Source organism: Augochlora pura, chromosome 4 (assembly GCF_028453695.1).
Source record: "Augochlora pura isolate Apur16 chromosome 4, APUR_v2.2.1, whole genome shotgun sequence".
Lineage (NCBI taxonomy): Eukaryota > Metazoa > Arthropoda > Insecta > Hymenoptera > Halictidae > Augochlora > Augochlora pura.
The window spans coordinates 24,248,097-24,307,048 of record NC_135775.1 but is presented as its reverse complement, the minus strand read 5'-3'; the positions used below and the strand labels follow the sequence as shown (position 1 = coordinate 24,307,048).

The 58,952-nt window shown below is 41.3% G+C and overlaps 1 long non-coding RNA gene across 1 annotated transcript; it reads left to right on the top strand.

The window, feature by feature from the left end:
* Positions 1-10,001: 10,001 nt before the first annotated feature.
* LOC144468538 (uncharacterized) lies at positions 10,002-58,295 on the top strand. The gene is made up of 4 exons (XR_013493827.1): positions 10,002-10,146; positions 49,220-49,371; positions 58,050-58,162; positions 58,254-58,295. It is a non-coding gene; the product is annotated as an uncharacterized LOC144468538 (long non-coding RNA).
* The last annotated feature ends 657 nt before the right edge of the window (positions 58,296-58,952 follow it).

The following is a 58,952-nucleotide window of genomic DNA, read 5'->3' as shown; positions in this document are numbered from 1 at the left end:
ATACTGAATATACATACTGAACGCTACACATAATATACCACCAAAATCATGCTACCCTTATCATAATATCACCCTTACACATCTGACAGATGCATTCCTGTCGAAAATGCAAAAAGTCATCGTCTCAGTCGCATCGCCGTCGAACAAAAAAATGGCAGCACAATTTCCTCGACAGGCCAAGTGAGAAAAAGGTGCGCGACGACTCCGCCCATTCGGTAGCTGTCGGACGCGTTTCTTTCGAAAGTACGAGCAACGGTAACGGGGTAGGAGCTCGGAGTTGTCCGTCGACCGGAGATGTTTAGTTTCTAGAGCAATTTCCAAGTCGACACGTAGCATAAAGCGTGCAAACAGCCCCGACCGTGTACAGCACTGATCCGAAGGATGATGCGCATACATATTGGCACGACCACGAAGACGACGACGACGAGGACGAGGACGGGAACGACGACGCGATAGGTCTCGGAGAACTTCACCACCTATGAATGCGCCGAGGTGTTTAACGAGAGCTGACACGTTTGACGCACTTGCGATCCACCCACGCGTCGTCTACTCCGCTTCTTCGGCAATAAGGCGAACGCCGCTCGTATGCGAGAGACGTCTCGGAAAATGCGGGGTCTGGTTGTGAATCGCTAACGAGACGGGACGGAGTTTTATTCGAACGATGCCCGAGACAGGTTAACGTTCAGCTACAAATCAACGTAAACGGCCCCTGACATTTTTAACACCGTTTCCTCGATGCTGCTGCGTATTCGGCTGGGACGCTCTTTATCGTATCTCCGTCAGCTGACGTTCGATGTTATGGTATTCGCGAGGCTGTTGATTTTAGTTGGCAATTGTTTAATTAATGCGTGAGGAACCTTTAACACGGTTAGACTGAGTTTAAGTTGATTCGAGAGTTCGACGTTTTTATATTTTAATAATAAAATAATTTCATCGGGTCCTGCCTAGATCTCGCGAAGATTAAATGTTCACGACAATGAAATAATGTCGCGATTTATCTCGTTCGAATTATATACACCAGAGTTCGTCAAATTGCGAGCGAAATATTTTTCGCCGCGGCCGACACGTTACCGACGGCGAACCGGTATTGTCATGGAAAATTGTGTGATCGCCGCTTTGTTTCATCAACGCCCAATGTTTCGCGATGCCGTGGCTTTGTTGGCTCCTCTTTCGCTTCTATTTCCTTTTCAATCGGCCGCCTCCCCCCTCCCGCGATCGAGCTAAATTTAATAACAATCGCACGCGAATTTCTTTGTTATCTCTGTCGGCGACATAAAATTACACGGCCGTTTTGCAACGCGCACGATTCTTTGCGTCGCTTTTTCCATTCGTTGCGAGCCGAGTGCGGGTTTCGGACGATTTTCTTTTTAAACGTCCACGCGTTATTTCTAATTAAAAATTATTAAAATATATGTGACGAGTCAGGCGCGTGATACTAATTTTATACGAGGTCTTTTAAATGTGGGTATTATTAATTTCTTTTGAATTGGAACAAAATTTAATTTTTCCGTTGTCGAAGTCTAAAAAGGAAAGTAAATTAAAGTAATAGGAGAAACAGAAACTGTCAGGTTTTATTATATAAATTATTAGCGACGAATAAGTGCTAACCAGCGAAGTAAAAATGTAATTGTAGTGAAAGTGGTTAATAATAAAAAATATTTCTATTCGACTCAAAGTTTGTTACAATTGAAAAAAATAATTCTCATATTACTGTTATTATTAAAATCGTCATATTATTATTAAAATTCGCAATTTGAAATTGCGATAGAAATTCTCGAATTTTATTTCTGAAAACATCCCTTACGGGGTTGTTTTCCCTCTTGCGTCGACGGTAAACTAAATACAGCGTAACAGGACGCCCTCCTCCAGCAAAGGCGTAATGTCTGTCTGGCAATGTTCAGCTGAAAATTAAAAAATAATTGAATAAGAATGGGGGGGGAAGCTGGTTAGCGAGAAGCTAGGAAGAAGAAGAAGAAGAGGGACGGCGAGAGACAGCCGCGGGGGGAAATTCGTTATTTATGAACTCGGAAACGCCTGAAATCCGAAAGGTCCAGGTGAACCTACAGTCACCACCTGCTGCCTTCAGGGCCACCATAAGCCCGGTATGCCGTTGCGGGCCACGTGGGTCGCCCCGGCACAAGATTCGTGAAAAACTGCCCCGAAACCCTCGGTCCCCCCGGCCTAGCGAACACCTGCGCGCCCGAAAATCACTCTCCGCTCAACGTCGCGGACCGAGTTTTGATCGAATCAGGGCGAGCGTCTTCGACTTCGAACTGCACGAAATTCCATTAAATTTAACGTGATAATTAACAGAAAAATTGACCAACGAAATTTCATAGAATAAATGATTTTTCCTTAGAAAAGGAGATTTTACATTTTTCTTTTATTTCTGTTCTGGTTAATTAGGTTTATTTCTTTAATTAGGTTTATTTCTTTAATAAGGTTGATTTCTTTAATAAGGTTGATTTTTTAATAAGGTTGATTTTTTTAATAAGGTTGATATATTCAATAAAGTTGATTTATTTACCCAGGTTGATATATTTAATCCGGTTAATTTATTTAACCAGGTTAATCTAATAATTCGTGCATCATCTTGTTACAAAAATTTTATTCACCATCGTCAGTGTCATTATTATTCCTGCACAGTTAATATACAAATTTAATTTCTTTTCACACTGATTTCGTGCCAAATCGCAGCTTCTCATTTCTGCAACAACAGCGTCAATAAAAAATAAAAGAACCTAAATACCAAACTGCCCTATCCATTATGCTTTAACACGTATATTTTATTAACGATGTTAACAATGCCAGGTACGCGTTGACTAGTTCATTATTATGCTTAACAACGTGTCGCGTTTGCAGTAATTGCTCGAAACGCGCAGCCCGCCGATAAGTATCGTTATAATTAGTAATAAAATTTCCTCGCGTCTATGGCCCGTCCGTAAGTAACACGGCTACACACGAATCCGCGAGATTACACGTTGTCCGCCGATTTACGCGTTCGAAGGAAGACCTGAAAACTTTAAGAGGATTAGTCGTCGCGTTTATCGCGCGGAAGGGCCGCGTCGCGCGAAGCACGACGGAATGGATATATACGCGCGGCCGGACGGCGAATAAATTTCCATGGGAGAAATCGCTACGCGACGCGATGGTTATTCAAATCTGTGAACGTTCACCGGGAAATATATAAACAGCCCCGGTGTCGGGTCTATTCCGCGCGACGATTTATCCCGGACGCTGTGAAATTGAAATCGGAAAATTTAAACAACGCAACGAGTCTGCGAGAAAAGGTAGGAACGCTTATTAAAGTGGAATTTATTTGCTGGATTTGACGAACGAGATTTTCTCTAATTCTTTTAAAATTTTCCTTAGAAGATGTGGAAAATAAAATGTGCGAAATATGAAATAATAGAAAAGATGTAACCTTGTCTAATTTTAATAATGTTCTTTAGAAAGTATGGCAATTGATGGGAAATTAGAATTTAGATATTATAGTCAAAATGTGGGAAGTGTAAAAGACAAGAAAGATAAGTAAAATATATAGTTAAAGAGGTGTAGAAAAAGTTTGAGATATATTTTAAGAAATAGAAAATAGAAAATACAATTTTAGAAACGTGCGAAAGAAAATATAGAATACCTGGAAAAAATATTGCAAATATGTTGCAGAGAATCTAGTGTGCATAGAAAATATTGCAAATATATTGTAATAAATCTAGAATATAGAAAAATGTTATACATATGTCGTAGAATTATAAAAACATTATAAAATGTCGCAGAAATATTCTAAAAGACGAACGGCACATATATAAAATATCGCAAACAAATTGCACAAATTACAGAAAATATATCGAAAATAACGCAAACATATTGCATTTATATTTACAAAAATATCTATAAAACACCTATAAAATATCTATCAAACATCTATAAAAACCCTATCAAATATCTATCAAACACCAATAAAATATCTATAGAAACCCTATAAAAACCCTATAAAATATAGAATGAATAGGAAACCGAGCGCGCGCAGAGAATCCCCGAACACAATTTCATCCCCCTCCTATAAACGTGAAAGGGACCGCGCGGCCGCGGCGAATCGGCGCAGGCTAATCCGGCAAATGAATCTACCAGGAGCGCTAATTGATTATTCAACATAATAACGAGGGAACACCGGCGATGGTAGCGGGCAGATTACCGCCGACAATGGAACCAGAAATTCGCGAACTCCTCCGCGGAAGAACCCGGAGAGGGCAAAGAGAGAGAGAGAGAGAGAGAGAGAGAGGGACGGCGGCGTTCTCGATTTACGAACGGCGGGGTTCGCCGAACGGTTTCGCAGTGTCCCGTGTAATTTGTAGGTACATAAATATCGGGGCACTTAAATTCGCGAGAGCCATCGGTGCGCTCTCTCTCACTCCCTTCCCCCTTCACCCCCGCGGGCCGATATTTATTGTCCTACTAAATGCAGCTCATAAACTTTATTGCCTCTTGTCTCGCGTCCGGAGAATATTATAGTCCGGCGGATCGGCCAATTTCACTCGGCCGTTGTGCGCTAGAAACCGCGCCGGATCCGTTCCTCATCTTTCTTATTCCGACCTCGTTAACCCGTTCGGGGGATGCGTCGGGGCGCAGTTGCACTCGCGACGCTAGGGTGAAGATGGAATTACGCTGTGTATGGATTGGTGTTCGATCTCTGTGGGTCGAGTAGGTCAAGCTGAATTTTGCAGATCATTGTACAGAATTGGATCGATTTGAGGATTGTTTATTTAACTAGGCCGTGTTATTTTTAATTATTTTTTTTAATGATTTATATATGATATTTCTGACTAGCTTTTAAAATTTGTTTTATGGCATAGTCCAGTGCTTTGAATTTTTTTAAGGGGCTTGAAACAGAAGAAAGTTCAAATGTTATCTATTGTAATAATTTGTTAATTTTCCAGTGACAATTTTTGATAATTAAATTAATTTTTGTAACGAAGGGGTTGAAAGTCGATCAGTGTAAGTCCATCTTAAAATTGAGATAAATGAAAACCTAGCAGAGTAGCTATGAACAAATAACTATTAAACCATTAACAACCCAAAGCATATGTTTTTATCATAATTAAGCAACTAACCTCACTAACAAAAATATTAATATTAACACTTACTTCTTTCATTCCATCTAATTTAATTTTTACCTTCCTCCGGATATGTTTTCTATTTTTACTCATTTCACGGTCAATATCAGCGCCGCCATCGATTATTTATTCACGAAGAAAGGTGCCGTATCGATTGAAAACCGATCTCCGATTCTGCTTGGCTTCCGAACAGCCCGATATGTAGGACACTTCCCTTAGGAAAGATTTCTCGTCCAATAAGATATTCATGCGGTGGATTTTCAGCGGACCGCATTGAATATGCAATTACACAATGACACGACGTCCGTGGAAATGTTAAATATAAGATCGATTAAAAGTTAATTCGCTGGGACGACGAAGCACCGTTGAACAATGCAGCAACAACGGCGAAATCGGGATATTTCGGAATCGGGTCTTGATTCCGACAATTCTGTCGACCGAAATTAACGTCTTATTACGTGCTGCAAAAAAAAAACCGGGGAAGAAGAAGCTTTTTCGGAAAAGTGTCAGTCGAAATCGAATAACGGGAACCTCAATTAAAAACGTCCACTTTGAAAAATGTAATTTCCCGCCCCATTTTAAAGCGGCGATGAAAACTGTTCAGCTATTTCCACGTAATTTTCGAAAGCTGTCTAATGGACATTTGAAATCTCAAAAACTTAAAGTATAAAAATATCTAACAGCTAATAAAACTTAACGACTATAAAAACTTAAAGTATAAAAACAACTGATAAAAAAATTAAAAAATTATTATATCAAAATTATAAACAAAATATTCTCATTATTCTCATAAATTACCAAAACTCCACAGCAACAGGATCAATTATTTCCTAATTCACCAAACTCCCCTCTTCCGCAGTTCCGTCGATTTAAACCTCTGCTACGTCACCGCTCTCCAGACGGGAAAACCGAACATCCCGTTGCGCCTCGGCAACAAAAACAAAACTTTGTTAACGCGACCAGCAGCTTTGTTCAAACAGCGCTCCCCCCCTTAAAATCGACGGCGCGACCACCCGGGAGCGGCTCTAATGGTCCAAACTTGCTCTGCTGGAAAGTTGCTAAAAATCCTGTCGGTTCGGGAGAGAGCCGGCTGCCGAAAGTTCCCGGACACGTATCCGGGGTCCCGGGCGACCCGGTCCCGGCGGGGCGGGGAAGGAAAAAAATTTCATTAAGATTCTCTTTCACCGTTCACCGTGACTGTTGACGGTGGCCAGGGGGAGGGTTGGACAGACAACGGGGATCAGAGGAATTCGCGAAAGCTGATTCCGGCCGGTTGTCGAAAGTCCAAAGGACGCGGTCTGGAGTGAGATGGGCGGAGGGAGACATAGAGAGGCGGATAGATGGAGAGACGGAGAGAGCAAGAGAGACAGAGAGAGATAGAGAGACAGAGCAAGAGAGATAGAGAGATAGAAAGAGAAAGAGAAAGGGAAGCAGAGCAAGATAGATAGAGAGATAGAAAGAGAAAGAGAAAGAGAGATAGAGCAAGATAGATAGAGAGATAGAAAGAGAAAGAGAGACAGAGCGAGATAGATAGAGAGATAGAAAGAGAAAGAGAGCTAGAAAGACAGCGCGATAGAAAGGGAAAGAGCGATAGAAATGGAGCTAGAGAGAGATGGAGCGAAAGGCAGGGAGTCCGACTGAGGATCTACGTGTCGTACATTATTCAACGGGAGCAGGGGCCGTCGTCTTCCTCGTTTCGGCCGCGTCGCACCCGTTTCGAGCGCGTCCGTCGCTCCAGCTTCCGACCTTCGAATTTCTCTTGCTTTCGGCAGGGCGACGGAGAATATCGGGAGCTTATTGGAAAAGCATTGGCTCGAGGAGTCGGCTGGCACCGCGCCTCGCCTCGCCTCGCCTCCCTCCCCTCCCCTCCCCGGCTTTCCACTCGAGATAAGGGTTGAAGAGAGGAGTCGGTGGGCGGGGCGCGACCGAGGAGAGGACTCGAGCCGACTCGGAATTAGCGGCGAGAGTTTTGCGCCGGCGATAACGCAAATCGTATTGACGCAGGAATCAGTTGTATAGGGTGGATCGAGGAGACCGCCCGCCGGCGATTCATCCCTGATTTATGTTTGTTCGGAGGAAATCGAGGGTCTGCCGATCCTCCGCGGAATTCTAGTTCGACGGCGTCTCGCTGCGTTAATTTGATTTATTTATTGTTAGCGTAACAGAATTGCAATTTTATAGTAGGTTGTGTAGGACAGAAATGGATAATTAAATTTTTATATTTTATTATAGAGTGATGTACAGTTTATTTTTTAAGTATTTGGACTTAGTATCAACGGGGCAGTGGTTGCATTTAGAATGAAAAATTGATTTGTGCTTAGGAGAGGATCTTGTTAGATTTATTCATTCATTATTAATTTATAATTAATATATGAACTTTTAAATTAATAAATATATTATTATATCAACCTTTTACAGTCGTATTGAGATTATAGATGCCAGGCTGCATGGAATTAATTTTCATTGAGCGAATACTATTATATTACATGCAAGGAAAATTTATCCATTCTTAAAGTCCAGACGTATATAACAATATGCTTCTATTTTATATCAAAATAAGAAAGAAATAAATAGCCTGAAAGTAGACATAAGATCGCAAAAGATTAACCCTTAACTACCCTCGTCTGTCTAGAAGACAGCTACTGATGAAATGAAATAAAAATTAGAAAATAAAGTACAATAAATTAAATTAAATAAAAATTTGGCGCACTAACTGCAACAACCATTAAATAGCCTAGACGATTATTTCTGTGCTGAATATTTTAAATAATCTACAAATAATATAATAAATCAGAGATAAGATCAGTATTCGCATTAGTTTGATTTTCGGTGCAGCAGGTGCGCCTCCTTCCGCAATTATTCGGGCGATTTGGACGCGGACGACGCAGCGATATCTTATCCGGTCGGTCGAGAGGGTCCTTTCGGTCTAACGATAAGGTGGAAACGCAAGACGGTGGACCGCGCGCGACTTCTTATTGTGTCGGCTTGGAGCGTGCTTTCGGTAACGATAAGGCGGAAGTGCCGCCGGTGGTGGACCGTGAATTTTGCAATTCTCTTGTACCTGTTTTATGGATCGTTTTGGAAAATTGTGTACACACCGCGTACCACCGGGGAAAGCTTCTCGCCGTTCCACGGAAACAGTCTCGTAAAGGATTCCATGCAAACGACGGTTCGTTTATAATTTAACGATTTCGAGGATCCATCTGCTCGCAATATGAGACACAGAAAGAGCTGCCACGTTTCATTGCTCGCGGCGACGAACCGGTGAATTTTTCAGGAAAGCGCAATTTTTCATTCGTCCCGTTCTTTATTCCGTACAAACGCCAAAGGCTTCCAAGCGATTCGATTCCAAGGGGAATGCTAATTTCGCGTGAAAATACGCGTCATTTGGTCAGCGGTACCTGTTCGGTGGCGCGTCGCAAATTCGAACGGGCCTGGGAACAATGGCCATTCGAGAACGATACGGTGGGAAATTAGCGGAGGAGCTCGCCGGCGTTTAATCCGCACAAAAGGAAACATTAAATTCGACGGGATAATGAGCAACTAATTAATAGGATGCCTCTATTAAACGGAAACGTGTTCGTTCGGCCCGTAAAATTTCCGCGCTGGTTATAGTGCTCGCGCTGTGTGGACAGTATAGTGTAGTGCTTTGTAACCGATGACGATGCATCGGAGGAAATCCGCGGAAACCGGTGAATTGTTTGTTTTAATCGTGGCTTAACAAAGCCGCTCGTTGCAGATGTAAATTTCCTGTTGTCGCGGTTTCCGGTTTCAAAACGCCAATTACAAGTAATTCGCGGGACTGTTTAGGAATCAGTCGGCGCTACCTGATGATGCTATTTCGACCATGCGCGGCGAATCAGTGGCATTGTTAGCGCTGTTTGCACCTTCTAAATCCTGTGGTATCAGCGTCTATAACTGTATCATTTTCATATTAGATTATGTTTCTAACGTATTATATGTTTCTATTATATTTTATAGGAATTGCGATTTTACTTTAACATGAATTGTCTCATTGTTGGACTATTACATAGCAGAAATAATTTTATTAAATTTATAATTGAAACGCAAGAAAAAGTAGCCCAATAAACGTCTTAATGACGTCCATTTTAGGTCTTAAATACATCCTTACTCTATCTAGGTCTGGAATAAAAATTAAAAATAAATTCGTCCAACAATTCCTCAATCTTTTATCATAAACAAGAGTAGAAACAAGAGTCTATCTAATGAATTAAAACAAAAATTCGACAACGAACAAATGACAAGATAAATTGAAGAAAAATTTTTCCGAATAAATGGCCATAAAAATCGACTCGATAAATTTACAGAAAAATCGTTCAAACGAAGCGATATCAAAATTACCTGTAAAGATAAGAATAGCGTATTCTCGTAAAAAGGAAAAATCGTGGAATTCGGAGAGATGTAACAGCGGGATCACAGGAGCGGGAATAATTGAAGGTGGCCGATCGAATCGAAAACTCGTGGCATTACGCGGGCGGCAAGAGGAGCGGTTCGTTAGCATGAATTGCTACCTAGCGATCCGTCGCGACAATGGGGAAGGGATCCGTAGGAACGATCTCGTCCCGGTGGCCGATTGTTTCCTCCTCGGTGGACGCGAGAGCGGTCCGAAAACGCGGTCGGACGATAATAGCCGGCACGATAATGACTCTGCGGAGCGGAGTCGTTGCTCAGCCGCTGACGTCGGGTCAGTGGTAACCCTGGAACCCGATCCGGCCGTGCGCGTCGAGGGCTCTCGGTGCCGAGGGGACTGCCCCCCACCACCACCACCGCCGCAGCGAACCGGGCCCGGTGCAGGGCCCGAACAGGTCCGCCGGCGAGAGCGTCGCTCCGGCCTCTCCTCCTCCTGTCCTCAGTTCTCCGGCGACCGGTGTTCAGTGTGCTTCTCTCGGCGTGTATCACTCTCTCCCTCTCTCTGTGTGTGTGTGTGTGTCAGTGTCGTTCCTCGGATCAGTTTCTGTCTAAATGATCATCGAAACAAGGCCCACCGTCGCCCGGAATGCCCCAATGACTGGTACCGTATCTTTCCTTTCTAAACGAAAAAAAAAGAAAAAAGAAACACCGGGAACTTCTTCGAAAGGTGAAGATTCGGGGACTCGTCCAGGTTTAAAGGGCCCAAGGCCCCCGGGAACGTTGCTTTCCGTGACCGCTTTCCAACGGCATTCTTCTCGAACACCGGAGATTAATTCAGGGACCGATGTGTTCTCGTGTCACCGAGTCCGTCTCTTAATGGATTTCTTGGTGTCTCGACGGCAACACGTTCTTTATCGAGGAACGGTGATTAAGGAACGGTGGACGAGCGGGAAGGCTTCGCAGGTGCAGTGTCGTTTTCACGCGTGCATCGGCCTTTTTCTGTGCGGTTTCTTGCACGGCCGCTCGCGATCTCGCGCGCGCGCCGCTTTTTGCCGCGGGATCGAACACGATTTTGACAAGGCGTACAGACGAGCCGGCGACGAGAAGCCTCCCGATCGCTCGTACCCCGCCGCGTTTCTTGCGCAGCGGCGTTAGGTTTCTTTTAAATCGACCCTCAAGGATAATCAGTCCGGTTTCAAGCGACTTTTTGGCACGGGGGATACCTTCTGCGGTCGGGGTACCACCTCGTTTGTACGAGCCTCGCCGTGTAAACGAGACCTTTTTCCGACGCGGTTGTCTGTCGCGGCGACGCTCGCGTGCTATTCCGCTGTGGCCATGTTTGCCTCGAGTCGGAAGCTCCGTTTTCAGCTGTTTTCCGAGGGCCGTTCTTTTTCTCTCTTTCGCTCTTTTTCACTCTCTTTCTCTCTCTCTCTTTTCTCCCTTTTTCTCTCTTTCGACCGATACTCGCGCGAACGAGCGATTCGTTTCGATATTTTCGGCCGCGATCGCTCGTTATTATTATTATTCTTTACTAACGGGCTAACAATAATTCCATTTTTTACTAATATCATAATTAAAAGTTCAATTTTTTTTTTAGAAAATTAAAAATTGCAATTTTAAGCGCAATTTGTAATTTAAAGAGCGAATTGCAATTTAAACAGTTTCTGCACTTGTAAATTGGCTCAATGAATATCGCCAAAGAATACGATTTCTGTATAAAGTTTATTTGCTATTTATTTTAAAAATTAAAAGAATGTCTGCCAAAGTTCTCCTTTGTTTTGAGTGTACTTCATGGTATTAAGGATCAGTTCGTAACGGTGTGAATAATAAGGTACCGGGTGTTCGAATTTGAAACGAAGCGAATCTTGAGGATTTCTGCTGAATTGTTTCTAACTTATCGATATAACATTGTTACGCTCGGTCCGCTGTATCGAGGGGGGACTTTTCGAAAAACCGGTCGCGGTCGATTTCGATCAGGAAAGTTTCTTTGTCCGGGCGCAGGCTCTCCTCTCCGTGCCGGTCGAACGTTTGCCCCACGGAACCGTGTTTTTCCGAGCGACGGCCGGCCGCTATTTTTTCGAGCGACGACCCGCGGGAAATAAAATATCCGGCGGCCGCGAATAAAAAGGAAAAAGCGGCGCGGTTTGAACCGGTTCCCGAAGGGTTGATTTTTCTTTGAGCCGTTTCCACGCTCTCTCGCCGCGCACGTGCCTGCCCCTACCCGTGTTAAAAAACACCTCGGCTTTTTTGCGATACCATTCCCGGGTCGAAGCTTGGCGATTTTTATACGGGAACAACAAACAACGAAACGACGCGATAAAATATCTGCGAAACGACGATAAATTGTTGCAAATGTTATTATACCTAATGGAAGTAGGTCGCAAGAAATGTCTTCGTTTTGTGGTCGATACAAAGGGTTAACCTCAAAACTACCGAGACCTAAACGCGGTTATTGCATTTTTTTTTAACTACGTGAAGACTGGATTTATTTAACGCTAAATCTACCAACGCTGGTCAAAACACCGATTTTATATTTTATAATTATGGGTACCATAAAGTAGCTGACATTAAAAAATCTCCAATATATTTCTTTATCAAAGCTTTTATAAAAATCGTGGAAAATTCGTATAAGCTTCATCTTGTAATTCTTTTACAATTTTTGTTGTTTTTAGAGCTCGATAAATTTAGCGTTAAACTCGTCGAACCTTAAAAGCATTCTTACGTTATCGAATTAATTTAACTATATTAATCGAACGTTTCTTAAAATAATTCTCCCGGCTAACAGTATTTCCATTTTCCAATTAACTTTAATTAATTGCCAACGTCTCTACGAATACGTCTGATAAAATATTAAAGTGCTCTGAATTTAATCGACATAAAATAAAGGATTAAATATAAGCATCGGACACGTCGAACGTTGTTATAATAATTCGACAGCAGTTTCTCCTCTCCTTTCGACAACGCTTTCGATCCTCGGCTTTTGCAAATAAACCACACGCCGCCACGGCGTTTCCTTATTTTACCGAGAAACCGGCGCGCGTTGTATCGATGTTCCCGAAGTGCAAACGTGGGCGTTCCTGTATTCGCGTATCTTAAACCCGTTTCGGATTCAATACCCTGAATGAGAATCATCAGCGCGGCCGCGCAATCATTCTAGAACGTCTGGTGCCCGTGAAACGGTCTGCTAAATTCTAAAATGCAGTCCGCTAGTCGAGATTTCAGAAAACAATAATTTTTATTCCAAAACTGAAATAATTTCATTCGAATCCTTTAATCTCAGTCTTTCATATTTCTGTACTAGTTTATCTAATCTAATCGAACAGAGAAGTTTGCCAAAGCTGTTCAATTTTCTTGGTAACAGTTTTCAATAGAATTTCTGTAATTTGTTTAACCACTTGGCTGCGTCGATCTATTTTTCAGGTCAATTTTTTTAGTGCTTTGTCGATCACATTGGGTGCAGTTTCTCTTGATAAATTGTTCTATAATTATTCTAAGATCTGCTAAATTCATTAATATATTATACAATAATTTTAATCTAAAATATTTAATATAAAACGTAGGAGAAGTATTTTTGTTGTAAAATATACAGAGTTGGATGTCAGATGTCTCTGAGAAAGTTTAAAGACGGAGGAGCATCTAGATAATTTATTATAAATTTTTTAACCACTTCTTCGCACCTAGGAAAACGATTAAAAATTAAATAAAACTGAGTCGAACTTTTCTATTTTATTTTTAGAAAATTTTAGTCTTGTGTAATAAATTCATAATTGGTGACGTATGACTAAAGAATTAACTTCGGCGAGATTTTGGAAGAAAAATTGTTAGAATAAACTCTGCTTTATCGAATCTTAGGTTATCTATAGGAAAGATCAAATTACCGTTTTCGACAAAATAGCGCAAGCAATTAGAAGTTAGGTGTGAAAATGTTCAGCCTCGATTTGAATCTCATAAACGAAACCTTACTAAGTGGCCAGTGGGTTTCCAGAATTTATTTTAAAAGCTACTGTGTTAATAAGATCACTAGAACAGAAAAGATTTAGAAACTAGAATTTAAGGTTAAAATATTAAGGTGTATTGGTAAAATTATATAAGATAGTTTTTGAGTCAAATTAAAATTAAAATCTATCAATAGAATTAAGTAAAATAATTTGTGGAAGAAATTCAATGAAATAGTCTCTGAATAAAATTAAAATTAAAATCTGTGAAGGAAATGAAATAAAATAGCTTCCGAATGAAATTAAATAAAATAGCTTGCATGTAATATCAAATAAAATAGCTTACGTATAAAATCAAATTAAATAGCTTCTGAATAAAATCAAATTAAATAACTTCTGAATAAAATCAAATTATATAACTTCTGAATAAAATCAAATTAAATAGCTTCTGAATAAAATCAAATTAAATAGCGTTCAAATCAAATTAAATAAAATAGCTACCAAATCAAATTAAATAAAATAGCTCGTGTACAATATCAAATAAAATAACTTGAAATAAAACTAAATAAAATATCTGGCGAGCAAAATAAAAATTAGAAAATCGGTCTCGACGTGGAAGGAAAACTGTGAAACCCGTGATTGATCGGCAGAAACGGAGTGCAGTGAAAACCGGAACGGTAACAGATTGTCCAGGATGCCCGCAGCAGGGAAGACGTTTCCGATCCTTCCTCATCGCGTCGAGAAACGCCTTGTTTATTCCAGTATTTGCCCGGGGCAAATATTAGCGGAATGTAAACTTGTCCAACGGTGCCCATACATCGGGGACGAACGCGAATTGGATTTATTTCTGGCCGGCTGGCGACGCGTGTGTACCTTACGACAAAACATATTAATACAGGTTGCGTCCGGACGCGCGCGCGCGCGCGCGCGAGCGCAACCCGGACTCCCGCTGACTCGTTGATTCAAACGATTGCTCAATTCCTGTTTTTGCGCTCTCCGCCGCTACAAATTGCAATTGGTCCGCAAACATTCGCCGCGCGCGGTGTGTTTACCGTTTTGGATGCGATAAATTTTGCAATCGGACCCCAGTTACAAATCACCTTGAACGACTTCCGCGCGCGCGCGACGCCGCGCGTAAATTCGTCGACAAAGGGAAAACTAGTCGTGTTGCGAAAGGATTCGCGGACATCGATGCTCCGAATTAGTCAGCGATGTCGCGGCGTGCCCTGTTTGTCCGCGAAACATTGTTTCACGCGAGAGGAACAACATCGAGAATTAATTTGGCATTTTACCATTTATTTTATATTATTTTAAAATCAACGACTTCATATTGTAATTAAAGCCCAATGGCTTCATATTTTATTAAAATCAATAGTTTAATTTTCTATTAAAATCAATAGCTTAATATTCTATTAAAATCAATAGCTTAATATTTTATTAAAATCAATAGCTTAATATTCTATTAAAATCAATGGCCTTATATTATATCAAAGTCATCGACTTTACGTTCCATTAAAATTAATGACTTTCAGTTCCATTAAAGTCGTTGACTAATGCACCATTGCAACCTATTCAAATGTTTTCATAATTCTTTAGTCATGGTTACGAGCAGTATAATTCCTTATCTGAACGATAACGCGAGGCTGTTCTTAACCTGCGCGACACGCATTGTTCAAATACCTGGCTGCAAAATATTTGGTTAGTTACCTACTGTTTTCAGAAGAAGACGAGTCGGAGACAAAGCAAAGTGGCTCGTTATCTATTTCACTTTGAGTGCAATCGATTCGAGTGCGGAAAATGTAAGTGCCTTACAAAATGATCGAATACTTGTCGAGCATCTCTCGAGTTGCGATATTTACTGATTTATTTACTTATTTATCTGCTTATTTATTTATTTATTTACTTACTTATCTGCTTGTTTATTTATTTACTTATCTGCTTATTTATTTACTTATTTATTTACTCACGTATTCATTTATTCATTGGACAGCCTATAGACTCCTACTATAAAATAAAAAAAAATAAAAAATAAATAATCGAACATACAAAATTAGACCGATATAAAATATAAATTTCGTGTATGCACCACGCGAGTGCATCAATGCATCACTTAATACATGTCTGATCTGAAAAATAAATTTTTATCAGAAAATTCTAAAACGTAAAAAAATCGATAGTATTTTTTAGTGGACAAAGTGCTAGCAAATGCCGCGTGCGAAAGTCCCGTCGCCGGGGATTCGTTTTCATCATCGGGCACCGCATAATATCGGGAGCCGCGATCTCATCGGGAGAGTTCGGTTTCGCCTCGATGCATTTTCACGCTGCGCCCGTGAAGCATGCTTCTCGCCGGAACGCTATTATTCACGGTCCACTTCAAGGTAGAAATCTTCTTCTTGGAAAACGGCTGGAGCTCCGCGAGATGACAGAGAGAGAGAGAGAGAGAGAGAGAGAAGAGAGAGAGAGGGGGGAAAAAGGAACGACCGGCCGCCCTGTTAGCTCACCGAGCGAAGCCCGTGCACAATGCAATGGAATCGGTCAGCTTTCCCCGCACAATAACAACTGCACTCTTCCTCGTCCCTATTCTTGTCCCGATTGAAAAATTCCCCGCCGGAAACGACGCTGGCCCCAGCACAGAAAAAAAGATTCGTATATTCCTCGAGAGGAAAACCGGTCGATTTTTCGAGTTTCCTCCTTCCCGCAACCCTTTCATCCTGCACGAACACTGGTGTGCACCGATGCCCACGATCTATTCACTGTCAAAAGATACGCTGTTGCCGGTTGCGGGAATTATTCTACCTGGAAATGCAACTGTACTTTGCAATGTTTATAAATTTTAAAAATTACGTAGCTGCGTTAAATTATTGCTGAAAAGGAATTTTTACTTTTAGTCGATGAAGTGCATTTTTATTAGGGAATTTTATTTATCTGTTTATTGAATATATAAAATATATATTCTGTATATTATTATATAATTATATCATTAATATCATCAATATTATCGTATGATAGTATCAACCATAAAGACACACGACTCCCGTCAATCTCCTCAAACCACACAAATTCCTCTCACATTTTAATAAATAATTTATTAATTCGTCCAGCACTGTAACATAACGTGTAACACTTAGCCAGCTATTTCTGCGGAATATCGCAGGTCGTTCGAGCCTCGTCCCGGATGTTCAAGAAAATTTTCGGCCCCGAGATCTCGGTTTTTAATCTTGCTCTGAAGGCCGCGCGCGAAAAGCAGTAATTAAATTCCGGACAAGCAGATATTATCGGTGAAAAGGGTCGAGAATCGGATTCTCCGCGGAGTCGCTTCTGTTCGGTCGAGGATTGCATTCCTGCGGCTGTGTGGCACGATTCCTCGCGATTAGCTGCGGATTGTTTCGGGACAGAGAAACGCGCATCGCGCTGCGGGGCCAATGCAGTTTTCCCGCTGGCCGAAATTGCCATCTCAGATTGCACCGCGCGATTGAAAGTACCGGTGCGCTCGGTTGCAGCGTTTGTTCGTCGTTATCGTCTCTGCGTTACGTTCGCCAAGAAAAAGAGAAACAGAGAGCTAGGGAGAGCGATAGAGAGTCAGAGAGAGAGAGAGAGAGAGAGAGAGATATTTTAGTCATCTGTCTGCTCTCACTTTCTCTATCCCACTCTCCTCTCTCTCTCTCTCTCTCTCTCTCTTCTCTCTCTTTTTCTCTCTCTCCATCTATCTCTATCCAACTCTGAGATCTCGAAGTCTGCGCATTTCTGTCGGCTCCCAGGCGAAATGATTACAAGAGATTGCACTCCGCGATTGCGCTGGTCGGCCCATTTATTATTGAAACGTTAACTTATTCGAATCCTCGATAGCGTAACAGCGAATTAACCCGGGACAGATAAACCGGCAATCAGATGCAGTTTGTCTTCGCGGAGCGATGCATTAAGATTGAAATGTCGGGGCTCTTCTGGACGAACCGATCTCGCCGCTCTCTTTTTTTCCTCTCTTTTCCGTGTCATAGAGACCGAGTGCATTTATCCTGGCGACGGCGAGCACTCGGTACCCTTATCGCCGCATCGGCAGATTCGCAGACTATGCAAATCTTGGCGGCGGTTAAGTTAAATTAGGAAATTAGAGCGGGCTAAATTGGCAGAAGTCGTGTTGCAATTTTTAGCGTGGTAATGGAGTATTTGCATACAAATGTGCGCTTGTAAATGCATGTATATGTCAGGTTATGTCAGGTTACGTATAGAAAGGCGTGAGATGTATGTGAAGGTGTATAGGTAGATATAATATACATAGTATATAGTAGATATAATAAACATAGTATATAGTGGATATAATAAATTAAAAGTATTATTAGGCATTTGATCAGTCGCCAGAAAATAAGAGGAAGAAAAAGAAAAACAATAGAAAATTATTCAGTGCCATAACTATTCTTTCTTTTGTTATTATGTTAAACTATAATATCGTACTAAAGCTCTCTCGAGTCAATAAGTTCAGCCAAGGGGCCAATAGCCCCCTCCTATCCATGAATTTATACATCTTTATACACACCCTATACCTTCCCCATAACCATAACAATATATTAAAGAACCTCGAAGCAAGAGAAGAATATTCCAGCAGCGTTCAAAAATCGCTGAAAATATGGTTCTCTCAATAATGTATGAGCCCCGAGAAAGCACGTAAGTGATTATAAACCACCCCGATTGATATTAATATTAATCTCGGTCAACCAACTGTAATGTATTCCGTGAACTCGCGTGTACCGTCGCCCGGTAAACCACCGAACGATTATGCTAACGAGCCGCGCGATTAGAGCGATAACGACGATGGCCGAAAAAAAATTTCGAAAGCTGCGCCGAAAAAAACAAAAAAATGTCTGAAACAGAATCGAACTTCTGCGAACGATCGACATTTCGAAATGAAGCGCCGTTCTTCTTTTTTTTCCAGCAGCGCTGAATCCAACATTCAGAAATACACTTTTCTACTTTCTGCTTGCTCGACGTTCCACAGAGAGGAGCCCGATATGATATTGTGTCAACAGGGGTCGACCGGTTCGTTGCGTTTGTATGAATTGCACCGTGAGTGCATTCACCGGTGCAATTCTTTCTCCCCCACGGTTGTCCCGGCGTTGTCGTTGTTGTATCTCCGCGCCGTGGATCCCGGTCCCCTGTCTCTTTCCTTTTCCCTTCTCCTTCCTTTTTCTTCCCCCCCTCTCTCTCTCTCTCCTGATTTTTTCTCTTCGCTATCTGTATTTCTTTACTTTTGATTTTTCCGTTCTTTCTGTTTTTGTTCCTTTTCGTTTGCTTTCCTTTTCCTCTCTGACGACTTTTTCTTTCTTTATCTCTCTCTCCCTCTCTCTCTGTGTGTTGCCTTTCCTCTCTTTCGTTTTTTCTCTGTCCCGCTTTCTTCTATCTTTTACGGACTCTCTGTTTTTATTTCTTTTTCGCTCGATTTTTTGACCATTTCTCTTTTGCTTTTCCTTCTTCGTACTTTCTTCTCTCCCCTCCCCCTCCCTGTCTCTCTATCGCCTTTTCTTTCTTTCTGTATTTATATTTCTTTCGCTCGATTTTCTATTCCTCTCTCATTCATTTTTCCAATTTCTTTTCTCGCTCTTTCTTTCTTCCATTTCTTCTCTATAATTTTCTCTCTTTCGACTTTTCTCTCTCTTCCCTCTTCTCTGACCTTCTATCTCTCTCTCTCTCGATTTTTCTCTCACTCTCTCGAGCCTTTCTCTCACTCTCTCGAGCTTTTCTCTCACTCTCCCAATTTTTTCTCTCGCACTCTCTCAATTTTTTCTCTCGCACTCTCGCAATTTTTTCTCTCGCATCGTCGCATTTTCTCTCTCTCTCCTCTCCGTCCCCTGATCATCACCAGTGCCCCCTTGCCGAGCCGACAGGGGCCCCCCCGATCCGTTCGGCGAGAATTTCGCAGCGGACCGCGTAGCGTGCACCCGTAACCTACTCGATCCTCTCGCCGGCACGTTAGTCATTTCAATGGGGGGTGGGGGGAGGGGGGAGGGGGGCGGCGGCGGCACACAAGTGGATGCACGAACGGAAGCGAGTTAATAGCGACGGCTCGACATTTTTTATTTAATATTCCCTCGGCTGCAACGATATCCGTCCCCGGGACGGACGCGCGCGAACGCGAACGCGGTTTTTCTCATGAATTTGAAATTCGCTCGCGCGCCCGATTCCTTGGCTTTTCGCACCTCACGCGACACACACGCCCGCTGGCAATCTACGGGTTATTTTGCCAGGTCGGGCACAGCCGAGCAGTCGCGGCTTCATCCTGTTCCAACGAATTTCTTTGGCCGCGAACCGACGACCGTGGTACATGCTCGCGGAAGCTCCAATTTTCACCGGTCGCTCTCCGAAAATTATTGCTGGTCGCTTCGAAGCTGGTGCCTTCTTATTTCAAACGACGAGGTTAGGTAATGGCGTTGGTATAGTGTACGCTGAGTAATTGGTTCTGTGTAATTTATTTTGTGTATAGGTTATTTTGTGTATAGGTTATTTTGTTCGGTTTTGCATTTTTGATTTTCTTTACAGGATTTATGCAGTCCATTTTCTATAGCCGATTTTCTGTATTTGATTTTCTATAGTCGATTTTCTGTATCTGATTTTCTATAGTCAATTTTCTGTATTTGATTTTCTATAGTCGATTTTCTGTATCTGATTTTCTATAGTCAATTTTCTGTATTTGATTTTCTATAGTCAATTTTCTGTATTTTTTCTGCAGTTGATTTTCTGTATTTTCTGAATAACATGATCTTTGCTCCATTTCATACTTGACAACCTAATATACTATAAATCCTATATATCGAAAATCTGTCTATATTATCTAAATAATTTTAATGCGAAAGTAATACCTCGAGTCACGTCAATTTTTACGCTCGAATATCTACAGCGCGCGACGTCGCGAAACTTTATCTAACGCTACCAAAGATTGCGTTATCTGTCGATAGTAGTATACAAACAGAGATCGGAAATCTCGAAATTTTCCTTTCCAGTGAATTCGAGAACGACGGATTTCGCCTAACAGTAGTCGACTATCAATTTTTCAATCGTAGTACGAAACGTATAAAAATGCTTCGATAGAGAACAGATTTCGCATAAAGCACAGCAATCGGTGGACGATTAAAATTGCATCGGTAGCAGTCTGGAAGTACAGCTGTATATTGCAATTTGTCCGGATGCGATAGTAATTGATTGTATGGGTCTACGCCGATGTGTACATCCGCAGCGAAGTATATGGGGTTTTAGTCTCTGCGTCGGTCCTCTCTGCAGCCTGTGCGGTGTCGCCTAACTCCGGTCTATATCGGAATTGTATCGTGGTCGTTCGAATGGGTTACAAGTGTATCGGGTGAACGGGACCGAGGCGGCGATTAGGGAGGTTCGGATAATTAAGGGGTTAACCCATTAACTACCCAATTTTCCGTACTCCTCGGGCAAATGTAATGGAAAAGGCTCGTTGGTTTGATGGGAAACGCGCGGGAACATGGTAGAACTCTTACGAGATGGAAAATTTATAATTTGTTCGGTGCCAGATTTTTTGTAAATTTTTAGATTCTTGAATTATGAGAATTGATATCGTGACAATTTTTTTATAAGGGGGTGTGTTTTTTATTTAATTGAAAAGTACTGATTGCGGAGCAAACATTTCTGATTGGAGTAATAAATACTGAGAACAGACGAAATTTATTTCAAATAAAAAATTCTGATAGCATAGCAAACATTTCTGATTGAAATAAAAAATCTTTATAGCAGAGTAGACATTTCTGGTTGCAATAAAAAATCCTTATAGCGGAGTAAACATTTCTGATAGCAATAAAAAATACTGACAATAAATCAAATCTTTCCGGGGGTAATAAAAGAGTCTGATAACAGATCAAACAATTCTGATGGTAATAAAAAAAATTCTGACATCTGGCGAAACATTTCTGATTCAAATAAAAATTCCTAGTAAACAACCGAATCTTCGAGATTAAGATAAAAAATTCTGACAATAACCCGAATCTTCTAGACTAAGATAAAAAATTCTGGCGATAACACTCGAATCTTCTTAAAATTAATAAAAAATTCTGACGACGAACTAAACATCCTCGACCGAAATAAAAACTTCCAAAGACCAAACCTTCCCCGTCAAAATAAAAAATTCCAATCAACCCCCTAACCTCCCCTACCGAATTAAAAAAAATTCCATTTACAATCCAACCCTTCCCAAGTCAAACCAAAAAGGTTGCACCAGGATAACTCAAAAAGTTTCCAACATAAAAATTCCTAAACACAAGCACCTACCCTGATTCCACCTACAAACTCACCAAAACCATTATTCCACCAACAATTCCACCTCAACCCCGCAGCAAAACCGGACGATCAAAAACCGCCCCTAACACCATCCGCCACACGATATCGTACCATATTTCGTATATCATGCTACATTACGATCGTACATATTTCGAGCGTGATCCCCGGGCGCGGTGACCCGGAAACAATAATTATTGATCACGGCGCGCTGCGACACGCGACCGAAAAAAGATCACCGGCGAAACGACCGCAGCAGAAGGGAAGATGAAATGGAAGAGGGCATGATACGGGGAAGAAGAGAACCGGAAGAAAAAGAGCGGTGGTGCGCGCGCATCGATCGGTGTGGCGAAGCGAAGCGAGAAGAAGCGGATGGAATGTGACGGGAACAGGGAAAGCGCAGAATGAGAGAAGAGAGAGATGGAGATAGATAGAGATAGAGAGAGAGAGAGATAAAGTTAGGAATAGAGATGGAGATAGATGGAGATAGAAATAGAGATGCAGATAAATAGATAGATAAATAGATAGATCGATAGATAGATAAATTATTAGGTAGGCAGAGAGATAGGTGAATAAACAGATAGTTAAATAGAGAAATAAAGAAAGAAAGAGAGAGAAATTCAGAAAATTATAAATAAATAGATATATAGATAGTTGATTGAAATTTAAAAAATTGAAGATAAATAGATAGATAGATAGATAGACAAGTAGACAGACAGATAGATAGATAGATAGATAAATAAATTAATAGGTAGACACAGAGATAGATGAATAAACAGAAAATTATGAATAAATAGATAGAAAAATAGAAATATAGATAGAGATAGACAGAGATAAAGAGAAAGAGCGACGGACACAAAAATAGAGGCAGACAGAGAAGAATAGAGAGAAAGAGTCAGACTAACAACGAAAAGACAGAGAAAGAAACGTAGAAGCAGTTAGACAGACAGCGAGGTGAGAGAATAGAAATTGGACGAGATGAAAGTGCAGCGGTCGCGTGCGGAAAGAAATTCGAAAACGCGGGGCGAGAAGCGGGTGTCGGGGATCGTAGCTCGTTGTTTTGTTCGTCGTCGACCGAGTTCCGGGGCTCCCGGGCATCGTAAATGTGACTCCGCTGATAAACGTATTACGATTGGTTCCCCCGAGCCGTCCTCTTCTTCTTCCACCCTTCTTTCGCCTCTGCTCTCGTCGTTCACCCCCCCCTCGGCTCTTCGCTTTATATTTACCGCGGTAGTGCTTCTTTGTCCGCGGATTACGGGAAAGTGCGTCCGTAAATTGCGTTCGCTTCATTTCACCGGGCGATTCGAGTAGCTAATTAGCGGCGGACCCGTGGCGTGCAGACCCCCCGGAAAAGTTTCGCGTCGGAACCGCGTCTTGGCTGGATGCGTTCGTTGCGCGCGAACAGAGAAGGGGCCCGAGCAACTTCGTGACTTTAATGGAAGAATATAAAAGGAAAGGGGTGCGCGGGGCGACCGGTTACAAAAACGTCGGACGCGTCGCGGAATCGATGGCTGGCGATCGCGAGAGTTTCTGGATTATCGGGAGCGACGAGTGGGGTTCGGCTCGACGGAACGGAAACCGGCTCGCGATGCTCTTCGATGCCCGTGGATTAAATTCTCGATCAATTTATTCGCCGGCCGAAGTTTTTAATTAAGGCGACCTCGGTGAAGTTCGGTTGTTTCGCGAACCGGTTACGGGTCGGGAAGCGGAATCGGAGGCGTTCGGGAAAGCTTTCGTTATTTTTCGTTGTCGGGGGATCGTGGTGCTTGCGTCGGTGGTCGAATGTTAATCGTTGTTAATCGAGAGGAACTATGCTAAAGATCTTATTTTTTGCTGAAACAATTTATTTAGCAATGCTAAGTGTATCGTACACTTGCAAACATTTTTGTTACGGTGTAAGGGTTGGATAAAGGAATTTTGTCGATAAAAATGCATCATTAACTGAAATGAAAGTTACATCGAAGTAATTAATAGATCATGGATTTTTAGGTATAATAAATGCTGTCTGCACTCGTTGCAAGGTTCATCATATAGCACATTTCGCGCTGAAAATCGTCCAGCTTCACATTTTCTCTAGTTTTGTTTATGGAATATTTATTATAAACAAATAACTGTTGTAACCTGTCCAGGAATATTCTGCGTACTTTATTTAACGATCTCATGTACAAAGAAATATACAGTTTCTTATAAAAGTTAACAAAAATTAACATCTTCAGTGACACGAAACGAAAATCATCCATCCCTTTTTATTTCTATATAAATTTAAATTTATTATAGTATTATATTTTATTATATTACGGAACGTTCGTTTTCCTTATTACTAATTTCAACGCTTTCCCAAAACCATAACAATGCCTCCGAATTATTTAAATACAAAGACCGACTCGCGCGAATCCACCGATTTCTCTCGCAAACGCATAAAATCTTCAACATTCCACCCGTAATCCCATCAAAGAAACACAATTCAAGGTGTTACGCCGCGGATTTCCGCGAAAGTAAATCCTAATTACGTTTAAGTATAATTCGACGATGATTACGCAAACGCGTTGACTCTTTTCTTCATCTCTCTCTCTCTTTCGTTGAATATTTCATGTGGAACAAACGCGGTCTGCTCTCGTCAGATCTCATCGAGCAGCTTTCTCTATCTCCGCGATGCTCTCCTCCCGAGTGCGCGCCGACCACTGTGCACAGCAATTCAAAACGGGGTTTATGACGTGGAACGTGTAATTTGGACCGCGGTACACCTGGCGGCACGTGTTAACGAAACAAACACGCTCGCGCGCTCGCTGCTCCGGTGCACGCGCGCGCGCGCGCGCACGCTTAATTGAGATATCGAACGGGAACTATTACACTCTGATTATTTCTATTGTGGTCGCGGCCCGTTTTGTTTGTTGATTTTGTCCGCAGTGGGGGAAAGTGGGACGCGGAAGGCTTTCTAATGGATGCACTTCATCGGCGTAGGTATGAATATTCAGGCGACGGTAGAATATCGCCTATCTGCTCGCGGATTAATATTGTCGGAGGGCGAGGCGTTAAATAAACAGCGAGTCGTGTTCGCGATGTCTCGACCAATTAAAACGCTTCCGCGATGAGCAGACTTCGTTTCAGCAGTGTTTCTCGTTCCAGAAATTCTTCGATCTTTTTACCGTTTATTTTACTGGATTGTAAATAAAATATAGCACGCCTTCGTTGAGTACGTTTTCAAGGATAGTTTAAAATGAGACAAATAAATAAATGTGTAAGGATAGTAAATAATCGTTAAATTGGACAGGTTGGTAGTTTTATAAAGATTGATTTAGATACAGTTAGTAAAGATTTGATTTATTATCTTTATTAATAAACTAATTTAATATCTTTATTAATAAGAGTATTTACCGAGAGTTTTAAATACAGGCATTAAATAAAGATATTAAGTAACAGTATTAAATAAAAATATTAGACAACAGTATTAGATAAAATTATTAAATAGCATTATTAAATAAAAGGAATAAACTCTAATTTTATTACCAAAAAAGTTATCTTCTCCTTGTGCCAAAGAAATCTTTAATAAATACATTTCGCTTCACCTAAATCAATCTTCGCGAAATCATCAATTCCTCCGAATTGTACCATTTATCAACCAACATTCTTCATTTATTTATCCACAACAGTAACTACCCCCACTCGATCATTATCCCAGACAAAATGGTGCGCGACATATCACCGCAAACGACCGCGAGCCGCGCGCTCTGACGGTTCTCTTAATTAAGAAACCCCCGCCGGAAGTCGTGTCGCTTTCGTCCCACCCCTCCTCCTCCACCTCCTCATCCGCGGTCGCCGCTAAACTTCGAAGAAAATTCGCAAACGGGTTGAGTGCAATCTAAAGTAATAACGTAAATATTCTTGACCCGAGTAATGCGGAGTTGAACCTGCTTTAAAAAAATACTGGCACAGAGTTTTCCCCGGGCCAACCCAGTTTTCTAAGGGCGCTTATTTTATACAGTGTGTTCGGCGGGGGAGGCTTGAAAAATCGCCGCGCTCCTCTCTACCCCGACTTTGAAACTTTCCGACTGCGTCGCATCATTTGCAGGCGCACGGTCATTAATTTTCTCGGCTCGCGCAGATAAACCGTCGCGCTTTGAGAACGACGAAGACGCGCGTTCGACCGAAATTCTTATCTAAGGGCGGAGTCTCGCGTGTTTCATCCCCCGATCAGAATTCTCGCCTCTTCAATTTATGCAACAGGAATCTTCGAAATTTTTTTTCAAGATAGATTGTTTATTTTATCTATTATATATTGGATAATTTTTAATATCTATAGGATAGAGAAAATAAATATATTAGAGTTAAGTTCAATATTTCTTATTCATATTTTAAACTCAAACTTCACCGGTGAATATTTATTTTAAAAATAGTTGGATTTATAAAAATTCTCTCCCGAAATAAATCTATACTTGTTATTCTCTATATAGTTTGCCAGTTTTGAGGTTAAAATATTTTCGACACAGTTATCATGCGATAAAGAGAAGATAGAGAGAATAACTATATTAAAGTTCAATATTTCTTATCCATATTTTAACCTCAAAGTTCACCGATGAATATTTATTTTTAAAAATAGTTGCAATTATAAAAGTTCTTCAATTTTCCCTCTAAACAAATCTATACTTGTTATTCTCTACATAGTTTGCTAATTTTGAGGTTAAGATATTTTCGACACAGTTACCCTACGACTTTGCCACCGTAAAATCGCGGCCCTGTGTCGGCGCCATTTTGGTGCGCGATCATCGAGAGGAAGACTGTCGGTCCGGTGTCAGAAAAGTGGGCTATTCGGCGCGGGTGTCGGTCCGGGAAGCGTTTAGTGAGACCGTGGAACGGAAGTGGAAGCGCGATTGAAGGGAGCGGCTACGGTTCCGAGGCGGATCCGCTCCACGCGGCGTGGGAACGCTCGCGTTCCGGATCAGGCGCGCCGGTGTGCTCCTCGAGTTCAGTTCGCGCAGGAATGCTCACCGGCGAGTTCTTCCTTCAACAGAGTTCTCCTTTCTTTCGCCGTTCAGGTTCTCGTCTTTTTTTCGAGACTCTCTCACTCTCGCCTCGCGTCGCCTTTATCTCTCTCTCTCTCTCTCTCTCTCTCTCTCTCTCTCTCTCTCTCTCTCTATCTATCTCTCACGAGCAGAGCAAGAGCCTCTCGAACTGATAAACCGTCGGCGGCGGGCGAATCGTCTTGTTGCATTCGTTCCGCTCCTCGGGTCATCGTGCCGCTCGTTATTGGAACACTTTGCATTGTTCTTGGGGAGCCCGCGGACGGCGTTGTTTCTCTTTGGCCGGTCTGTACGAGATACCCCCGGCCACTCTCGAATCCCCTGAATCTACGTCGGAGTTAATTAAACGGCGATTCGTTCCGCCGATTGCACGGCAATTTGTGTGTCTCGCTCGCGATGATCGAACGAATACCAGATACAACCCGGCCCCGCGTTCCGACGACGCGGAACATCCTCGGTCGACCCTAATAAATCCTAAACAAATAGCTCCGTCGACGGGGAAACTCGGCGATTTTGTTGCAAAATGGTCGAACGTATGGCGTTGCACGAGCACGGATCGCCATAATAAAATCGATAGGATACTCTCTTTATTTCATAAAAAGATGGTAGGATTATTAATTTTACTCGGTAAAGGGATGTCAGGGTTATTATAGTGATCTTAAGTCTTCTAAAATTAAATTAAAACAATCTCAGCTCTCTTAGAATTAAATTAAGCCAGAACTTTGTATTGGAATCTCTGCTCGTATAATTGGTGAATAACTATTACTTGGTCCACTTTATAGGTTATGTTCAAAAAGTCAAGACGTTCCTATTACTTCTACTAAACAAATACCACTGTCTATCAAGTAATAAAATCGTTTAAAATTTTATCATCAGCGATGGCCACAACAATTCTAATTTAAATCCAACTTAATATAAACTGCTTAAATAAACTATCTAACCAAACTAAAAATGACCAACGAAGTCAACAAAGCAATTAACAAAAATAATTCGAGCAAAAGTTCAAACTACTCTATGCCATAAATAATTCAAACACGTCCACAGATTCCAACGCTTTATAAATCACATTAAAGTTCAGTTTCAACATAGCGTCGATTAGGCGAGCACCGATTTCGCGAATGATGCGAATTGATAGTCGTTAGTTACCATCCTCGGTTAAGCACGCGTAAACTCGGTTTTAATTGACGCGCCGCGCCCAAGTACTTTTCGGGGGTTGTTTCGACGCGCGCGAGAGAACGGTTCCACAAAGGGGGGAGGGAGGGGGGGGGGCGAGGACGATGTTCCGGTTGTAGTTTCGAGCGCGTTGGATATTTCTGAAACACCCCGTGGGAAAGTATTGATCGCGTTCGCGTGTAATTTTAGTGCGGCTGTTCACGGAATTTAACGAGTTTTAAATTTAGAGCGTGCCTCTTTATTTTTCACACCGTTGATCGATCACTCAAGGTCCGCATTAATTTGCGTACCGCGTCGGATTGCGTAAGCGTTTCGGGGACATTTAACACGATCCCCTTGCTCCATTTTGGTCGACCTGTACTTTTTATGTTGTTGGGCAATCGGCTGCTTACATCAATCTTTTAAGATCAATTTTAAGAAGTTAAATAACGTTTTTGAGACAGTCGAAAATATTGGGGTTGACATAACCCCAAGGTTTATAATAAGGTGTTTATAATTAGATGTTTATAACTATTATAATATAAGGCATGTATCTGTAACAGAAAAATATTTTTCTGTGCACTCTTTCACCATAGAATGCAGTATTTGTGGTTTCACATTTACAAATACATTTATCTGTAACACAAAAATATTTACAATTTTTTTTCTGAGCACTCTTTCACCATAAAAATCAATATTTATATTTTTACCCTTACAAATACACGTATCTCTAACACAAAAATATTTACAAATTCTTGTTTCCACCCTTTCACTATAAAAAATAGTATTTATTTTTATAACAACTACCACGTTCTACTATTACCTTCTCTTTTCTCTTTCCTCTTTTTATTTTATTCCTATATATTTACATTGTTAACAACCCTGTTAGTTATTCAATATTGTGGTTATAATAAAAAGGAAATTCCCAGGCAAAATATAAAAAATTAGGAAAGCGCAGAATTATTTAAAGATAGAAAAGCGTAGAATTATTTGAAGATAGAAAAGGGTAGAATTATTTAAAATTTGAAAAGCGTAGAATTATCTGAAAAGAGAAAAGCGTAGAATTATTTAAAGATAGAAAAGGGTAGAATTATTTATAGATAAAAAGGCGCAGAATTATTTAAAAATAGAAAAGCGTAAAATTCTTTAAAGACAGAAAACCGTAGGATTATTTAAAGCCAGCAGAATATTCGCTCCATCGCACGGGGGAATATTTTTGATCCGTTCGACGGCTGACGTTCGGCAAAAAGATTAGTCCGACAGATGAACATTATTGGCAACGTTATTACACTTGTCAGTCACGACGAGGGTGTCGGGGGAAATTCAGGCGGACGGGGTTGTATAGCGGGCACGAAACCGCGGCGAGAGAGAGAGAGGGAGAGAGAGGGTGGTTGTCGAATGCTCAGATAACCGGAAGGAGTTCGGTTAACATGTATACCCGATGATCGAGGATCCGCCGCGTGACCGCGTATTTGCATCCTACTTTATCTGGCAATAAATATTTATTAGAATTTACTGTGGCTGCGCCGGCTGGCACCGCGCGAGCACACGGCGAGTTGCCGCATGAAAAATCGATACGTCTCGAAGTGAATCTCGGTCGACGTTTTCCGCGCGCGTGGCCCTCCCCCCGCGCCCACCCCCACCCTTTCGCGGAAAACCCGGTCCATTTTTCCGTACATTATGGGCCGGAAAGAAAAATTCTGCCGGGCGAAGTCGCCGACATTTATAACGACAAAAATCGTCGGAAGGACGCGCCGGTGTTATATTGAAAAATGCGAGAAGTTGCTCGTGTAAAATAGAAACCTGCGGGCGAATAATGTGCCGGTGTAAAATGGAAAACAGGTGGAAGAGAATTTTCCTGGGGAAAATGGAAGTATGAGACGTTTAACCCTTTGCACTATGATTCTTTTCGTGATATATTTATTAGCATTTATGCGTACCTAATAATTACCCTAATAGGACGATTACTGTTTCTTGTACTGTTTTTTATTAATTTTTGTTTCCATACTTTGGTAATAGAAAAATTATATTTTATTATGTCTTAAATGGAATTAATTATATGTATATTTAGTCTTAAAAGGAATTAATGTTATTCATATTTAGTAGACCTTTTACAAAGTCTTTGTCAAGAGTCTGACACGTTATTACACAGCAAAGGGTTGAAACGCGATTTTTCCGAGTAGAAGCAGCTTTTGCAGGTCTTGCGTCATTAGCCGGGCACTGATTACATGAATCGAGGAGCTGCGAGGATTAACCCTCGAGCAAACTTTTAAAGTAGACTTTCCAGGTGGACTTCCAAAGTACGTTAACTCGATTAATTTTTAACGTAGATTCTCGCTGAATAAGTCAACGGATAGCCGCCATGCCGGCAAGTGAACAGAGCCGTGAGCGGTTCTATTTGAACACGCGTTAAACAATTATTCGATTGAAAAACAATGTCGCAGTAACTCGTAAATTTTCGATCCACCTGTTCGTGAATCAATTACTGCTAAAATATCTCCAGGAATTATATATATATTTTTCGAATGAAATACTAATAGAGATATTAGCCGAAACATTTCCCGCATCGAATAAAGTAATTCATTTTAAAACTCGCGTTTCGCCGACCGAACGGAAATACTTTAGTTTCGCGAGCACACGTTACCGAACGAATGAAATATATTTTACTCTGAAAAAAGTACATATTCCGTTGAACGAATAAAATATTTTATTTCCGAAAGCGTATACACCGTTGGACGTGAAAAATACTTTAATTTTCGACAGAATAGCCTGCCGAACGAATAAAATATTTCATTCTCGAAAAAAAAGAACGTTCTGTTGAGCTAATAAAATATTTTATTTTTAGAAAGTGCATACTGTCGAACGAATAAAATATTTTTAAACAGCACACTGTCGGACGAATAATATATTCTATTTCAGTCGAGTGAATAAAGTACTTTGTTTCTCGCGGATCGTTTCGTCCAACAAACAAAATAATATAAAATATAGAATATAACGATGAAGTAATAAAATAGAGTAATATAATATTAATACAATAATCAGACATTATAATGCAGTAATATAATACTGGAATAATAATAAAATAATAAAGTAGAATAATACAATATTAACTTAATAACTAAATAGTACAATATAATAATTTGATATTAATATAATAATGTAATATAATATAATACTATAATATTAATAATAAAAGCTGATATAATGGAAGCTGAAATATCCAGCTACCATTTAAAATACTATTTCACCCAACCTCTGTTGATATTCGGCGCGCGGTGGGCACGGAATTTCGATGCGCGATCGAAAACAGCGGCGACAGAGAACCAGTTTCGTCGTTTTCGAATTGTCCCCGGAGAAAAGTGAATTATCCAAGGTCCCGGTGACCACGGGAGTTACGAAAGCAGCGCGTCTTTCTGGCGACCATGTAAGGGCCGTAGGTTGAAGGTTCGGAGGTTGTCGAAGACGAGGAGGAGGGGGAAGGGAGGGCGCACCGTTGTCCGTCAGCCTCGATATCGGATCGGATCGAGCCGGAATCGTGACGCGCTCGTTTGTTCAACCCGGGGACCTCGTCCGGTCCGGGCGAGAGAGCAACCTTTACGGTAAAACGGGAACACGGCGACGAGACACAAGTGCCTTAAATGGCCCGCGGTGCTTTTGCTCGTTTTCAATGCCGCGACGAGGAACGTGACGCAACCGCGCGCGCGCGCGCTCTCTCGCCACTGTTTCCCCACGGTTTTCCTTCGGGTTTACCGCGGCTTTTCCACGGCCAGCAACTTTTACCGCGCAGCACGCCCCCATAACTAATGGCCCTACGCCGCTGCGCGTCCCCCATTCTTTTTCGCCGATTTTTCCGACACCGGCGCGAATTTTGCGTGACAGCGAATTCTCGTGGCAGAGGAATTTTCTTGGCAGTCGATTATCGCGGCAGCGGAATTTTCGTGGCGGAGGAATTTTTGTGACGGAGGAATTCTCTTGGCAGCGAATTTTCGTGGACAGCGAATTTTCACGGTGGTGCGAATAAAATGAGAAATCGATCCGAATCGTTCGCGGTATTGTTCACAATCGTCGAACAATTAGCTTCGATATTTTTGCTCCGGTCGGCGTTTGATCGATTCAAGGCGAAAAAGAAACTGACGCCATGGTAACGTTGTTTGGCCAGGGAGAATGGGGTTTGGCAGGTTCGAAACCGGGAAAAAAAGAAAGAGAGAGAGAGAGAGATCGGGCCAGTTGGAAGCTGCGCGACAGGCTGTCATAGTCGCACAACAGGTTTATACAATATTCGCGTGTTCGTTCGCCGTGCAACGTTCGGCCGTGCATCGCGCATCATTGTACGTCACGCGCATTGCTTCCTGCAATCACGGTCGGGACGTATGCGCAGTTTGACGTCCGCGGACGGACAGTAATCTTCCGTTTCGAGGTTTACAGCAACCGGAAGCAGTTCTTGTCGCGCGGTATCCGATACGCGACGCGTCCCTGTAACGTGTCGTTACCATAATTTCGTGACGGTGATGAGGCGAATCAATGTCCTGGAACCGGTCGTTTACTTTGCGCCCTCGATAACTTTCAGTTGAAATTAGGGATTATAGCAAAGTATAATTTACTATAGAACAGTGCTGATTTATAGTATTTTAATTTTGTATAACTTATTGCATTAATCCATATGAAAATTAAGCTACGTGACTCTCGCAACAATAACACTTTCAACAATTTTAACATATAACAAATATCTATAAAGTATTAATAAAAATCGATAAAAATGTCCAAATTGCTTTGAAAACTATAAAACAATTTTTACTGTCGCCTTAGTGTCGCCACTCGAATACAAAGGGTTAATAATCACCGACTCGCCTATTTCCTACATCCCATAATGAAAAACGCACGGAAACGTTGCGAAGCAACGATGTCGACAACGAAATAGTCCGAACAGAGTATGCGCATCGTAAAAGTTCACCGGCGCGCTCTTGTTTCGCCGAGGATCACGGTGTTTAGCAACGTTTCGTTTCGTTAACGCAGTCACCGTAGTTACGATATACATATATATATATCCACCGGGGCGCAACTTTCTTTTCACCAATTACCGTAATTATTCAAGCGTGACGCGCGCGTCTGTCGCAGCTTCGAATTATCGACTGTCGTCGCGGTAGTTTGACGCCGGCTCGCAATCTCGGCGCGGAAACTCCGCGCGGATCGCAGAGTTTCGCGAAGTCTGAACGACTATACGGGGCGAACGAAAGTCTGAAGGCCTGTGTACGCGCGCGCGCGCGCGCGCGCCGGTGCAAACAGGAACTACGGTACGCCGGGCTCATTAATAAACATAGGCAGTCTAATTATAGTCCGAGAATTAAATCGTCGCGACGCTTATGGTAGTCGGTATCGGGCGCACGCTCTTTGCTCCTTTTTTTTCTTTTCTTTTTTCAACGACGCCCATGGACTGCAGAAATCCTGACGGCGCTCGTTCGACGCTCGCGATACCTTATGTTTATGGAACACGAAGGATGCACTCGAATTAAGAGCTAAAGGTGTTACGCGGTAGCGCGTGGAATATGTACCGGGCGATTCAAAGGTGGAGGGAAGGTGACTGTTATGCGGCGAACGTCGAATTTGTTATTTTAATTGAACCTCATGGTTTGGTTTTATTTAAGTAAGTTTGTAACGTTTAATGATATTTATTATGGAGATATTAATGAATGAAGTATTGTTGAGGTTATGTCATCGGGGAAAAAGTATAGGACGATTCAAAGTTGGAGGGAAGGTGACTGTTATGCGGTGAATGTTGAATCTGTTGTAATTGAGCTTAATAGTTTATTTATACTTAAGTAAAATTGTAATGTTTAATAATATTAATTATGGAGATAGGGATAATGATAGATTAATGAATAAAGTATTGTCGATTTTATATCAAGGGTAAGTTATAGCAATATTAATTCTGTAGGCAGTAATGATAATAAATTAATGAATAAAATTTTGTCATGATTAAAAAGCTACTATATTTCAATTCGATCAAAATTCCAATTTTTCCATACAAATTAAAGAGACAGGAATAAAAATACTTCAACTGAAAAGTAAACTAAAATAAATAACATTTTCACAACCCTGTTGAATAAAATATCTCCATGTAAAATATCTCAAATTTTTCCATACAAATTAAAGAGGCGCCAATAAAAATACCTGATAATTAAAAAATAACTTAAAATACTAAATAAAATAAAAATAAAATACTAAATAAAATAAAAATAAAATAAAATACATCCCCGATCAAATAAAACAAACCAACTATTTCCTCCTACTGCAGTTCCGACCCCATAAAAAGAAACCCTAGAAAAACGCTTGCAATAGATGTTGAACAAATCGCTCGACGTTGAATAGGAATCTATCTAAATTTCGGTCGATGGAACGCGGGCCCGAAATTCGTTAGCGGTCCGCGTCGTTTCGTCGTCGGGGCGCACCGTACTAGATTGAATGGCTCCGCATAGAAGCCGTTGTACACGTGGGTACAAGCAACTTCGTGGCTGGCAATTAAGAAGCAATTTAGCGCACCTTCCCGCGAACGAGCTTTCGCAATAGCGCGCGCGAGACGATAAAGCTCTATCCGCGTGGCTCTGGCTGGCTTGCTTCAGAGAGCTATACGTACATACACGGTCGCATTAAAGTTATCCTTATATTCGAGCGTGGCCAACTGCAACCCGGTCTCGCGCGCGCGCCACCGAAACGCAACAGCTGGCGAGAGTGAAAATCCGGACGGCGATCGGTCTTTTCCTGTGCCGGGTGGCGAGATCCCCCCTCCCCCCCCCCCCCCCCCTCCCTCGGTCCATATTTCTCGGCGTGACCGAACACACACGGATCCCTATTTTTCTTCCATTCCCATCGCGCGAGCATTTCGATATCAAAATAAAATACGAAGCTCCCCACCCACCACCCCCCGCCTTTCCTCTCCCCCTCTCCGTTGGCCCGCGCGGAGAGGCGTTTCCACGCGGCAATTTATTTTTCTTTCATAAAAATCGCCGACCGGAGACCGTCGAAAGAATTTCATATCACGCATTCATCAGTTTTATTCATCGGTGGGGGGAGGGGGGGGGGGTGGGCTGTTATTTAGGCGTTCGCCGACGTGTCCTAACACATTTTTCGCGGCGGTTCCTACGCGCGGCAGAATTTCATATATCGCAGTGAATGAAACAACGTGATCGGCTTCCGTTGCTCCGTATTCATCGGTTTTTGTACGGGGACATGCAGGAATTTGTTTTCCACCCCCGTTATCACGGCGTTTTCAGTTCGGTCGTTTCGATGCCTTCCATTGAATAATTAATGCGCTTTGTTTATTTGCTAGTTAATATTCGGATGTATTGTACGGGATGCTGGTTTGTTGGGTTGGTTGGATGATAGTCGAGCAGCTTCTGATTAGGTTTGTTAAGTATACTTATAATATTCTTGGATGGTGTGGTTTGGAATATAGATACAGTTCGATGCGAATTTAATATTTATTTAATATGTTATAATATAATATTGAAGTAGTTCAATGCAAGGGCAGGGAAGTTTGGTTATTTTAATTTTTTAATACGGAGTCCATAGAAATCGCAATTTAATTAATAATGTTAATATATACCCCTGGCCATCAAGCCTAAGCCTGGGGGAACATTGTTCGAATAAAATATTTATATAATATATTATAACATAATATTAAAGTACTTAAATGCAAGGACAAGGAAATTTAATTATTCTAATTTTTTAATACTGCGTTCCTCCTATCAATCGCCACTCAGTTAATAACATTAATAGACCAACAATTCCAAAGCCATCGTTAACACATCCAAGTCTCGTTAATAATTGCTCTTCCATAATTAGCAACGACATAATTAGGTGTTCGTTTAACTTATAATTCGTCTCGTAAACAATAAAATCGACCCGAATTGCAGGTTTATCCTATAGCGATCGTCTGCTTAATCTCTGACCATAATTTGGCCGCAAATCTTTCTCGCGGAACGATTGCGCGTAATTATGGTCCCCCGAGCATGTTTCCAGGAAAAAAGCACTGCCGACATGTCTGTCCTGAACTTGTTACAGTACTAATTGTAAAACTGCTCGCGGAACTCCGCCTCGACAACTCGGCGGAGAGGCAGCTCGCCGTTTATGCAGGTCCTATTAAATCAAATACATACCGCGCGTAGTTGTTATACAATTAATATGCGACGCTGTTGCAAAAATCGTTGAGGATTTATAGATTTTTTTAGAGATTTTTTTATAAGTTGTAGGAAATTGCTGTGAGAAATTAAGATGATTTCTGAAAGGTATTTAGACGGTGCGCATTTTTATTAGTCGGACTCGGTTAAGAACAATTTGAAAATGATTATTGCTGATTTGAGAAAGTATAGTATACTGTATAGTGTATACTGTAAAATAAAGTAAAATAGGTAGAGTCAAATAAGAAAGTAAAATGAAGTAAAATAGGATAGAATAGAGTATAATAAAATAAAATAGAATAAAATGGAGTGAAATCGAGTAAAATCAAATAAAATTAAATAAATTTAATAGAATAAAATAAAATAGACAAAAATAGAGTAAAATAGAATAAAATAGACTAAAATAGACAAAAATAGAGTAAATCAGAAGAAAATAGAATAAAACAGACTATAATCGAGTAAAAGAGAATAAAATAGACTAAAATCGAGTGAAATAAAATAAAATTAGAATAGGCTATAATAAATAAAATAATCTAAAACAAAATATAAAAAATGAAACAAAATAGAACAAAATAGTCAAAACAAAATATCATAAAATAAAAATACAATAAACAAAGTTCAAGCAAATTACCAAAATTTCCCGAACGTTAAAAACAAACTACCCACCAGAAAATTAGTATAAATCGCAGTTAGAAGCGTAATCTCGCGTACCGGCGACGATATCGTGTCGCGATAAAATTGGCAGTCGCGTATCTCGCCCGTTACGCGGTAGTACAATGTGTCGTCCTCTTTTTTTTTTCATTCAATAATTTCGGTCTCCGTTCGCTGTTGCTTCGGGTCACCGACGCTGGATGGCGTTTCCTTTTTTTCTCTCCCCCCCCCCCCTCTCGCTCTCTCTCCCGAGCCAGCCTCCGCGATAGAACCGCGGCATGCATATTCATGAATCCTCCGCGAGCACCCCCCGTGCTCTCTCTCTCTCTCTCCCTCTCTCTCCCTTTCTCTCCATCCCTCTCACAGTCATCTCTGTTCCACATCCGAGCCATTTTCCTCTCGCGCGTTTAACGGGCGCCGGGTTCTCTTCCTCACCGGCCTGTTCTCCATTACACTTTTCGTCTTTGCCTCGTACCGCCTGTCACCCTGACGAGTCTTCTGCTCTGCGAGAGGGGTTGATAGGGTGAGAGAGAGAGAGAGAGAGTGTAGGCGGTAATTGGCTCAGTAGACCAGTTCTGCACTCGTTGCATAGTGGAGCAAATGTGCAATCTAGATGGGAGTCGTGTCAAGGTATAGTTTTTATTTCGTTTTCTTCTGGAATGTTTATTGAGACTGGTGGCAGCTGAATTGCATTCCTAGTTGGAGATATTAACCCTTTGGAGAAGAGTGGCGATTCTAAAAGGCGCTGCTAAGAATTATAATGCGACATTTCGAAATATATTTTTTAGCAACTTATTTTGTAGGTTTATTATCTAAATATACGAATTTTAGAATTTTAATATGATTAAATTATACACTCGTTTATGCTACAAGAAATGTTGTATCAAAATAGTTGGTAATTTACTGATATAAGTCTGATTTATTCTTTAGCCATTTAATTCAATTTAGAAGTGAATATTTAATTAATACTGTCAGACATTGTCTGCAAATTTATATTCAATTATATTTTATTTCTACGTCGAGCAATAGAATTCCCCAGGCGTTACCTAGCAAACCAATCACTCAATAAAATTTATATCGCTCAGCATAATTATGAAAAGAATTCCTCACCCATTCTCTGGTAAATAAATCTCTCCACCATTCCAATAAAATTTATACCTCTCTAAAAATTAATACCTCCTACCCTAATTAAAAACAGAATTCCTCTGCCAACCAAAATCAACCTCCCTATCATCTCGGTAAAATTAATATCGCTCAGCCCAATTATAAAAAGAATTCCTCACTCATTAAATAAATCAATAAATCCCTCCACCATCCCAACAAAATTTATATCTCTCTCAAAATTCACATCTCTCAGCCTAATTATAAAAAGAACATCTCCGCCATTCCCCAACAAACAAATCCCTCCACAATCCCAACAAAAATCTCTCTCAAAATTTATCTCTCAGCCTAATTCTAAAAAGAATTCCTCAGCCATTCTTTAGAAAACGAATCTCTCCGACATTCCAACAAACTTTATATCGCTTAGCCTAATTACGAAAAGAATTTGTCAGCCATTGTCTAGTAAATAAATCTCTCTGTCATCTCAGCAAAATTCACATCTCTCAGCCTAATTATAAAAAGAATATCTCCGCCATTCCCCGGCAAACAAATCCCACCACAATCCCAACGAAATAGCAATCCCGCGGCCTAATCCTAAACAAAATATAAACGCAACGGAATCCGGAATCTCGACGGTGCTCGCAACGGCTGACGAATATCCCCCGCCGAGTTTCGCATGCAGGGCGGCGGCAGACAAAACGGGAGTGCGATTATGTCACGGACGCAGGCGGCCGCGTACGCGTACGCTTGCATTATCCGTGCAGGCGAAAGGTTTAGATACCGTTCGCATTGTCGTGCCGGTGGTCACGGATCGTCGATCCTTCCGGTCCGGCTTTCACCGTTAAGGCTCATCCTGAATGCTCTTTCGAGCGAGACAGATTGTTCCAACGCTTATTGTTCTCGTGCGACGTAAATCAAGCCGGCCGATCGGGAACAGTATAACCCTCTCCTCCTCCCTCCTCCTCCTCCTCCTCCTCCTCACCTTCTCCGATCGTGAATTCCGTCTTCGGCGCGCCGTCTTATCGGATAAACATCTTCATAGATCTCTCGTCGTGCACGCGGCGAGGGTCTGGCCTGTTCTGAAAAAATTGCTTCCCGCATGCCTGGGCACGGGGTGTCGCGTAACCTGACTCACAATGCCCCTAATCCGACGATTTCACACGAAAAATCGCGACTGCGAGCTCGATGGGAGCGGTATTCTATCCGGAATATACTTTCACCGGGGAGAAAGCTGATGAATCGATTCTGAAAATTTGGGATCCGATCGCGTGGAATAATTTAGAGTTTGAGCTTGGCTTGGTTGTTAATAATTGTGTATTATATGTTGAATTTAATTAAATTATATTGTCAGGTATATTATATGGTATTGGGTTGGTAGCTGAGTGATTGAGGATCTTAGATGAGAAGGAAAATTCGAAATTTTTAAAAAATTTAATTCTGTCGAATTAGGCAATTTTTATATTTTTCTTTAACAGTTACAGAAATTACTATAATCTCACGATATCTTCATCCATATATTATTCATACCATTTTCGTATAAATCCAATCTCTTCATCCTTTCCAAAGCAAAACTCTCATTAAAACTCAACAATTTTATTCCCAAACAGCAACAAACCCCCTTCGAGCAGCATTTCATTTCCCGCCATTAGCTAAACCCTTCGACGAAAGAGTACATCGAGCAACGATCGACGAAGACGAGGGGATGGATTGTCTCCGCAAGTTCCACAAAAGTCTCCGTGTTCCATAACATTATTTCCGATCGGCGCGCAGCTCGTTTCGCAGCGAATTGTTCGCCGACGTTCTTTGTCTTTGCGCGAGGAAGGAGCGTCACTCCGCTTTGGATCTCCCGGATCCACGGTTGATTTTACAAGAACGCTTTCCGCGATAAGAGAGCGAAGAAGCTCGAACCGTGGAGAGACAATGCGACGACATCCGGCGCAACGATGTTTAACATCGCGACGACATATACTATATATTCGGGGAGGAGCCGACTGTCGTGCTGAACAACGTTCAGGGAAAGTTTGCCAGCGACGGAAAGCGCCGATGGATGCTGCGGTCTCTCGAGTCGTCGACAATAATTCCTCTTAGCGTCTTTGCGTTCCGATGAGGGGGGTAGGCAGAGGCTGTTCGGGATTAATGAACACGTACCTCTAATTCGACGACCTCAGTGAGTCACTGTGCAAGCGACCCGCGATCGATTCTACGCGACACCGGGGCGGAAGCAAACAGCGAACGGGGGAGGGCGGGGGAGAGAGGGGGAGACACAGAGAGAGAGAGAGAGAGAAACAGAGAAAGAGCAATCGAGAGAGAGAGAGAAATAGAGAAATAGCGATCAAGAGAAAAAAAGAGAAATAGAAAAAGAGCGACCAAGAGAGAAAAATAGAAAGAGCGATCAAGAGAAAGAGAGAGAGAAATAGAGAAAGAGCGACCAAGAGAGAAAAATAGAAAGAGCGATCAAGAGAAAGAGAGAGAGAAATAGAGAAAGAGCGATCAAGAGAGAAAAATAGAAAGAGCGACCAAGGGAGAGAGAAATAGAGAAATAGCGATCAAGAGAGAGAGAAATAGAGCAAGAGCGATCAAGAGAGACAGAAATAGAAAAACAGCGATCAAGAGAGAGAAATAGAAAGAGCGATCAAGAGAGAAAGAGAAATAGAGAAAGAGCGATCAAGAGAGAAAGAGAAATAGAGAAAGAGCGATCAAGAGAGAAAGAGAAATAGAGAAAGAGCGACCAAGAGAGAAAAATAGAAAGAGCGATCAAGAGAGAGAAATTGCAACCAAAAAAGAGAAAGAGAAATAGCGACCAAGAGAGAGAAAGCGACAGAGAAAAAGAGCGCGACCAAGAGAAGCCTAAAGAAAGAGCGACTAAAAGCGATCAAGAGCGACCAGGAGAGGCGGCGAGGGGGTAAAGGGGCGAAGAAGGAGGGTATTCGTGGGAGCGTGCACGAGCGGCGAACAATCGATACAATTACGGCGCGAGCAAGCTTTTAATTACAGCCGCGCGTAACTCCGCTTACTCAATACGTTCTCGCGCGCGCAGAAAAGCGACTGCCGGGGAGTCTTTCGACCGGGCTTGTCCTTTGTGCCACCGAGCACTTCTCATTTTTTCTGCCGCCCCGCTGTGGGACAAATGGGCAATCTGCGTGGTAAAAAAAAAGTCATGTCAAGGGAGACGGATAGATATCACCTATTTTTTTTCTCTTCCTTTTATTTATTGCGCTCCTGGAAACGCGTGGGTTAATGACGTCAAAGCAACTGGTACAAGTATAGTACATATATATATAGTAAAATAACTTGACAGTGCATATATATAATTTTTAGTATTAAAAATTATGTGTACGATGTGTAGACACGTCATAAGGAAATTGCAATTTTGTATTTTACAATAAAGATATTTTTATGATTTAGAATAAAATGGTTATGAAATATAAATATCGCACTGTTTAGGGTAATTTTAGAATAACCCTTAACCTCTTGCTGTATTGTTTTCTTCATAGTTACGATATCAAGCACTGTTTCGATTTTAATCATTTTTTGGAGAAAAAGAAACTCTGTATTTATTGTATAATAAAGTGCACATTTACTAAAATTATTAAATATTGATGGCAAGAGTACAGAATTTTATTTCGACTTAGTACAGTCATACTTAATAGGATATTACTAGAAATCCCCATCACGATGACTCTTTAAACTACGGCAAAGGGTTAAAGCGGTATTATGCGGTCGGTGAAAGCAATCTGTGTGGACTATAGTGCATGCATGCATCTATTGAGGGTCATAAGTAGGGACGATGGACGCATATTCCATCTAATAATGCTAAATGTAATTTTATATGAGAAAAATAAATACTTGCCTCTTAACAACGGCAATAAAAAAATAAAAATAATTAAAAAATCGATTCATATATCAAGAATAAGTATCGGACCTATACTAAATAGTTAATCAATTGCGCGAGCGTAAATCATCGCGTCCGCGGCGATCTCGATCGCTAATCGCGCGCAATCACTCTAAAACCCATCGTCAAAGAGTCGTCCTAACGCAAAGGGTTAAATCGGTCGTGCCGGCATAAATCATAGCCGAGTAGGATTTTGTCCTTCTGGATTCTCTGTGCGCCGATTTCCTGGTAATCGAAAGCTCGGAAGAGGAATGGAGCGGAAAGAAACGGGTCGTGGAGTTTCGGCTGCTCGCTCCGAGAGAAAACGAGAGAATCGCGGCGATGCCGGCTAACGTCGAAAACGCCGCGTTATAATTAGCGGTCGCGGGCCAGGGGCCGCTAATTAAGCCAGAAGTAGAAGAAATAAAAGCCGGAGGCCGAGGGCTTCGAGCCGGGCCACTCTTCTCGCGTGCGGCGCTCGCCGAAACACCGAACTTTACTCGGCCGTGTCCTTTCGATCCCGATTCGATTAAACCCGACACCTGCCCCTGGCGAACTTCCTGCCGCGACGATTTAATCGTGTTCCCGTCGCCGTGGCTCGCGTCCCTTAACTCCGCGGGCCGGAGAATCCTCCCGTAGGACTCGAAATGTTAATTATCGCGTGGAGACGCGCGCGGCTTTTTTTTTCGCCTCGCTTCGCCTCGTGCGCAGAGCATCGCAATTATCTGTCTTAAAACGCTTCCGCATGGTAATCAGAGTGGAAGTTCGCGAGCGCCGCGACGTACGGGAGCTCGCGAAATTAAAAGTTTGATACTGTTTCGAGGAGGTTTCCAGCGGCCGTGCAACATGATCGAGTCGCTGCTTCAGAAACAGCTCTCTGATTCTCGATGAACTGTTGAAGATAAATTGGTAAATTGTTAAGTGTGGATAAACTGTTAGAGTTTACTGAAATACTCAAAGAAGGATAGAGCTTGAAATAAAAGGTGGAGATTGGGATGAAAGGTAGAGTCTCAGAAAAAGATAGAGCTTGAAATAAAAGGTAGAGCCTCAAAAAAAGATAGCGCTTGAAATAAAAGGTAGAGCTTGAAATGAAAGGTAGAGCCTCAAAAAAAAGACAGAGCTTGAAATAAAAGGTAGAGCCTCAAGAAAAGACAGAGCTTGAAATAAAAGACAGAGTCTGAAATAAAAGGTGGAGCCCGAAATAAAAGGTGGAGCCTGAAATAAAAGGTAGACTCTCAAAAAAAAATAGAGCTTGAAATAAAAGGTACAACCTGAAAGAAAAGCTAGAGCCTCAAAAAAGACGCAGCCTGAAATGAGGTAGGAGCCTGTAACGAGGCAGCTTCTTGTTTCGGCCGTTCAAAGAACAGCGGCCGTCCACGTTCTCCCCCGCGCCGACGTACACCCGCATTAATATTCATGAGCAGCCGGTAGAATCCGCTTAATTATCGCAACAGTATACCGTTCTGGTAATCTCACGGGCGCGAACACCATATAACCCCCTGTTCACCGCGAAGAGGAAAGAAGCCATTCGCCGCGGTCGCGAACTCTTCGTCGATTCTTGTTAGCCGCGAGAATCTCGATCGCATCGAGATTCCCTCGAGACAATGAATCAAAGCGATCAAGGAAATTAAATCTTTGCACTTCGAAGCCATTTTAACTGTAGATATAAAATTATTTTTCGCATGAAATCATCTTTTGCAAGATTCAAAGCGATCGCGGAAATTAAAGAACCTTTTCGATTCTAGTAGATTTGGTATAAATATTAATTTCATTAGTTTTATGCGATGTCTATTAGAAAATTAAAATTTCTATTAGCTTGTATATTCTCGCGAGAATTATTATTAAAAATGCTGGGTGGGGTTCGATCAGTTATGATCGCGATTCAAGCATTTTTATGAAAAGACTAGAGAGCCTCTTCTACCTCAATAAATTAAGCACGATCTTCCACTTCTACGATTTCAATTGATCTTTATTTTAAAACATGAAGGCACGTCTCTATTCAAGAATTATTATTAAAAATTCTGGTTTGGTATTCATTAAAATATTATCGCGATTCAATCGTCTTTTCAAAAAGTTCATGAAAACCACCTTTTATCCTAATAAATTTAGCACAACGACCTACTTCTACGATTTTAAACGATCTAGAATATTAAGCGACGTCTTCACTCGAGATTTATTATTAAAAATGCCGATCTGGTGTTCAGTAAATTATGATCGCGATTCAAATATCTTCTCAAAGGGTTTATACACCTCCTTGTACTCTAATAAATTTAGCACAACCATCCACTTTCACGATTTCAAATGATATCTATTATAAAAGATTGAGCAACGTCTCCACTCCAGAATTATTATTAAAAATGCTGTTTTGCTATTCATTAAATTATCATCAAGATTCAAATATCTTCTTAGGGGTTTATAGAACCTTTAGTCTAATAAATTAAGCACAACCATCCATTTCCAGGATTTCAAATGTTATCTATTATAAAACATTGAACCACATCTCCACTCAGAAATTATTATTAAAAATACCAGTTTAGGCTTCGTCCAATTTCAATCGCGATTTTGTAATAACTCCAGCCAAGCCTCCTCCAGCTAAATAAATTTATCTCCCACTCGTATAATATCCAGCATCATCTCAGATAATAAAAATCGCAGCTGAACATCGCCGCTGCGACAGATTCCCCAAAGCCTCTTATGCCGCGTCCGCACGAGAGCCATTAACCGAGAGAAGAATGTCTCCCCGTCGTCCATAATATATTAAGGGAAATGATATTCTTCTCCGGCTCCCATTCGACGTCTGATTCCCATTAGTGAGTTTTCGCCGTGAAACGTATCAAGGTCGGGCCGCAGAAGGGCTTTGGATAGGCAGGATCTCTAACGTCGCGAGGAGAGTCCCTTTTCTTCGCTTTGTCGGCCGATGGATGCGTCTACCGAAAAGGATATGTGGCGGGTGGTGGCCCATTGAGAAACGTCGTACAATGGCGCCGCGAGAGGGGGGGGCCCCGTAAATACAAATTACATCGGCATTACCTTGCCATTCTGTGCCGGGACAGGCACCGTTCATACCACGAATTACCGGGGGATCTCGCGATCGGACGAGCGGCGTCCGACTTTCTCCGGTCAACGTCACCGCGGCCTTTTACTAGACTATAGTCTTTCGCACCGTGGCATACTAAGCGGCGATTTAATGAGTTTATTGCATCTTCGTTCTTCACCGTGTTCCTTTGCTCATTTACCATCGAAGAGAACTTTTAGTTTAGTAATACTTTTTTAGTAGATTTCTAGTGAATTTTATATTGTTTAAATTTTGTGGTATTTTTATGTTTATTCTTTTCGTTTGTGTATGGGAAAAATTTGTGAAGAGTTAAGGTTAGATGTTCGATTATGAAATTTATTTGAGAATGATAATTAAATGTGGATTTCTTTTGATAAGAAATTGATAGCTTGGAATTAGGTTTTCTCTAATTTGAATCTATGTATTGCTGTTTTTAAATATTGTATAAATTTTATATTTCTATATATACGCTTCAAATAAAAATATAAATTAAATCTTTGTTTGATTTAGAAATATTAGAACCATTATTTAGTCACTACTTTTTAACTCGACCCTTTGTCAAAAATAATTCTTATACCCAGAGACTTCATATTAAAAAGTATAACAGACTTTGTATTTAAAGATTATGACAGGCTTTATATTTAAAAAATTATAACAGCCTTTATTTTTAAAAAATGATTGAAAGCCTTGGCACAAGAATTAATCTCGCACGCATAAAATACCCTCTGCACATAAAATACATATACCACAAACCAGAAAAATTATTTCACATCTGCAGTTAAAATGCTTTGAAGAGCAAAGGGTTGAAATCACGAATAAAGCTCCTCGAAGCATTCTTTTCCCAAAGAAGGAGAAACGTTGGATGGAAATTGAATATCGAGTGTTTCTCGGCTCGATCCCTGGCAGTAACATTCGCACGGCGACCTTGAGGGCCGATGAAGACGTACCAGTTTCCCGGGGACAAAGAAATCGTCGCTCCGCATGGGGCTTTGTCACGATATCCCTCGGCTAGATGAAACTGTCACACGCTGAACTCCCTCTCCCTCTCTCTCTCTCTCTCTTTCTCTCCCGCCGGGCCGGCGAGAAAGGGATCGACAAACTGGTATACCACGTCCATTTCGGAATTGAACGGTGGGGGGTCGTGGGTCACGTTCGCAACTTCGCCGTGGCTCGGGATAAACGTGACAACAGCACTCGCGTCTGCCCTACGTCCGTATACGAAATTACTGGCTTATTTTGAAACGCGTCCCGTGCCCCGTTGCTCAAAGTGTCTGCTCGTGAAGCACCGCCGAACGAGATTCCGGCTGGTTACAGTTCCCGCGATTGTTATCTCTGTCCACTGTCAGATTTACATCGTGTCCACCTCATCCCCCCCCCCCCCCACCACCACCACTACCCTTTCGAGCCTTTTGTTCCATCTACGGACCGACGTATCGACGCTCCGCTAGCTCGACTGGAATTAATTCCACGGGATTTCATTAACCTCCGACCGACGTCGAGTTCCCTGGAAATTCGTGGATGTTTAGATTGTTTTCTGAAACAGGTTTATAAAGATTCGTTTTATTTATATTAATTTTCTCTTGTTGTAAAATTTACAGTTTCTCCTTTGCGTTTGATCGTTTTATTTTTATTCTGGAACGATGGTTTATTTTGGTATTAATTGAGAAATAGCAAATTTGATGTAAGTTCGGGGGAATATTCTTTGATGCAATAAAGTTAATTAAGAAGTGGTTGCGATTTTTAGTGGGTTTAAGAAATGTTGGATGGATATAGAAATTTATAGACCGGTCGTTATAGGAAATAAAAATATTTAAAACTTGATAGACTAGTCGTCGAGTCAAATAAAAATATTGTATATAGAAATTTATAGAGTTGTAGTGTTGAATAAAAATATATCACAGTCTATGTAGTAAGTGTAAAACTGAATAAAAATACATGAAAGTCTGTAGAGTAACTATTGCAAAAATAAAAGTACGTAAAAATATACAGACTAGCCATCGTGCCAAATAAAAATATATGAACATCTGTAAACTACCTATCTTGTCAAATAGAAATACCTAAAAATCTGCTGACTATCTATCTCGTCAAATAAAAATACATAAAAATCTGTAAACTATCTATCTCGTCAAATAAAAATACATAAAAATCTGTAAACTATCTACCTCGTCAAATAAAAATACCTAAAAATCAGCAAACAATCCACCACACCAAATAAACCCATACAAAAGTCATCCCCCTAATCGCCACACAAAATAAAAACACACAAAAAATCCGCAAACTATCCACGACGCCAAATAAAAATACATAAAAATCCGCAACCTAGCCATCACGTCAAATAAAAGCGCGCAAAAGTCTGCAAACCACCCCCTCGCGCAAAATAAAAACACAATAAACAAAAGAATACGCCATCGCGCCGAATAAAAATACAAAGAAGCCCGCGCGCGAAATGAAGGCGTGTAAAAATGGCGGCCGTCGCTTCGAATAAAAACCTGTGAAAATGCGGGGATTAATAATCGGGCAACGTAGAAGCGCATAAAAATCTGGCGACTTTATGCAAAATGCATAAAAGTTTGCAAGCTTCGCACCGGCCATCGCAGAGACGCGTAAAATTGCCCCTAACGGAAACTAAAATAACAATACCGCGAAATTAGCTCAGCACGCGAGCTCGCTTCTAAATAATTTATCGAAGGGTCGACGATTCTCGGAAAAATTCGGCAGATCCTCCACTCGATACTTTCACGATGTTGTCGAATGTTTGCGGACATCCGGCGCTGCGCGACGAGCTCGACAACCCTTGTTTACCGAGCTGTCGGCAAGTTAACCCTTTGCAGTCGAGCGGTGACTGCGAGGCGCCGTAAAATTCTTCTATCACGTTGCAAAATTATTTCTATGATTTAACCCTTTGCGGTCGAATGGCGCCTCTAAATATTACCATGCCACGTTTTAAAATAATCTTTATCAAATTCACTAATATTTAAAAAATTGTTCATAATTTTATGTCATAAATCTGTTACATAAGTCATAAAATTCAATTTTATAATGAATAAAATGCTCCGGATTATATAAAATTGGAACACTGTAAGTCTGAAGAAATATTTTGGATTTCCAGTGAAAATAGCTGCGACTACAAAGGGTTAACAAATTTCTATAGTAATAAACTTTGCATTTTGAAAATTTTTTAAGGTTATGTTATATTGATACGAATGACAAGAATCAATTACATAAGCATAAAATTCCTTTTATTATATAAAATAAAAATAAATACTATAAGCCAGAGAAATGACTTCAGATTTCCAGTTGAAATGGCTTCGAGGCGCAAAGGGTTAATGTCATTACGCCTCGAAGCTACGTTCACAGGTACACCAATGCATCAACAGAGACACCGACACGATGACTCGGATCCCCTAAAAACTGCACCGGCCACCCTAACACAGAGGGTTGCGCGTGCCCTGCTCGTCCACCGCGTTCCCCTAAATGGAACCCGATATTCGATCGTCATAATTTATCATTACACACGGCGAAGGACGCGCTCGATAAATTCTCCCGGACTTTTCGACGAGGTTCCGCGTTGATTTATGCGTCCTGGCGATCTCGCGCGCGCCCGATGAGTCAACGTTTCGTCCGCGATTCGCGACGGTGTGTCACAGCGAGCCTGTGTCCGGAAGCCGGTAATTATGGGCGACGGGAAAAGGAAGGAACTTTTATTTAGATAAACGATTGGAAATAACGGGCTTCTCTGTTCGCCGCCAGAGAATTTTAATTGGAGTTTAATTGGCCGAGTGTGCGCGCGCGCGCCTGAAGCCGCCGCGTTTTAGGCGAATTATTTAGGGTAGTTCGCGGAGATCTCGCATTATTTTCGCGGTTCGTTTCGTTGTATTCGTTTGAGAACTCGTTTATTTCTTGGTCTAAATAACAAGCTTTCTTTATTAATTATCTGTGACTATACTTTTCATTTTCTTTATGCTCTGTTTTTATATATAATATCTTTGGACAGTTTATGGTTTAACAGGTTCGTATTCACTGTCACTGTGATATTTTACTTGTGCATAAAAAGATATTAAAATGTGATATTAAAATATTCAAAGGCCTGATAAAATCTCGCGAATGTGTTAATGAAGGTGTTTATTATTTAATAAAATTACTGTTTGATAGAGTATACTCCTGACGAAGGTATGGCAACGTTTATGCCAAGTATACTCATCACCTAACTAGTTAACATTGCAACAATCATCAAAAGTGCACGAAATCACCGGCGCAGTCGCGTTTAAAAAATAATTCTGCGCGAAATCTCGCAGATTGAAGAAAGTCTGTGCTTTTTATCGACGACAGACAGACAACATCTCGACGAGTCTCCGGATCGAACTCTTCACCCTTTCGACGAAGTCACCCTTTTAATATTAATTCTAAAAAATATTTGTCGGTGTTTAATCGCCGTGGTGAGCCGTGCGGGTTCGTTTCTCGACCAGAGATCTAGAGTGTGACGTGAAATTTCAGATGGTCCCTTTATCCTACGTGGCAATAGAAGCACCACTGTGAAGGACCACTCAGAAAAATGAGCGCAGCCGTAGAAAACGGCGTGGAGGCCGCGAAGCCGCGCGGCGTTTTCTCGAAGGCGTTCGCTAAACGGGCGCAGCCCTTCGAGGAAGGTGAGTCTGGTGAGACGCACAGAAACGGTACCAGGGATTATTATTTCATTGGCGCACATGGGGCTTTTCTGGTGATTGGTTCCCCGTATCGTAGCACAACCCCCTCAAACCCCCTCCCCCTCCGTTCGAGCACGACTAATTAATATGGTGGAGGTTCGTCGTTGCTCGATTCTCACGGCGTACCTGTTCTAGTCCTGACACCTGTATCCGTACTCACAATCGTTTTATCTCGCGGGTATAGCGAACAGCGAGACCCTAATCAAGCGTGTCGATTGTACGAATTTCAAGATTTTGCACGTTTTATGGAGATTAATATCATTTTTCAGAGCAATTGTAGCAGGTTTCTGGAATTTTTGTTTGTCTAATAACGTAAATCGAGTGGCAAATTATTGCGATCGAGTTTGTTGTGTAATAAGATTAGAATAAGATGCTGCGTGTTAATGGTAGAAAAATTCTTTGGTGCGGATCTTGTCTTTATTAATAATATAATTTCGTAAAGTCTGCGGAGTCGGTTCAATTTATTAGAGAACTTCGAAGGAGGAAAAGGGGCTCTAATTTTTAATTTTTCTTTAGGATAAAAAATAATCTCTGGAAAATAAACTATGGGGGTTTAAAAGCGGAAGCTTCGAGCTTTAAAATGAGCTATAGTAGATGTTCGTACGATTTTTTCCCTCGAAGTTATAGCAATTCCAAGATCAGCAATTTTCCGTTCACCATCAATCTACTATTCTTCATCTATTAAATCGATTAAAAATTATTATTTGGTTTTTATAATTTGCAATCGGTGCAGACAATTTTTTTATATCGCGTAATAGTCCTCGGTATAATTATTACAATTTTAAAGTATGGCTATATGTTAGGAGATATGGCATTCCTACGATTCCAATGGAAATCGCGCGCGTCCGATTATATGCCGTAGCCAAAGGGTTAGAGAGCATCTCGTTCGGAAAGGTGTCAACGTAGATTCCGCGCGGCGATCGTATTTACATCCACGCGCACTTTTCGAGGCCGCGGGGCCCTCGGCGATATTGAACAGGCATTCAGTTTTCGCGGACGCTCGTAAAGAATAGCTATTCCGCTGCGTACGCGCATAATACGGGGCCCATCCCATATATCAGGCTAACCCCTTCGCGGTTCCCCCCCGGCCGGTATCATAGCGACCTCGTGCTGGAAGCGCACTTAACGTGCTCGCGTGTTTGCACGTAGACCTATATACCACCTGGCTAGGGTCGGCCCCGGCTCCGGCGCGCTTTAATGCGCATACCTGGCCGTAACCCGATGCGCCTCGGTACCGCCCAGCGATGGGACTCCAAGACGCGCGAGCGCGATCCTCTCGCGAATCGTTCGCCTAAGAGTACGAAACGCGTCGGGGGCCACTCGAGGATGCTCGAGCACTCGGATCGATACGGATTGGAAAATCTCGAAAGCTATCGCCGCGAGGAAATCGGGCCAATCTCGGAAAGTCTTGGGCAATTTGGAAGAGTCCGGAGCTGGGGTAGTTTCGGGACACTTAGGCTCGAAGGTGTCGAAATTGTTAGGGGATTTCCAAGTTGGTATTGGAGGACATGAAATTCCGTGGGATATCGGGAGTATTGTAAATCTTGAAGTGGCGGAGCCTTGGAAGTGTTTGGAAATGGTGGGGGTGGGGAGATATTGAGTCTTGGAAAATGATGAGTCTTAGAAAATTTTTAACCAGGTTAATTTTGAGTCTTGGAAAGTCTTGAGTCCTGGAAAAGCTTCAGTCTTGGAAAAACGGTAGGGTTATAATATCTTGAGTCATGGAAAATTTGATTTTTGGAAAAACTTGAGTCATTGAAAAACTTTGAATTTTGAAAAATATTGAGTCTTGGAAAATCTAAAGTCTTTAAAAATCTAGTGTTATTAATTCTTGAAATTTTCAAAATCTCGAGTCTTGGAAAATCTTGAGTTTTAGAAAATTTAGAGTCTTGGAAAATCTAGAGTCTTGGAAAACCTGGAGTTTTGGAAAATCTTGAGCCTTTTAAAATTTTGAATCATTGAAAATCTAAAGTCTTGGAAAATCTAGTCATATTAATTCTTGAAATTTCCAAAATTTCGAGTCTTGGAAAATCTTGAGTCTTAGAAAATCTTGAGTCTTAGAAAATCTAGAGTCTTGGAAAACCAGGAGTCTTGGAAAATCTTGAGCCTTTTAAAATTTTGAATCATTGGAAATCTAAAGTCTTGGAAAATCTAAACTCTTTAAAAATCTAGAGTCTTGGAAAATCTAAAGTCTTCAAAAATCTCATTAATTCTCGAGCCTCCCAGAAATCTCGAGAATTCCAAAATTCCTTCCATCCGCGGAAACAAATCGATCGTCTAAATCGAATAATGCCTCTCCGACACCGCTACGGCTCCTGGAATTCAATAGGAGATAATTTCGGATCACCGGAGGATCCCCAATTTAACTCAGAATATCCTCCGACAGCCACCGAATCTCCAAGTTATTGATTCAATTCCGGGAACGTTCCAGGCACACGTGTAACTTGCCAATTCCTATACAAATACTCTGCGCCCGGGCCTCAAACATAGCTGTTGCACCGGCGGCGGCGCCCGCGCATTAATTCCATTATTAGGTCCGATCGCCGATAGCGATACGCCTACCGGATAATATCGTGGAACTTCTAACGTCGTCGTCTATTCCCAGGCGAACTTTCCTTAATTCTATTACCGTATTCCGACGAAACACGCGCCGCCGCACCGCGTGGGAATCATTAATAACAAAGAAAAGTGTATTCTAATTAAGAACGATGCGAACCTACCCGGTCCGCCGAGTGCTGTTCCAGTCGATTCCAAATCCAAGCCGCCTATAAATCCCACGAAAATCGAAGCGAACGATTCACTAAATAATATATAATATATAATTTTTAGACATCGAAGAAGAGAGTGGATTCTATAGTGTAAAATAAAATTATTTTTGCCCAAAAATTTAAACTCTTGTGCGGGTAACAATATTTTATTAAATTACTAAAATTAGTAACTATTGCTAGTACAATATTACTAAATTACTACTACTACACTGTGCTGTTATTTAAAATTTAAAACAAGCGCTTAAAATATATAATTTCTTGAATATCAAAGAAGAGAGTTCTATGCTATGAAATAAATTTTTCTTTCTGTCTATAAAATTGAAAACTCACACCCCCATATTAACAACAATTGACACGCCACTACGACTATAAAAAAATCCAGCATAACCTATAAATCCTCCTTCGCGACAAAATATTCCCAGAGAAGGTAGCACCTTCAAAGAATTCTCCCGCGATCCTCGAGATTTCCTCGCCGCTCGGCTAATTTTTTCATAAACTTCGGAGCAACAAGCCGCGGTATCGTTTCGGGCCGGTGTCACGTTTGATAAGTGTTTTAATACTTAAGCACGCGCGCTCGCCCCGGCGATACGCCCGTGAATTTTTCAGCGACAATTTAGCTCTCTCTCTCTCTCACTCACTCGCGGCTGCGCAGACCGCCGTTTCCCGGTTAAATTCATTTCGTTTCGCCGGAGCCGCGGAACAAATAATTCACGAGGTAATTGCGTTAAGCTTATCCGCGTTCGCGCTCGGAAGCGAACGGCCGGCGTTCCTTTCGACGACGAACCGTCGCCGCGACGTTAACGAAGCGACGAGAGAGGATAAGAAGGAATCCGTCGTCGGACGAGCCGTCGACGTTGCCGGACTACCGATTATGGTATCGGCGCAATTATAGCCGCCGGTTCACGTCGTTGCATAAATGAACCGATTACACGCGCCCCGCTCAATTATTTATTCGTAATACAGTTTGCAGCGACGACCTGTTTCCGACTGCGTCGCTGAACAAATTACCTGAAAATTACGAAGTTTAATCCGGAATGATTACCTCTGCGCGCTGTTTGAAACTGGGTCAGTGAAAATGTTTCGTACGATGCATGTGGACATTATAAGGGTCTCGAGGTTTTTATATTTGTTAAAAAAGGTTGCAGGAAGTCTGAGGGATTTCTCGTTGTTATGATTATTATATCCGTCGCAGAGTATGTTAATTTAATTGCTGCACGAGTCGCAGGATTTAATTTCCAGGGTGGACCCAGTCAGGATTTAGAAGGCTATAGTTTGAGTTATTATTAGTTTCAAGTATATTATTATTATGTATTATATTATATTATATATTGTATATAATTACTATTATTATTATTATTATTATTAACATCGTCATTACATTACATTTGCAATTAAAATAGCGTCGCAAAGAATTAAAAAGACGTTCCATTTTCAACGAAATTAAAATCAGAACAATCTTCTTAATTATCCCCTGAATTGATATTGGCAACCATTAATTCGCAGTACAGTCCATGGTCCACCGACTACAGTTTGCTCTCCCGTCGATCGAAAGACCCCAGTCAGTAGAAAGACCAAACGCAGTACAAATAGTCGCGGCCGTGTTGTTCGCTGAAACGACGGAAAGTTTTCTTGAATAAATTCGGCGGCGGATGATTGGAAAATTGCAAGATGTTTAAACAGCCGGACGAAGGGGGCCGGGGATCCCGATACCGTCGGAACTCTTCGGTTTCACGGGGGGAGGGTTCGGGAAGAACCGGCAGCGGGACATAAATTTCAAATGGCGCTCCTAGGAAGCAGCGCGGAGTTTCTATTGTCCCATCGTCCACGCAGAGACGTATTGTGTGTGCTTCACCGGTCGCTCGAGCTTTCATAAATGTCGGCACGGAGCACACTCGAAAAACTCCTACCATCGCGGAGAGCCCCGCGTCGAAGTTCAATACTTGTTTCATCGTACTTTCATTTATTACCGCAGATATTAGCCCGAGAGCCGTGTTTACGGCCGACGTAGCCGCTGCCTCGTCGAACGTGATCCGTGCGCGCAGAGAATTCAATTCGCGCGATCGATTTCCCGGGGAAAATATAAAAAAATACCAGCGCGTTGCAATTTTTCGAAATCTCCGTGCGATTTTTATTAGGTTCATCGTAAATTTTATTTGTAGCTCGGGATTCGATATTGCTGAACTTTTTATAATTTATATAACATTTTTCTCTTGCGATGTTGAATTTTGATGTCGAATGTTTGAAGTGGATTCTCGAGCGAAGAGGAAGATAAGAAAATTGCTATTTTATATAAATATTATTATGATAGTATGAGATAATGATTGAATTTGTCAGCAGAGAATTTACGACTTCGAAAATTGTTTAGAAACGATTAAAAATTATTTTACTGTGTAAGATATTGCTTGATAAAATTTTCTATTAGAAATAGCACAGTTTGTACTCTGGTAAAATCCACACACTATAGAAACAATAAAATCCAAGCTGTACATAAATCTAAATATTGCAAAATCATTTCCAAAAATTCATTTAGAAACCATTAAAAATATACTCGAGCCACAATATTTAATTTTACGTTTTTTAATGCAAAGAGTTGCAACCATAATTCCAGCACAAGAAACCAATTAAAAATGCATAGCCATTTCCAAACCACAAAATACAATAAATCTTGCAAATTATAAAATACAATAAATCTTGCATATTATAAAATACAATAAATCTTGCAAATTATAAAATACAATAAATCTTGCAAATTATAAAATACAATAAACTTTGCAAATTATAAAATACAATAAATCTTGCAAATTATAAAATACAATAAACCTTGCAAATTAAAAAATACAATAAATCTTGCAAATTATAAAATCCAATAAACCTTGCAAATTATAAAATATAATAAACCTAGCAAAACAGAAAATACAATAAACCTCTTAAACCAGAAAATACAATAAACCTCTTAAACCACAAAATACAATAAATCTTTTAAACCAGAAACTACACTAAACCTTTTAAATAAACGTTGGAACGATCGTCTGAATCGAAATGAAAAGTCCAGCGATGGAGGAGAGCCGCAAGAACAACTGCGAGGCGGTATGGTAACCATAAAACCGGAGTACCGATAAAGTACGGGAACCGATCGCAGGTGGCCGTAAAATCGCGGGACCGCGTAGAAGCCGGTATAAAAATCAGGAGAGAGAGAGAGAGCAGTAAAGAAATGGTCGATGCCGAGATCACGGGACACTAAAGAAGCAATCGTTGGCGGAGCCGCAGATAGAGAGCGCGGTAGAGTATAGACGATAGAAAGATCGGAGGTCGTGGCCGATGCCGGATCGAGAGACAGGTGGAGGAGAGGTGGATTCGATCGTCGGAAGTTTCGCCGGGCCGATCTACATCAAAGAGCACTCGGAAGTCCGGACGTGATATATCGTGACGCGTCCAGGAGGACGGCCGCGGGATATGGCGTCCCCGGTCCTCTGCGCGCCCCGGGACGAGCTTCTCCAACGAACTTGTCGATAACAGTTTGGCCACCCCTCGGGCCTTCGCCGCGTTCGCGCCACGAGCACCGTGCTGCGAGAATTCAATTATCCCCGTCGTTGGGAACGACTCGGTGAAGGTAATGCGAGACGAACGAGTCGGGGAACGGAGCGACGGCCATCTTCCCGGCTGAAACAGCGACGTTTCCCTCACTTTCGCTCTCTCTTCCTGTAGCGCTATACTCTTCGCCATTGGCGATTTTTACGCGAAACAATGATTCCCTAACTCCGTGAAAAATTGTAAGAAATTAAAATTTGAGATGCATTTTATCATTTAGTAATTTTAGTAAGTTGAAAATTCTGCGACATTCGTCGATGATTCTTTACTGTTCTGTAGTTTCTTCTGATCATTTTTGTTTTATACTAGTGGTTATTTTTAATATTGAGAGAATTATTCGTTCATTTTATTCTTTGCTCATTTGTTTCCGTTACTTTAATTCTGATTGGTGGAAAAATAATATAGAAAGTAATAAATATAGTGCGGTTTATGACAAAATTGGATAAAATTTGATTTAGGAGAAAATTAAAAATTACAGAATTAAAAATTAAAAGTCACTAAAATTACAGAATCTTCGCTATCACCCTAAAACTCCTCCCTTTTACAGTACCACCCTTTCGTTAATAAACCAAAGTACTCATCACACAAATTTAAACTCTCTTATACTTAAAAAAAAGAACTATTAAAAATGTAAACATTATACCATCGAACGCGACAAATTACCCACAGAATTACCAAAAAACTAACCTAAAATCCAAATACCATACTTTACAAAACTCACCATATTCTCTAAAATCTGAAGCATCTCGCGCAAGTTTTATTACTGTAATTAACAATAGTTATTTAAACGGAAGTTTTAATATCCGTGGAACCGGAGGCTGTTTCGCCTAAGCAGGTAGTTCGGGTTCGACGTGCTCAGCGGCACGCATCCCTCGACGCGTCCCGGGATCCCGCGATCCCGGCCAGGTGTACCACGGTTAATGAGAGAATATGTAGGTCTCCGCGAAATTATGTATTAGCCTCGCGTGGCGTTGAGTACAAGATTAGGGTAATTAATAGGTCGCCGCGTATCGAAATGCTCTGTATGCATTGTGCCGGGGAAATTGCCGGTGGTGGTAATTCCGGTGTAACTGGGGGCCCGGTGTCTCCTGGCGGCGTTGTCCGGGCTGTTTATCATGGGACCGTGATTTCCTGCGGAAAGTATACTTCCCAGGGAAGTATACTTTATTTAGGTTATGTTGCCGGGGCGTAAATTCTGACGAAGAGCTTGCTCAGATTTTATTTGTATTTATTGGCTTATACTGTATCAGCCTTATACAGCAGGTTATGTTGTAAATAACACAATTTTGTATATTATATAGTATAGTAATTTATTATTAATTATTCTCTCTATATAGATTATACATAATTTTAAGAAATTGACTGTGCTATGCTTCGCATATTGCATACAATAATTATTTATTATTAATTATTCTCTCTCTATATATTTTACATAATTTTAAGAAATTGACCGCACTATGCTTTCTATATTATACAGAATAATTATTTATTATTAATTATTGTATATACGTATTTTAAGCAATTTTAAGGAATTGATTGCGCTGCGCTTCGAGTCAAAGGGTTGACGTTACCAAGAGACAATGTTAACTGTAATTATGTAAATTTGATGCGTACGACGCACCGAGCAAGACTGACTCGGCAGCTTCGTTGTTTGTATTTGCGAATACGCGTGCATTTGCGTCGCCGGTGGCTGTGGAATTAACAAACAATGTTGCCTATCCTATAATTATCAAAGAGCTGTCTTGAGCCACGGGGGTGTAGACGTTGCTACCCCGACTAGACTTCAGGCTCTTTGTTATATTATTGGCTTGTTAGGTTACTCGATCCTTCTCCTTATTTTCTGAACAATGTTTCACCGTGTTAACAATGGCAAATGGTTTGTTTTTGGGTGGCTAACTGTGTGTGCGAAATTAATGCTGGTTAAAAGTAGCATTCTGTATTGAATACTGGTGATTTTTATTAAGTGAAGCGTTATTTTGTGATGGAAATATTTTACTAACATTAATAAACATCAGAGTTGGGTGAAAAGTGGTTTGGTTAATATTGTTGGAAATTATAAATCGTTAGTTATTGTAATTGATTACGGGTTAGTTATTCATTGGTTATTTTATTATGTTTTTATTATATCTTGTAATTTTATAAATTCGATTTATTGAAGAAATTACTTTTCACCGAACTCTGATGTACGCCTTTTGCACTTTGTATAAATATTAATTAAGAACAATTCGTTGAATGAAATTCTGATGTTTCGATGATCTGTTTCAGCTCTCAACACACTAAACCGCTTGAACAAAGAAGGCGAGGCTCTCGCCCTTCAGGATGATCTTACAACGCACCCCACCTTGGCCTTGATGCGACGCATCCTCGCAGATGCACAGGTGAGTCTGTCGTATCACATAACATTTTGTAACAATTTAAAAAATTGTAAAAAATAGTTTTCTTCAAATTATAATTATTCTACGATTACAGATTAAAAACGTAGTTATTCTAAAGATAATGACAATTAGTTGAACTCGGCAATACTAACAAAACGTCAACGAATTAAATAAAATCAATAATAAATAAATAGATCGTTCTGTACTATAAAAATTCATCCCTGAAAGGGTTAAAAATCGTCATAGAATCTCAAAGACCCAAAAGATCGTCCTGCCTCGCCGTTCTCGCAGCATTGTCTTCTTTCAATGTTCAACCACGTTTGATCGTCGCTGTCGCAGACGACGAATCAACGCGCCCACCAGGTACATCGAACAATTTTTCCACGGGAAATGAAATGAAGCGCCGTCTCGTTTGGCTCTCGGCCGCGGTCCCTTTTCCCCATGGCGGACGCGGCCGCTTTCTCCGCGAGCCGGCTTTGCCGAGAGGCTCGTTGTTGCTCGCCGGCATTCAACCGAGGATGCCGCGTCCCCTATCCAACGGGGAGAAAATGATAAAAATTGAAGGAAGGCGGAGGAACACGGGCAAGAGGAGCCGGGAGGTGGAGCGGCCGCGTAATTAACGAATCCCGTCCCCGTGTAAACACATTATCCGGTAAATCGAGTCCTGGCCGCGGCCGTTGCGGTGATTCCGAAATTAACGCAATTAAATAGACGGCCGGCGATTAGGGGAGGGCACGATGATGGTCATGGATCGCGGTCGACTGGATGATTCGGCGCGGAGGTATCGATTTCG